At 39.2% G+C, this 72089-nt stretch overlaps 1 protein-coding gene across 2 annotated transcripts; it reads left to right on the forward strand.

The window, feature by feature from the left end:
* The first annotated feature begins 20353 nt into the window (after positions 1-20353).
* On the forward strand, positions 20354-43070 carry LOC148028037 (Acyl-CoA N-acyltransferases (NAT) superfamily protein). 2 transcript variants are annotated; one of them, XM_087689727.1, is made up of 5 exons: positions 20356-20594; positions 21615-21813; positions 21936-22178; positions 42283-42582; positions 42667-43070. In XM_087689727.1, the coding sequence occupies exons 1-4, from the start codon at positions 20459-20461 to the stop codon at positions 42560-42562; spliced, it is 858 nt and encodes a 285-aa protein (XP_087545853.1). In that variant the 5' UTR covers positions 20356-20458; the 3' UTR covers positions 42563-42582; positions 42667-43070. The 2 variants fall into 2 exon arrangements, with proteins under 2 accessions (XP_087545854.1, XP_087545853.1); XM_087689728.1 differs by lacking the exons at positions 42283-42582; positions 42667-43070 and adding an exon at positions 29869-30065 and having other exon boundaries at positions 20354-20594.
* The last annotated feature ends 29019 nt before the right edge of the window (positions 43071-72089 follow it).

Below are 72089 nucleotides of genomic sequence, written 5' to 3' on the forward strand. Positions count from 1 at the left end.
ATTTGATGCAAAGAAGAAGGCAAAAGTTAATACAACTAGTATCTTCATTCCCACAAATCAAAATAATGGTACCCATAAAGGTGTTTCCATTGCAATGAAGTGGGCCACAACAAAAGACAATGCCCTAAACTAAACCAGCCAACTTGACAAGGACAATTTCTTGGTCAAAATAAAGGGGAAAGATGAAGAGGAAGAGCCATTGCAATAACTATCATAAAAGATTAAGAAACCTTAGTGGAGACTGAAATAGAAAGAGGAATGATTCATTCTGCTCTTGACAAGAGGGGAGCCAATCGTTAGTTCTCGATGATTTAGACATTGGTAAATTATCAAGGTAAACCCTTCCAAGTCTTAATAGATTGTGAAAGTACCCATTTTTTTATTTTTTTGAAATGTGCATAGAAATTAGGAATATGAGTTATTCAAGCACCTAAACTCCTAGTAGAACTAGCTAATGAGAAAGAGATTGTGTCATCATATCAAACTAGAAATGTAGAGTTTGATCTAGGCACAATGAGCCTACAAACATAAGGTTCCATGTCATGAATCTTGGTGCCTATGAGTGTCTTCTCGAGATGGACTACGGATGACACCCACATTCATTGTGAAAAAGACCAAGTCGCATTCTAAAATGCAAAAGAAATCCAAATAACTATGCAAGGCAACATCGAAAAACCTAAGATCCAAGTAGGAAAAACCTCGCGTATTGTCCAAGGTTTAAGAAAAGTACTTGATCATGTAGGTTGATCAAGATAAAGAAGTAGAACAAGAACCTTCCTGGATAAAGAAGTGCACTGATGTCTTTCCAATTGAATTGACACAGCTTCATCCTAAAAGGAAAGTTGACCATGAGAGGGCTTATCCCAAGAGTTGAATCGGTGGCTAAGCAACCTTATTGGATGACAATTCTCAAAGCCATCAAATTAAAGAAATAAATTAAGTAGCTATTAGATCATGGGTACAGACCGAGTAATTCACACAAGGAGCTCCAGTTCTATTTTAGAAGAAAAAGGATGGTGCCCTTTGTCTTTGAACAGATTACCATGGCCTAAACCAAGTGACAATTAAAAAAAATACTTGATTCCCAAGATTGATGAGCTTCTTGATAGACTTCAAGGGGTGAAGATCTTCTCAAAAATCGACCTAAGATCGGGCTACTATCAAATTAGGATCAAAGAAAAAGACATATTAAAGACTGCCTTCAATACAAGGTATGAACATGATGAATTCATTGTAATGTATTTTGGGTTGACTAATGCTTGAGCCACTTTCAATAGGTTAGTGCAAGATATTTTTAGACCCTACCTCGATGAGTTTGTTTTAGTCTTCTTTGTCGATATATTAACTTACTCCTAAAGAAGAAGAAGACCATGAGGCTCAATTCAGAATTGTGTTAGACACATTAAGAACACACAAGCTCTATGCTAAAAAGAGCAAGTGCATGTTCTTTAAAAGGCAATACCTTGGATTTATAATATTCGAGAAAGGGATTGTGGTAGATCTGTGGCCAAAGTCAAGGATGTACAAGGATGACTAGCTCCAAAATCTATTAAGGAAGTGTGAAGCTTTCTGGGCATAACTAGGTGGTATAGGGTGTTTATCAAGAACTATGCCTTGATAGCCACACCTCTTGTTGATTTACTCAAGAAGTAAGTTTCTATTGTGTGGACCCCAATCGAGTACTCCAGTTTTTAGAGACTTAACTAGAGTCCGGTAAGCTCCTATCTTGAAGCTTCCAGACCTGCAACAAGAGTTTGAGGTTGTGGTGAGACTGATGTAAGTTCTCTCACATTAGGTTGTGTACTCATGCAAGCAAGGCATCCCATTGCCTATTCCTCAAGGAAGCTATAAATTCATGAAAGGAACTATGCTACTCATGACTTGGAGTTGCTAGCTATCATCCATGCTCTCAAGCTATGGAGATATTATCTTCTTGGTAAGAAATTTACCCTAGTAAAAGATCACAAAAGTCTCAAATGGATCTTTACCTAATAGGATCTAAACATGAGGCAACAAATTTGGATTGAAGTTTGATAGAAATACAACTTTGAAATAAAATATAGGCCAGCCAAGGAGAATGTAGTTACAGATGCTTTAGTCGCAAGGTGTTCCTTAATATCCTCATCATAGAAGAACCCCCTAGAGCAAAGTCACTAGCTACTATGGTATCAATGTCGAGTAATCCCATCATCCACATGGCAAAGAAAGAATATGAAAAGGATCCTAAATATCAACAACTATGGAAATACGGTAGGCAAAGGATCAAGATTCTAAATCACAACTTAAGTATTGAAAGTTCTCTATTGAGGAAGAGCTTGTGTACTTCAAGAAGAGATTATAAGTACCTTCTAGCCACAATTTGAAAAAGAAAAGACTATGAGAGGCACATGATGCTCCACTCTCACAAAATCCTAGCTACATTAAGACCCTCAATCTAGTGGGAAAGAGTTATCATTGGGAGAAATTAAGAGGTAATGCGCTAAGGTATGTCACTGAATGCCCAAGTTGTCAAAAGAGTGAAAGTTGAGCATGTTAAAATGCTAGGCCAACTTCAACCTCTTGATATCCTTAAGATGAAGTGGGAATTCTTTAGCATGGGTTTTGTAGTAGGGTTGCATGTAGTTCAAGGAGAATATAACTCTATCATGGTAATAGTACGTGTTCTAATAGAGGTTGCTAGTCAAGACAAACTACACGAATTCTAAAATTGCAAGATTGTTTGTAAAGAAAATCTTCAAGCTTCATGGTTTACCAAAAAGAATTGTCAGTGAATTGAGATTCTCTCTTTACTTCTCAATTTTGGACAACCTTATTTGAAGCTATTGGCACGCATCTACATTTTAGCGCATCATATCACCCACAAGCTGATGGCCAAATAGAGTGAGTCAATTAGGTCATAGAGGACATTTTATGAGCATTTTGTTCTAGAGAACCTACACTATGGATACAATATTTGGCCTTAGTAGAATTTGTCTACAATACCTCTTACCATCAAAGAACTAAGGTGAATCTATTTCAAGCCTTGTATGGACATAATTGTCTTACTTCACTTAACTTCTCTGACCTAACATTGATGATAGAAGCCTCCAAGAAAATGTTGGAGGAAATGGACTAATAAGTTAAAGCCATAAGATAGGATATCCAAGCTGCCAAGGATCGTCAAAAAGCCTATGCTAACCTTTGAAGATGAACAAATCTTCAAAGAAGGAGACATGATGTTTCTTCATGTCTACCCAAAGAAGATCTCGCTATCATTGGGAGAATTCAAGAAGCTAAGACCGAGATATTGTGGGCCCTACAATATTCTCAAGTGTCTAGGGATCAATGCCTATAAGTTACAACTCCATGAGCACTTAAAGATCCATATTGTTTTCCATGTTAGTCTACTAAAAACTTATGTACCCAATCCTGATCATGTATTGGATGATCAACAAATTGTAATGCCAAGCCAAGGAGTCCTTGTGCTTCAACGTGAGAGAATCCTTGATGTAAAGGGGAGAGTTCTTGAAAGCAGAACTTCAAGGGAATGTCTTGTCCAGTGGAAAGATTATCCTAAAGAGGATGCCGCTTGGGCTGATGAGGAAGCCCTAACTAAGCAATATCCAAAATTTCCTTTGAGATGAGGACATCTCAATTCCTCTAAGGAGGAGAGAATATAACGTTTTGAATAAAAAAAAGTCATATTGAAAAGAAAGTGTTGCCACCTGTTTTGACATCACCATCTCATCTATGCCAATGTCATCATTGAGCTCATATTCATGTGCGTCAATCCCAAAAAGCCATGATTGTGATCCCCCAAAGCTTGCACAATGAAGTTGATGACGAAGAATGTGGTTGAATAAAGAATGTGGAAAAATGTCATCATTGAGCTCATCTTCATGTGCGTCAATCCCAAAAATCCATGATTGTGATCCCCCAAAGCTTGCACAATGAAGTCGATGACGAAGATGTGGTTGAATAAAGCATGTTGGACGATCGGTGTAATATTCCCGCCACAGCACTTCATATCAAAAAAATGAATTCGAGCTTGAGGGGTTTTAAAAATTACTCATTGAGCTATCATATAAGTGATCGCATGTAATTTTCTTGATATTGAATCTCGCATTAAATCAATTCCGCAATCCCACACGAGAAGACGCCTCAATGTTCCCAGCCAACAAAAAGCAAAGACACCTCGTAAATAATATTACAATGGCTTTATCATAAATTTTTTCGCATTATATTGGATTTAACATTCTTGATTCCATTTAATGCGTCAAAGATCACATTGATTCGTAACTGCAAGACAAATGGCAAAAGCCTTAATTGGTAGACAAAGAACGCGCAAGAACGAGCATGATATTGAGTAAGTTAAGTATCAATGAGTATGGCACGACTTTATAAACTAGATAAGTCATGAGGTAACTTGGCCAAAAACCACCAGACGAAGTCGTTTTGAAAAAAAAAGATGTTTTTAAAAAAATAAGCAAAAAACATGACATTCTTTATGCTTGGAGGGAGAGAAAGCATTTTAAAATCATCCTCATGCCACCATCCAACAAGTAGGCAATCAAAATGCATTTTTTATAAAGCTCACTTGGAATGAATCGACTATATGCTCCCTCTCATGCTTATAAATACACCCCATCTCCTTCACAAATAAAGCAAGAAGGAATACCTCCTGATGATGGAAAATTTTCTCCACTTCTCTTTTCCATTGTAGCTTGAGCTTTGAAGGCGGAAAATACCCCTATTTTACCTCATTTCCATTTTCTCTACCCCTTTTATGCCTTTCTCTCATACAACCATATTGCTAAGCGAAACACTAGCAAATTTTTTTTGGATGACCACCAACTCTCTCTGAACTACCACGTTAATTTTGCCTAACATCCATGGCTCCATGAGGTCACCGAAATTCAAAAGGCCCTTTTGAAGTAAGGGAAGCAAAGAACACGACCGATGGAGAAAATGACGCGGTAGGAATTGGTTTGGAGAAAAATAATATTTTATAAGCTTATTGCTATATTTGGCTTTAAACGATTACAAACACATTCTAAAGAAAATGCATATGAAGTATTGCTTAAGAAAATAGTCTAAGTAATATAATAATTAACTATTCAGTGAAAATATTATTTCACTTGGAGGAAAGACTAAAGCATGATGTAATCAGATATGTTATTGAATGCCTAAGTTTTCAGTGGTGAGTGAAAGCTGAGTGTGTCAAAATGCCAGACAATCTCCAATCACTTGGCATTCCACAAATGAAATGGGAGCTCATCAGTATGGATTTCGTAGTTGGCTTACCTTCTATTTAAGGAGGGTATAATTCAATCATGGTGATTGTGGATATACTAAGGTCACTCATCTTATCCCATTCAAGACCAACTACAAAGCTTCAGATATTGCATGACTGCTTGTGAAAGAAATCTTTAGGCTTCATGGATTGCCTAAACGGATCATTAGTGACTGCGACTCTTTGTTTACGTCACATTTCTGGAGAAGCCTATTTGAGGCAATTGGAACCCAGCTTTGCTTTAGCATAGCTTACCATCCCCAAAATGATGGTCAAACAAAGCATGTTAATCAAGTCATTGAATATATACTGAGAGCTTACCATTTGAGAGAACCGACAAGGTGGATACAATATTTGCCCTTAGTAGAATTTTCCTACAATGTGTCATATCACCAAAGTATACAAATGACTCCATTTCAAGCATTGTATGGGCAAGATTGTTTGACACCACTAAATTTCTCTGATCCAACCGTAAAGGTTGAGGCTTCTAATAAAATGCTAGAAGACATGGATGATCAAGTCAAAACTATCAGACAAGGTATCCAAGCTGCCAAAGACCGCCAGAAAGTTTATATTGATCTAGGATGGCAAGAGCGTATCTTCCAAGAGGAAGACATGGTTTTCATCCGTGTATGCCCAAATAAGAATTCTCTGCCATTGGGAAAGTTAAAAAAGTTGAGTCCAAGGTATTGTGGACCATACAAGGTTCTCAAATGCCTAGGAGCTAATTCCTACAAACTGCAACTTCTTGATAATGTGAAAGTCTACAATGTATTTCACGTTAGTCTTCTAAAAGCTTATGTGGCAAATCAAGATCACATTCTTGATAACCAACAAATTGTAATGCCTAGTCAAGGAGCCCTTGAACTCTAGCCTAATAAGATCCTAGATGTAAAGGAGAAACCTCTGAGAAATAGAACCGTTAGAGAGTATCTTATCTAGTGGAAAGACTATCCTAAGGAGGATGCCACCTGGATAGAAGAGAAAGCTCTAGAAAAACAGTTTTCCTAGTTCTTTTCAAGATGAGGACATCTCAATTCATCTAAGGAGGAGAGGACGTAATATTCTTGTCACAGTACTTCATATATAAAAAAATGAATTCGTACTTGAGGGGTTTTAAAAATTACTCGTTAAGCTATCACATAAGTGACTGCATGTAATTTTCTTGATATCGAGTCTCACATTAAATCAATTCCACAATTTGATACAAGAACACACCTCAATGTTCCCAACCAACAAAAAGAAAAGATGCCTCATAAATAATATTACGATGACTTGATCATAATTTTTTTCGCATTATATTTGATTTAGCATTCCTGATTCCATTTAATGCATCAAAGATCGTATTGATTTCGTAACTGCAAGACAAATGGCAAAAGCCTTAATTGGCAGACAAAGAAGGCACAAGAATAAGCATGATATTGAGTAAGTTAAGTATCAAAGAGTAAGGCATGACTTTATAAACTAGATAAGTCATGAGGTAACTTGGCCAAAAATCACCATATGAAGTTTTTTGAAGAAAAGAAGACATTTAAAAAAAGGCAAAAATTATGTCATTTTGGATGCCTGGAGGGAGAGAAAGCATTTTAAAATCATCCCCATGCCACCATCCAACAGGTAGGCAATCAAAATGCATTTTTTATAAAGCTCACTTGGCTCTTGACAAGTAGCCAAAAGAATAAATTGATTGCATGCTCCCTCTCATGGTTATAAATGCACCCCATCTCCTTTATAAAGAAAGCAAGAAGGAAGACCTCCTGAAGATGGAAAAATTTCTCCACTTCTCTTTTCCATTATAGCTTGAGCCTTGAAGGAGGAAAATACCCCTCTTCTATCTCATTTCTATTTTCTCTACCCCCTGTTACACCTTCTTCTTATACAGCCATATCACTAAGCAAAACATTGGCAAATTTTTTTTTACGACCACCAACTCTCCTTGAACTATCACGTCAATTTCACCTGACATCCATGGCTCCACGAGGTCGCAGAAATTCAAAAAGCCCTTTTGAAGCAAGGAAAGCAAAGAACGCGGCCGATGGAAAAAATGACGCTGTAGGAATTGGAGAAACCCTTGTTATAACAGACCTGAGAGAGGTAACATCTTGTTGGTTTGGAAAAAAATAATATTTTATAAGCTTATTGCTAAATTTGACTTTAAACAATTACAAACGTATTCTAAAGAAAATGCATATGAATTGTCGCTTAGGAAAATAGCCTAAGTAATATAATAATTAGCTATTCAGTGAAAATACTCTTTCACTTGGAAAAGGATTATATACATGTCATTAAGAACATATCCTAATTATGGTTTATTTCATGATATTTATTGTTAGGACTATCCATTGGACACCCCCCTACCCTAGCTAAAGAACCTCATTGTTCCCTTCACCCTATTCGCCTACCAACTCTCTTCTCTCCCTACTCTTCTTTTTCTTCATCTCTTTCTTTGCTCTCTCACCCTCCTACTATCTCTTCTCTATGTCTTAGTATGTTTTCCTCTACCTCCCTTCTTTCCCCCCTTAATCTACCTTCCCTATTCTCCCTATACTATTTTTCTTTCTTCTTCAACTATTGCCTAGATGGGGCTAACTTGATTAAAATAAGAATAAAATTCATGATGTGCAACTTTGAAAATAAAATAATAAATAAATATGTTTTACCAAAATATTGTTTTCTTTATCTTTGGGTTGTGCCGTAAAATTACACGAAGGAACTTGTGATAATGGGTAAATTAACGAAGTTGCTTTCATATGTTATAACTTAAAATTAGAAAACTAAAAAAAAACCATTTGTGGAAAGCATGTGGGCGAGATCCCTGATGGATCTGTACTACGGATGGGTGGTCTTGGTAAGCTGGGAGTTTCTCTCAAGAGATTGAACGAAACGTTAATTAGGAAAAATTAGGTAAAGTCGAGTGTTGACTTACCTAGGGTCAGGTCTTAAAACCTTGATCAGAAATTATCTTAGGTGAAAGGTGCGGCGGCTGTGCCAGAACTCTGTTAAGGTTCCCTGAATCCTAACCAGTTGGCCCATGGCACTAGATGAGCTTACAGCAAGTCCTGTTTGATTTTCACAATGACCTATTTATACCTTCAAACATTGAAAGTTGTTACCATTAAGCTTTTCAATGTTGAAAATAGCATTATCAAATGATGCATGAGAAATACCTACCATAGTGACTACAAAGGACTACAAAGTACAAGAGTATGAGTTATTGTAATTACAGCAAAACATCCCCAAATCTGAGCCAAATGGGTGGGCAAAAGGACAAGGAAAAAAGTGTATATAGCTGTCCACAAACAGTATGCAATAGGATGCTCAAAGAAACTTCTCATAAATAATATTCAGTATTGCTGTCCATAAAACTATAATAAATGACCATTAACCAATAGGCAAATGACCAATGGAATAAGTTCCCATTATCATGAATTTTCAGGTAGCAATCTGGGATATATAGAATGTAGCTAGTAGTGTAGCAACCAAGTACTAAGAATTGTCAAAGCATACAGAATGTCAGATACATAGATGTATAGAACAAATGCATGTCAAGTATCCACCATTGAAAACCCATTAACAATTATAGATACTAGATATCCAAATGCTCAAAAGTAAATCATCCCAAAAGAATCAGTATCTATAAGAATAGTGCATGTATATATCAACTAAGCATATACACAAGTAAGAGACTCCCACTATCTCTTAAAACCAAGCTCTACCAAGTAAATATAAGTGTCTCCCATTGAAACTGAACTTGGGATATTCAAGAGCGTAACAAGGCTCAATGCATCAAGCATATAATATATCTGTGAAGCCCACAAAGTCCCTAGCTTCCCTTTCCCTCTATTCCTCCTCTCTTCTCACTCTATCTCACCTTCTCTTCTTCTTAATTCACACACACACACTCTCCCTCTCCCTCTCCCTCTCCCTCTCCCTCTCCCTCTCCCTCTCCCTCTCTCTCTCTCTCTCTCTCTCTCTCTCTCTCTCTCTCTCTCTCTCTCTCTCTCTATTTTTGTCCCTCCTCTTCTCTTTCACTCTCGACCTATATAGGTACATATGCACAAGAGCATATGCTTGTTGCATTAAAAGATTGTTTGAACAAATGTTTGTGGTTTTTTCTTTTAAAAAAACATTCAAAAATAGGTTAAACCTATGATTGATGGACTATGCCTCCCCTAAGGATAGTTTCATGGGCTTTGAACCAAGCGAGCTAGATTTTCTGCTTCGAATTGCTAGGATTGGCACTAGACATGAGAGGTCTCTTTCTGGGGACCGTCATAGGATAGGAGATGCAAAGGGGCTATGGCCATAATTCCTTGGGTAAACGTGCGTGATAATCATAACATAAAAAAGGTAGACAGTGTTAGGGAAGGGAATATTTTATAATTATAAATTTTCCCTGAAAGTGACTATCTTTATTTCATTTTGCTAATGATAAACAGACACATATGAGTTTTATAATAATTTATAGAAAATCATTTAGATAATACCATGAAAGAATCAATACATTAAATCAACTAAAAATTGCATAGGATAATATATACTAGACGCATGTAAATAGGTGCATGGAAATATAATTCAATGTATGAAAGATGAAAGAAAAATTGCACTTATAATTTTTGCATTGCTTAGAATAAAGTTTTCAGAAAAACAATCACCATTACACTTAGGAGATAGCTAAACGAAAATTGATCTTTCTAGATAACATTGAAAGTTCGACAAATGATCGAACATTGTCGATTAAACCATGAAAAATGAGTAGAATAAAATAAAATTTATTTTATTACTAAATGTACATGCAATGCTAATATTAATGATTATATTAGTGAGAGTATCAATATCATGAGTTAACCCACGTATGAATCAGCAAGAAAACCTAACCTAAAATATCGAGAATATTGAAGCAAAAACAATTATGAAATACTCGACAACCCTAAAACTATAAGTATTAGGAAATTAAATAGATATCAAAAGTCTGTAAGACTTGTTGAACATTGATAAGAATTTGTTAATATAAATTCTAAAGTCTAATTAAACTTGGAAAAACATTTGAAATCTTGCTATAGGCTAGGACAGTGCATGAACTACCTGCCATAGGTATAAATGCCCATATTATCTTTTAGGGTGGAAATACCAAATTTTTCATAAGGATAAAATAGGCTTCATATTCATGAAACACTTGCGGATCTAAAAAAAGAGTTGCAAGTAGAAAGCGAAATCCTAAGAATAAGGTGGGACCTTAAAAGAGAAACCCTAAATTTGGGTGGACTGCTTTCTATGCTAAAAACACTTGATGATGTTTCTTTTTGATTTGTGCATGCATTAATGGTTGCACACAAAAGATTGATAATGCTTGTAGCAGTTAGATCTGATTGTAAATATATAATCATGATAATAAGAGGAAAGATTGCGCTATGCCTCTCCCACAGCTAGACGTGGAACCCTACTCCAAGGGGGATTATTTTGTATCACCGCAAGGAGCTTTGGACTGGCCCCGATGGCGAGAGGTCACTCAATGAGGAATCTGTTAGGTAGGAGGAGGCGGGAGTTGCAAGGGGGCTGTGGCTATAAATCTCTTGATCGCTCCTAGGAATTGCATGACCCTCATACGAATTAGGATGGGATTCCTTGTGCGAAAAGTCGATGGGGACGCCTATCCTTTTCGGGCGTCTCGTTAATTTAATGTGCAAGTGGGTGATTCCATAGTAGGTGATTCTGCAAAATACATATTTAAATTAATGGACGTTTATGAGTTTAGAGTGCGCACTCGTAATAAATTAAGGTTAGGAGTGAGTTCTAACCAATTTATTTATTTTGTAGCTAAAGACTGCTAGGTATTCACTTTTGTCGGTTTAATTTTATTATTTTCTAACAATTGCGAATGCTTCAGTTGATGTGTAGAGCAGGCAGCGGTGGTGTTGGGAAGCACTGGGTGATAGCATGTATTCAAGTTATTTAGAAGAAATTATCATTTTTGATGGGCGTGCATCTTAGGCGTGGTGCCAATATTTACTTTGACGCACTTATTTATTAAATCGCTTGATATATATTTATTATTTTATATGCACATGGGCGCACGATTTAAATATTTGTTATTGGACATTGTATTTGGACACAACCCGACTCTTTGGGTGCCCAATCACTTTATTCTTTATTTGGACAAAAGCAAACACAAAAGCTAAAGCATGCTAATTGTAAATTTGGGCTATTTTTTTAGCTTGGAGATGAATAATATATTAAATACATGCTTTGTAGAGCGCTCACACGAGGCATGGGGGAGATTGTACCCTATTAGTATTTTGCTTCATGTCGTGCAAGTCTTCTCTCTTGTTTTTTGTGCAATAGTAGAGTTCTTTTGTTCTTGGGGACCTTCCGGCGATTAAGGGCTTCCAATCGTTTACTATCTCGCGTGAAGGCGAAGCTCCTGGAATGATCGAGCTCTACAGTTAGTCTCACGACAAATCGTCAATACCAGCGTGTTCCTGGCAGTGAAGGACCCCCTGCTACACATTCAGATCGCAAAGGACCAGCCTCTACAGGCGGAGGACCACCCAAGAAGTTCCAATTGTTTAGTCTCTTTTTTCTCAAAGATTTGCAGTTTGATTAGTGATAAAGCTTAACTTAAGATTTTTTTTAAAAATCTTATCCCTTGAAAATCAACGACATTGCGGCGGCAGGATGTACTGCCGTTCGAGGACGCCGTCCAATCTATATTGACGTCCTGGTCAATTCGATGCTGACTGAAGACATTTGTTTTTAAAAAAAACCAAGAGCTTTAAGCTTAAAGATTATTAAGCTCTAAAGGTTAAATCTCAAAGGTTGAAAACCTCTCCCATAGCGGGAGTTCATACACAACTAGTCCTGAACGGGTTTTTGACCTCCATCTAAGCCCCATACGCACCTGCGGTCTGACAGAGTTCAGTTCTTGCACACATACTGCTATATGTAGTTTACACATACGACATATTCTTTTGGAAGAAGGCCACATCAATTCCCATAACCGTGGAGAAGAAAGATCATCAAAAGCCATTTAATTTTTTTAAAAAAGCATTGTAATCCCGAACTTGAGCTATGCTCATCCCGCTAATAGGATTTCGAGTGTGTGAGATTGTTTGAAATTTTGCAGGATGACCGATCAAAATATGGAAGATTTTATGGTCGAAGGTGATTTACCGAAATCAACGATGAAGCAAAAATTGGACCTAATTATGATGCAGCTTCAAGAGGAACAAAGAGCATGTTAAACTTTGCAAGCTCAATTGGCCAGTCTACAACGATCTACTACTGACCAAGATGGACCGCAATCTGAAGATATTATACGACGTACGATCGATGCGACACTTGAAGCACAATCTATTCGAAAAGAAACAAAAATAAGTAAAAGAAATTTCAAATTTTGTACCTTCAATGGGTCACGCGATGGGAAGACTGTACTTGCTTTTATCAGTCAATTTGATGATTATTTCCATGAAGAACAGTATGCTGAGAAAGACAAAATTAAGTGTGTCACTAATCATTTAGTGAACAGAGCATCCCTATGGTGGACTGTTATCCGCAAAAGCATTGATTGTCCTACTACTTGGGAGACTTTCCAAAAGAAATTTTTGCAGAATTTTCTTTCACCCCAATTTCACGAAAAAGCAATCAAGCAGTGGGATCTTCTGCAACAAAGTGATCGCGAGCCTATTTCCCAATATACCGAGTGTTTTTGGAATGCTTTATTGCAACTACGAATGCTCGAAGATGTACCTGAGGCGACTCATAAGCAAAAGTTTATGTCTGGATTACTTGGTTACTCCTATGCGAAAGTGAACATGTTTAAGCCAACGACTCTCGAAGATGCAATTTCATTGGCCCATGATGCTGAAGATAAGATTTGAGGACGAGAGAAGCGACCACAACAATTTTCAAACAATGGTAACTTCGGTTCAAAACAATTCAATTCCAATTTTCGAAGATTCAATCAAAATCATTTCCTTCCATCTTCATTCCGTAAATCTTGGACACGACCCCCTGGTGTACCATCAAACACAAATCCAAATCCTAAACCATCTCTTCAGCCAAATCCCAACATTTCTAAACTTTTCGCTATTACCAAAAATGTGTCTAAGGCCAAATCCATAGTCTATTACAAATGCCATCAACATGGACATCCAGCGACGAATTGTCAATCCAAAAAATCAACTGTTCACATAAACTATTTGGGAGCGACAGAAGATGAAGACCATGAAGAAATGCCAGATTTCACGGAAGACGATGGCGATAATGCTACTACTTCATATACTATACCAGGTATACCAAATCCCCATTTTTTATTAACGATAAAATGTTTTGTGCATGGTAAATAAAAGATTGTTTTACATAATGATGGGAGTACACACGACTTTATTTCTACAAAATTGGTCAAAGAATTGAAATTACATACTGTTTCTACTCATTATCGCATCAAGGCTACATTTTTAGGCACTAGATACAATGGAACACAAGAAGTGCATGGTGCATGACTTAGAAATTAAAATTGGTGATTATGTTGAATGTAGAAATTTCCTAGTTGTGTCTTTGCAATCTGGCGACATTATTCTAGGCATGCCTTGGTGTCATCAGTATAATCCCGATATAGATTATTCTACACATTCAATGAAGATTCATTCTCATGGAAAACAAATCACATTGCATGGTATGCACACCTTTGATAATTTTCCATTGCTTAGTCATACACAGGCTAAACGAGCATTAAGAAAAGGTAGCAAATCTTATTTAATCTGGGTGAATGAAATTGAAGTTAAAGAAAATAAGATGCATCCTAGGCACACACAATTTCTTTCACAATTTAAAGACTGTTTTGCTGGTGACTTACCACCTGGTTTACCACCCATACGTCCTGAAGATCATAAAATAGACCTAATTCCAGGTTCTCAGCCACCATGTAAAGCATTTTATAGACATAATCAAATTGAACAGAAAGAAATTCAAACTCAAGTTGAAGAATTATTAACCCGAGGACTCATTAGACCCAGTAGTTCTCCATTTGGTGCACCTGTTCTATTAGTTAAAAAGAAAAACAACACTTATAGGATGTGCATTGATTATCGTGCCCTGAATAAAATCACTGTCAAAAATAGATATCCCATTCCTAGGGTAGACGATCTTATGGACAAACTACAAGGGGCTGCAATATTTAGCAAAATAAATCTTAAATATGGATACCATCAAGTACGACTGGACACATCTAACATTTTCAAAACTGCATTTAGAACTCAATTTGGACATTATGAATTCCTAGTTATGCCTTTTGGATTAACTAATGCACCAGCTTCATTCAGTCGTATGATGAATCGCATCTTTTTGAAGCATTAGCATTGTGTCATTGTTTTCTTTGATGACATATTGGTTTTTAGCAAGAATGAAAATGAACATTTATCTTTGGTTTTCAAATTACTAGCTTTTACAGAAAATTTGTGAGAAAATTTTCATTCCTTGCATTACCTTTGACAAAATTATTAAAGAAAGGTATTGTGTATCATTGGTCCGACAATCAACAAAAGTCCTTTGATTTACTAAAACATTCTTTAACTCATGCTCCTGTATTGCAACTTTCTGATTTTACTAGACCATTTTTCCTAGTAGTCACTGATGCTAGTGGATCTGGCATAGAAGCTGTCCCTATGCAAGACTCTCATCCCATAGCTTACTTCCAACTGCAAGCTTAAACCCTCTGAACTCAAGTACTCTACTTATGATAAGGAATTGCTAGCAGTAGTACAAGCTTTACATCAATGGAAACAAAATTTAATGGGATCTGAATTCATGATCAAAACTGACCAACAAAGTATTAAACATCTCCTTAGTTAGTCACAAATATCTGACGGACACATTAAATGGGCTACTTTTATTCAAAGTTTTCATCCACACATACAATATCAACCCGAAAAAGAAAATGCTATTGCCGATGCTTTAAGTAGAAGACCGACTATTCATAATATCTCTGTGATATCTTTTGATTCTCTTCTCCCTATGAAAGATACCTATGACCAAGACCCTAGTTTTCAAGCTGATTGGAATAAATTACTTACCAATAATTGGTTTCCAATTAATTCATTGTCTTACACTAATGGATTTATGTTTTATGAGAAAAGATTATGTGTAACTGTTTCATTTAGATCCTTTGTGTTGCATGAAATTCATTGTCCCCCATATCAAGGCCATAGAGGTATTATTTCTACTTTACGTACTTTGATTGAAGATTTTTATTAGATGGAATTTGATGTTTCTAACTTTGTATCTAAGTGTTTAATTTGTCAAAGAGTTAAACGACACCATGGTAAGCACTATGGTTTATTAATGCCTTTACCAATCCCTGAACGACCATGGGAGCATATTTCAATGGATTTTATTACTAGTCTGCCTAACACTCAAGCTAATCACGATATGATATGGACTATTGTAGATAGATTTAGCAAACATGCATATTTCATTCCATGTAAGAAAACATTAACTGCATCTCAAGCTGCTCAATCGTTTCTAAAAATTATTTTCACTAACCATGGTTTACCAAAAGTTATTATTTCTGATCGAGATTCTAGATTCTGCAATAATTTTTGGACTACTTTGTTTGCTAACTTATGAACAAATATTGATTTTTCATCTGTATTTCATCTTGAAACAAATGGGCAAACAGAAGCTACAAACATCACAATCTTAGATCTGCTACGTGCATACACAATTTCAAAACCACAAACTTGGGATACACACTTGCATTTACTTCAGTTTGCATACAATAACACACCCCATACAACTACATGAAAAGCACCTTTTGAAATCATTTATGGATATAGATTGTCTACACCTCTTACTTCACTATCAAACAAAGTTAAAGCTGCTGATGATATTGCCCACATGCATGCTACTACTTTCAATGAAGTTAAAGATATGATTGCGAAAACCTAGCAATCATATACTAAACAAGGAAACAAGAAAAGAAAAGCTATGAATTTTACAGTTGATGATTATGTCTGGTTATGAATTGAAAAGCGAAGACTACAAAGTGTTGAGAAACACCGTGTTGTAAAGTTAGCTCCAAGATTTTATGGACCTTTCAAAATCATTCACAAAATCAATGATAATGCCTTTAAACTAGAACTACTCCAACATTGGAAAATCAACAACACTTTTCATATTAGTTTGTTACAACCTTTCAAAGGCGAATTACCTATCCATCCTGTTTATGAAAATCCTCCTTTGTTAGAAGAAGAAACTAAAATCCTTGAACCTGAGACTATTCTAGATACTGACTTTATGACCACTAGAACCATCCGTAGATATTCTAGATATTTGGTAAAATTTAAAAATCATCCTGTTGAAGTGGCCCAATGGATGCACGCTCGAGACCTGAGTGCTTACCCCTCACTGCTTGCTCCACATTGAGCTAATAGCAATTGAGGACAATTGCTATCCCACCCCAAGGGTATGATGCCAGGAGGCATATTCCATGGTGGATTCCGTGAGGTTTTGCGATGGATTCCATAAAATTATATTTATTGTCGGGGCTCATATGCAAGGTGGATTCCTTATGCAAAAAGTCGATGGGGACGCCTGTCCTTTTCGAGCATCTCGTTAATTTAATGTGCAAGTGGGTGATTCCATAGCGGGTGATTCTGCAAAATACATATTTAAATTAATGGACGTTTATGAGTTTAGAGTGCGCACTCATAATAAATTAAGGTTAGGACTATGTTCTAACCAATTTATTTATTTTGTAGCTGAAGACTACTAGGTATTCACTTTTGTCAGTTTAATTTTATTATTTTCTAACAATTGTGAATGCTTTAGTTGATGTGTAGGGCAAGCAATGGTGGTGTTGGGAAGCACTGGGCGATAGCATGTATTCAAGTTATTTAGAAGAAATTATCATTTGTGATGGGCGCGCATCCTAGGTGTGGCACCAATATTTATTTTGACGTGATTATTTATTAAAGCGCTTGACATATATTCATTATTTTGTATGCGCATGGGCGCACGATTTAAATATTTGTTATTGGACATTGTATTTGGGCACAACTCGACTCTTTGGGCGCCTAACTGTTTTATTCTTTATTTAGACAAAAGCAAACACAAAAGCTAAAGCATACTAATTGTAAATTTGGGCTATTTTTTGAGCTTGGAGACGAATAATATATTAAATGCATGCTTTGTGGAGCACTCACAAGGCATGGGGGGAGATTGTACCCAATCAGTATTTTACTTCATGTCGTGCAAGTCTTCTCTCTTGTTTTTTGTGCAAAAGTAGAGTTCTTTTGTTCTTGGGGACCTTCCGGCGCTCGCTACGTACGCATAAAGCATCCAATTTGCGCACCATGACTACACATAGCAGGTGATAGTGATGGTGATAATGATAGTGGGTAGAGCAATTATATAAGCGATGGGAGTGGACTTCCTTGGAGAGAGAGATGAGAGAGAAAAAGGGGGGGTAGGGGAGAGAGAGAGGAGAGAGAATACAATAAAAGTCCACTATTCTTTTGACATTATTTTATCTATTTCACTTCACATAAAAGTATTGAAAATGATGTTTCATTTTGTTTTTACTTATGTGTGGACAAATGTCTCCATGAAGTCAAAGAGTGCAATTTGCACATATTCACATAAGAAATCACATCATTGGTCTTTTTATCATGTATGTAAGCCAAAGAGATCCTAAAAGATTATATAATGGTTACATGTAGAAATGTGCTACTAAAGTTGAAAGCCAAGGTGCAAGTTTGTTCTTCATGTTGCATAAGTCTTTTGATAGCTAGGCTAAAGTCTTACATGCAAAAAGCTCAATCATTGAAAATTTTTGTAAACTTTGCACAACTAATTGCACTTTTTAAATCATATTAAGCAATGCTAAAGTAAATTTGGCATGTTAGGAACTCTTAGGTTCTAGAGGGTTTATTTTATGTTTAGTATCCTTGGATATATTGTCATTGTCATATATGTATCCAAGTTGCCTTGATTATAATGGCTCTAATCACATTCCAAAGCTTCAGCAATTTATTGTCTAGATTCTTCTTGCACTAAGCAATGTTGTTCTAAGTGTGATGTTAGCTCTCAAACCTATGGCTTGGACCCAGTTCTTGACCTTAGCCCTTGAGTTGTTGAGCAATGCCACAAGGCATGTAGGATATTCAACTCCTTCGAGAGGCAAACTGGGCACCATGGCAATGCCCTCAAATGAATTTAGCTAATCAATTTTTTGTATTGTTTCTTCGAAGTCACCTTCCATAAGAGCAATTTCAGCTTTGTTGATGGAGTGCTCGTGCAAACTTGTTTCATCCTATACTTCATTGTTTTCATTTAGGTGTTTGGGTACAATGCTTCCCATTTAACTCCACCTTTGACAATGTTATGATCTTTCTTAGGTTTGAAGTCCTTTTGGCCCTTGAATGTTGACACCTTCTTTTCTATCACTTCTAAGTTCGGTGTCTCAAAATCATCCCAAGTATGAACACATCTTTCTAGCTAAGCTTGGCCTACCTACCTTTAAATGGATGCACCTTTGCCATCCAACACCTCATTATAGTAACACACAACACTCTTGCTTGCAAGCAATGATGTAACTTAAATAGTAATCGTGTTGCTTTCTCTACCATCAATTCAACTCCCAAACCTTAGTTAGATCTACTCTCACATAGGATATCCCATGTGATTGCATGCCAATTCTTAGAGCTAACATATTCCCAAATGAAATCCTTGAATTTCCTTCCTAGTGCACTCTAATTAGCATTGGAGAAAGGGAAAACTACTACACAATCACAATTGTTAGGCTAATAATATAGTTCAACATGGCAATCTTACTACTTAGCCCTATTGGAAGCCCTATGTATTTCTTTAGTTTGTGGTCTATTTTGTCAATTGCCCACTAAAACCTTTTCTTTGGTATCAAGGAAATGCCTATAAGGAATCCGAGACACCTAAACATGTATTCACACTCTATTATATGTAATCATATTAAGAGATCCACTATTTCTCATTGCTGCAAGGCGTAGCACCCTAGTTTTCCTATGATCGATCATTGAGTCCAAGACATAGGCTAAGGGCTCATAAAATTTTAGTAGGTAATCTATGTTATCCTAGAGGTAGTCCCTTTAGGATCCGTTGTTGCATCTTAAAGTAGACAGTTAAAAAATCTTTCAAGACAATTTGCTATTTGCTTTACATTAAACCTCGGGTTTTAATGAATAGGGAATGGAATGGCTATGGTGATGAGACATTTGTAGGCTAATAGAAATAGAGTTCTCATAAAGAAGGAGGCTGAAATCCTTGTCTAGTTAGCAACCAAGTTATGTAAAGAAGGCTCTTTAGCATTATTTACGGTTTTGAGGCTAAGGGAATGAGTGTTTAAAGTAGTGTACAAATGCCAATCGGGTTGTAGCCTGATGGTGTAAGTGTGGGTTGAGTATAGTGGGTGCGTGAGTTCAAACTCGAGGTTCCTGATGTAAGTACTTTTTATCACTGAAACAACTTTTCGCATGACCAAAAAAAAATCGAGGGTCCGCATCCCCAATGGCACAAATGAGGCCGGTTACACACCGGGCTATGGACGGACAGGAGGTGCAAGCTGTCCAGTACTATGTTTACACACTAAACTGTGCCCAAGAACATCACGAAAAGGAGGTTGGCCCATTGGTAATGAATGAGAGGTGAGAGGCGATTGGTGGGGGTTCACTTCCTGACAGTCTTACAAGCCACTTTTTGGAGAGAGTGTTGTCGTCTTGTAGAGTGGGCGCGCCTGAATTTCGGGGACGGGGAAGATCCCCCGCCCACCCATAAAAAGCGGGCCCAATGGCCTTTTGACATGTAGGGCAGCGGACGCCTCTTTTTCCACCCTGCGTCCGTCCACAGCCCGGTGTGTATCCGGCCTGATTCCACATCTAAAGTAGGGTATAAACATACATTTGCATAGATGTGGATGAGGTTTTGGGCATATGCCTCATCATCTTTTTTGCTTGATGTAAATGTTCTTCATTTAATATATCAAGCACACATTATTGAAGAAAAAAGGGCTAGCCTTGCTGGGCCAAAAATTGAGATTAGATTTATACAGATGCTCCTAAGAAGGAATTTCCAGCAGTTGTGAAAGAAAAAAAGAAACTCAGGAAAATACTGGAAAACCTTCACAAGAATCACCGCTAGCAAAACTTCAAAACAGGGATGGACATGGCAGTCCCTGCTGCTTCTGTGTCAGCGTCTGCTTCCGCCTCTATGCGCCATCTCCAGACCTCGATTCCGTGGAGCAGATGTTCTTTGTATTCGCCGATGTGCCACCTTCCATTCCGTGTGCATGCAAGTAAGTCTCTGCCACTTCTTGCCTGCTAGCAAGCTTGTCTTGAGAAAGATTGCTTTCACATAATCCGACTCTCAAGAATCCGCAAATTTCCGAGGATCCTGACTAGTGAACAGTGGGAATTAAAGATGATCAATGGAGGCAAATGACATCGTCACACAATCACAAGGAATCTCGTTAAAACCACGGTGGAATGAAGTCTCTGCAAACGGCATCTCCACTCCACACAAGACAAAAGCTAAAAGAGGACTTTGATTGAGCTCTGCAGGACCTCCATAGCCTTATTGACAAGCTCAACACTCTGATCATCAGTCCGTGCATCATTCACATGTAGTATATCAGACAATCAAAAAGAGGCTAGACATAGTTTATTGTGTCACTCATCCTCTCAACTGTGGCAGCTCTCTGGACTGAAGAAAAACCTGTCAAATACAACACCCTCCATCATCTTGTTGCCAACATTAATTTTCTAATAAATTAGAAGTGAAAACTTCTTCCGCACTCTGTAGAATCTCACAATTAGACTGATAAATATGACATACTATCTCAGGGTGATGATGCATGCCTTTTCATAGAAATCCTCCCTCGAATGCTGCTTCGTGTAGGGAACTCCATTTGTTGTTTCAATAAGCAACCATCAGACTTCAGTGTAGGTTTCATCTTGACTTACTAGAATGGCTCCGAAATGCTGGCCATTCATTTTTTGACTTACTAGGATGGCTTCATAAGCAACCAATTCTTGTGCCAATAAGCAACCATTAGTGTAGGTTTCATCTTGACTTACTAGGATGGCTCCAAAATGCTGTGCCATCCATTTAGATGCACAGTATGTACTTCGACCATCACAATCTTGATTGTTCATTCCATAGAGGTTTTGTGAGTGGTCTGTGATAACAAAGCAGTGACTAACCCTTTGTATTCAACCAAGGAAACTTGGTAAGTCTTGTTGATTTTCTACGAGCTCAGCAGGACTAATTTTTCAAGAAGAGCTGTATTAAAATCCAAAAATAAATGGTCATGCAGCTGCTGCTAATGATGTATCCGCGGAGTGTGAGAATATTCCTAAACCATTGATCAAGGAGGACAGAACTTCTGACATGGGTCTCCAACTTCATGTTCGTGGAGCAAATCTTGGTGACTATTGGGAGGTTGCTGATATTCATTGTTCTGCCTTCTTTCCAGAATTGGGATCACCTATGGATATGATTTTGCGACTGGACAGGTGGTATCATTGATAAAAAAATTAATCAATTTTCCAAAGTAAAAACCTTTGACCACTTTATAGGTAGATGAGCATTGTGGTGACCATCAAGGCTTAACCATAGATCTGCTTCTGCAATACAGGGTTCTAGCATTGATCGGAGGATCTACAATACCAAGTAGTCGGAAGAGATCATGCCTTGTGGCTTTCAATGGGCAGACAGATGAAGGCCTCAGACATGTTGGCTTTTCATTAGGAGATATTTGGTCACTAGCTTGGAAGGGTTTAGAGAGTCATGAAGTTCATGTAGACAAAGTGCTTGGCATTTTGACAGTGGATACTATGGCTGAGTATCTGCCTAGGCGGAGACCAACAGGGCTGCGCAGGTAATCAGTTGACTGCAGGAGTGTGATGTTTTGATGGTTGATTTTGCACTGACATTGGGATGTTTTTGTCTGGGAACTACATTGTATAACGTGTAAATGTGGAGGGTTTCAAACTAGTACATGACCAGCCTTCAGTGCAGAAGATTTTTGAAAGGACCACAATTCCTTCACAATTGTTATCTTGTGGGTCTAGCCAGCCATTTGCCTGCAAGGGGAGTTGTATGTGGGTTTCATATACTCTGTGAAAGAGTGGTCTTGTCATTACCATTATTCCTTTGAGGAAAATCTGAAACCAAAAAGAGGCAACATGGGCTATGTAAGCTACCAAAAACAAGTTCAAAATTTACCCTAAATTGTTTGCCAATTTATTCAGCTCTCATACGTCCCTAAAAAGAAACTCAAATCAAATTCAAATTAAAGCAGCCATTTCTTATCCCATTATTGCCACTCTTTATCACCAAATTGCATCAGCATCCATCCCGTCATCTCTCTCATGTTGCCATCAGCCTTCAATACCATCCCTGGGTTCTATGTATTCGTCACCACCATCCTTCTACCTCAACTGGAGGTAGGCGCTATTGTTTACTGCCTTGGTGACCCTGTTTGCTGCCAGCAAATTCTTGGTGTTCTGACATTGCTGCTTGTGCTGCTGCAAACACAACTACCTCCAATGATACATGATGCTGCCTGGACATCTCATGCTGCTGTTGCAAGCTGAAATGCTTGGTAACAGATCTAATCTGCCTCAAAATGCAGCAGCTGCTGCCATTGTCCAAGAGTGCATGCCAGTCAGTCCACATCAAAGCTCACCTGCCTTGCATCGACTACTGGCTGGTGTATTAGTAGCTGTTGTATGATGTGGATTTGTTTTGATATCTCACAGAGATGGGCATTATTATAGCCATTTTGACATTGATCACATTTTGTATGTTTGAGCCGTTTTTCATCTTTGGTGTTATGCTTCTTCCATATTTAAGATTGTTGGTCATGGATGATGGATGGTGAAACATGGTGCATGTACTTTGTTAGTCTATTGAGTGTTACAACTATATTTTGTATTCAATGATGAATCATGTTTAATATGTGTTTTGCTGCTATGGAGCTTGAAGTATATTTTTGTATGTATTAAATACCAATAATTTTCTCTCAATGATTTCCATTTTTTATGTTTTATGAAACTTGTATGAAATGTCTGAAACCTGTTTCATACCTCTTTGATTCTGAAACCACTTGCAATTCGGTGATCCAACTCATTCACAAATCCTGAATATTCATATATCTTTACACTCTGGAGTATCAACCTTGAAGATATGCTAGAGTTTGTAGAAAAAACGCTGGGAGTATACAAACACAACTTAACACACTATGAAACTTCGACAAGAATGCAAATGAAGATGAAAAATAAACCTGAAGAATGAGTGAATGCTAATGAACGAATGATGAATAGATGAGACACAACTGAAAGGGTTCTCAAGGAGTGGAGATTGCCCAACAATAGTTGTTAGCAGTGTCAATTTCATGGGTATTAGGAATATTTACTAGGTTGTTTATTGGGCATCTGTATAGGGAGTCAGGTGGCTCATTTTGGTCTAGCCTATTTGTCTTGGGTCTTGGCATGTAGTCTATATACACTTCACTCCTCCTCCACTCTTATTGTGTTGGATCACATCCATCTATAGATAGGGAGACTAGAGGTACTGCTGGTCATTAGAGGTACCATCGCTTCTGTGGTTTGTATGATACATCTCATGTTTTTGAGTTATGGATTCCATGCCCGCCATCCATGCTTATTTTGAACTCTCTTGTTCTCTTTTTCACTCTTCATTGTACTCAATGTTTAGCACTTGTGTTCTGCTCTCGTTCTCATTCTCATATGGTGTAAGATGACCAATGTTACTGGTTCTATGCTTTGTGTGCTGCTGTTACTAATTATTTTAGGTCTCAAATTGCTGCATTTTACTCTCCCGGGCCTATGGCATATTGGGCGATCTGTTTCTATGGTGGGCGACCTGATGATTTGCTGGTCTGAGCTGCTGAACTTCGTGTCTTCTATTGGGGCCTCCCCAACCTTGCATTTCTCCACCCCCTAGCGGCCTGCACAACTGTTGGATGTCATCATTCTTAATGTAGATGACGTGTTTTCCTGTTGAAAAGAAGACTGTACCCTGCATTTTTGGTGCTGCATCTCTTGTGGAGGGTTTGGACTGATTCGCCAAGGCTGCATACCCTGTTGCCTGCTGTTCTGAACCTCCAACATCTTGCATTTGTGGGCTGACTACTCTGGACAGTGGTAACTTTTGCAGTTTTGCTGATCTTTACATTCATACTTGTGTTTTGCATTCTCAGCTGTAGATGAGGGTCTCGTGTGTTGGTGGTTGCGATTTATCATTGCATTCACTTCACTGTTGTTCTTGTCTTTGTGCTTTGCTACTGTTTATGTGTATGTGAATTGGGGAACTCTTGTTGTTGGAGCTGGTTGACCACAACTACCCTATGTATGTCTTATTCTCTCTATTCTCCGTCATCACCTAACATATTTCTTATCAATGACTAATCTATCTAGTTGGCTTGAGATTTCCTCACCATGGCCTAACCTTGTTCTTTTGAGGCTTCCTTTTTTGGCTTGTAGGACGCCCGGATTTTGGTTCATAGTAGTAGGTTCTTCACCCTTTGCCAACCATGTTCTGAAGTGTGTGGATACAGTTTGCATCTTTGGTGCTTCTAGAGGCTCCTTCAAAGGATGGTGGTTTCGGACATTGCTTCATTGAATCTTCTTGGTGGCTACTTTTTGGTGGCATTGGTGGCTGCATCTCTTGCTACACAAATGAGATGGTGTCAAAAGGTAAAGCAATGAGAGTAATCGGAGAATGACGTCCATTGGAGATGGATCTCGAGGTTTGTAACCACCAGTCAGAGTTGAGCTGAAATAATGCTGAGAATGGAAGGTAGCAAGCTAGTAACCAAAACACAGTAGTCTGGAGGCTATATCTAGCAAAACGCAACAGTGTACCACCTGAATGTGCTGGAAACTGATCACCGGATGCTGGAAATAGTTGGATGACAGCTAGGAGAGGATGTGCTGATGCAGGGCTGCCTGCATAGGCAGTAAACAGAGGCAACAGATGGAGGAGACAGGCGACAACTGCTGGCATGGCAGATCTGTGGCAAATCACAGCCTGTCCCAGGTTTGCCAGGTGGCTGGCAGTGGCAGAAATCAGGTTGCTAGGTGGAGTTGCAGTTGATAGGGGATGGATAGCTGATGTAAACAGGCTGAAGGCTGAAAACTGAGTGCTGGAGAGAGAGTGAAGACTGATGTGACCAGCAAAACAAGGATAAGCTGAATGATGGGCAATCTATCTATTGATAGACGAGTGGATCCTCCCATATTAGGGTTTGGCTTATGGGACATAAAAACGCTCTATGAACGCGTTTCTTTTTTTTTTGAAAGTTTGGGTAATTATATGTTTTGGGGTTGTTTTAAAGAACTCATCAGTTTCTAATGCATTTTTATTTCAACATGCATCATTTATGTTAAAACTATCCTAGTTCTAGTTAGTGAAAGTTTAGCAGCCCCTCTGTTTTATGGTGGAAAGGGGAGCCAAGTTTGGTGAAACCTTTTATGTAGCTAGTGCTAGTAGTCCAAACAGCTCATGTGTGAGTTTGAGTTATGCCGTGCATGACTAGGCATATTAGGCATTTTATTGTGGCATTTATGATGCTTATCTGGGGCATTTTATGCTGGTTGACCTGTTGCCATTTATGGCATATTTTTATCCTATTTACTTTGGTGCTCTTGACAAACTTTGACATCACCTACAAGTTTTGTGGAGAGAGGGAGCTGGTGCTAGCGACTGTGAGCCAGTGACTCACTGTTGTATGCGACATTCTCGTGATGGGTATATGGATTCCATTTCCCAAGCATTCTTTTGAGTTCTCTTCTTTGCAATGTTCTTTTATGTTTTCTCTTCCTTTCTCTTCTGTCTAGTGTTCAACAGTCTATTTCAGCATTCTTTCATGTTTGCTGCGTCCACTTGTGATATGGTATTAGATCTTAGGATCCCCATTTTGTCTGCTGGTTTTTGCTGATTATAGGTTTGTAAATTGCCCGTGTTGATCGTTTATTGATTGCTGTTCCTTCCTTCCAGCTTAGTGATAGCTCTCTTCTTCCAATGGTTTTGTTTGCAAACTATGTTTAGGCTCTAGTTGGTTGTGTTTCCATTTTTTATTGATGTTTCTTCCTTATTCATTGCATTTAAGGCTTGCCTAATATACGTTTTGCTGTACAACTCCTGCATTTAATCCATTTAGTGCTGGCAACATCTTTTGGCTAATTTTTTTGTAATTTTTTCTGATTTCAGCATTGAGATTTTAGTGATCTGTTTGTATCGACTGCGTGTGAACTTTGTAGTGGAGTTTGTGTTGTTGGTTGGTTGTACTCTCTTTTTCTCTTCCTCTTCTTTCCTTTATTTTCTATTCCTATTGTCATAGGGATGTGAAATTTTGAGATGCTCTAATCTTGCCGATAATATTTGATTAAGATATTAATCAAATGTGCAAGGTTGTTTAGCACATGTGATGCACATAGCAATTATTTCATGGTAATAGGCTAAGGACCTTGAGGATGCAGTGAGTATCAAAGGCAAAAGTTATGATAAGTTATGCCAACTGGGTTTTGGTGGTTAGTTGGTGTTAGTTTTGACCCTAGGATAGTTGTTTGGCTAATAAATGTCAGTGGTGATACTAGGGACTAGCATTAATTAATTAATTAATACCAATCCAAGGGTCAATAGAGGTTAGGGACTGATCTAGGTTGCAAATGACCTAGCCAATTTAATTATGGATGGGCATATTTAATTTTGGGTAGGATTAGAATGATTGAAATTGTTTTTTAGGATTATTTAATTTTGAAAATTAATTAATGGTTGGATAATGCTGAAAATTGGGTTTAGAAGGTTGCTACTTGGCAAAAATGTCCATGCAAAAGTGAGAAAACGTTTTTGGGGGTTGGGTCTCAGCCATTTAGTTTGTTTACAGGAGAGAGAGAGAGAGAGAGAGAGAGAGAGAGAGAGAGAGAGAGAGTTGTTGGTCAATTTTCTGATAAGAGAGTAGCAATCTGGGGGCCTTTGTAGGCAGGGGATAGTGGGGAGACACCTTCTAGGGGCTGGCAACAATATTGCTGATCAGGAGACAACTTTTGGAGGTGGCTGTCAGAAGGTGACTGCATTAAATGCAGGCTGGAGTAGGTAGTGGGCAGATTTGAGGGTTTTCTCGCGAAGAAAATCAGATTTCTTTCTTATCTTGGATTTTTCTCACCTTCTCCAACCCCTTCTTAAGAGATCTCAGCATTTCTTAGCCATTCTTAATAGATCTCAGATAGATTTGGTGGACAGTAGGAGGATTTTTGTTGTAAACTCAATTTTTTTGTAGAAATTAGGGTCTAGTGGCCACCTTGGGACCGGTGCTCACAGGATAAGGCATTGTACAGTGAAATCAACACCTTCAATTTGTTGTATGGACAGGGATTTCAGATGCCAGGCCATCCATTGTGAATTGGGACATTTGGCCAGTTTTGGTGGTACCATTTGTGCAAGTCTCGGGTGAAAATCAAGGGGCAATGGGTCCAAATTGCTTTTTGATTGTTTATATAGCAAGGGGCTTTTGGATTAGCCAAGGTGATCGGAGAATCTTTGCTTGTATTTGATCTATCGGCAATTGAAGTTAAATAAATACCGGAAGGAGCACCAGTTTTGGGGCCAATAGGGTGTCTATTGTCCAAGATTGTTAAGGTAATGTTGTGTTTCAATTTATGCTCAATTATTAATTGCTGTAATTAAGTGCTTGATTAGGTTTTACCACCCTATCCGAGAAGAAAGGTTGGTTTCATGGCTCCATTGCCGGGATACCACTTAAGCCCTTGATTTGGTAGGCCTGAGGAACCTAATTGCAAGCAAGAGCTTTGTGCTAGTGCTGACTTTTGCTCTGAGCTGAGAAATTACAGCAATATGTCTTCATATTGTGAGATGAAATCAAGCACTCATAATGCCTCTCAGTATCGACACTCACATGGGGAAGAAGAAAATGCAATGCCTAATCTTGGACAAGGCTTAGACCATGGATAGCAAGCTGAAAATGTTACTGTTGTGGCAAGATGTAGGGCCTTTAAGGTATAATGAGGTTGATGACTAGCAAAATAAAGAGGAATTTGATGACCAGTTGAAGAGTCAGATGAGGACAGTAGCAAATCTCTTTGCTGAATTGGCAAAGGATCCTTAGTTTACCCTGTTTTTGAATGCTTCGAAGAAGGACAGGAAGGGCAAGAAGAAGAAGTCATTTTCTACATCTTCAAGGCAGCAAGGTATACTAAAGGTAATACCAAAGCCTTCACCTGAAGCTCCCAAAGATGCTAATGAAGCCAAATAGTTGGTACCTATGGGGCAAGGAATGTAAATGCAAGGCCATCATGGAAGTGTCAATCCAATGGGCATACATGCTATGATGGGGGAGCTAGGATACTTTGGTGGTAGCATGAATTTTCATGCTATGGTTAGATAGGGACTGCATTTGGGAATGTATAGCACAAATCCCAATGGTACACAACAGCCAATGCATGGTGTGCAAGGCCCAATGTATTCCAATATGGCTGGAAATGTGCAAAACCCTATGTAAGGTAGCATTGGCTTGATGTCTGGGGCACAAAGTAGCATATTTGGTAATGTATTGGCACCCCCTAATGTTTATGGGACTCAAGGAATGAGTGCTGGTCATGCAAATGTTGTTGGGTGTAAAGTCCCTTTGGGTGTAAAATCCCAGTAATCTTTGTGTATAAACTTAAGGGTGTGAACTCACCCTTATTTGTTACCTAACATATAAATACATTTTTATTCTTTGTGTATTGTAACACATTGGTACAATCATCTTCGATTCCCTCACTCTCACTCTTAGCTCTGTTCGTACTTATTCCTGTCTCGCACTTCATTGCAGTTTGACACAACAAATTGGTATCAGAGCATTGGTTACAGTGTTCGTGCTTCCCAAGAGTGTGTTAGGTTGCAGGATAGGCAGCAGTTGACAAGTGTGTCAGGTCGTAGGACATGCACCAGTCGACAAGTGTAGCAGGTTGAAAGGTGATAGGGCAGCCCTAGCGTGCAGTAGACGGTAGATGGCGTGGGGGAGAAGGCGACTAGTACAGTTTGTGTGTGGCAGATGGCGTGTACAATGGGCAAACCGTCACGCTTCAGTCCAAGACGACAGTGCTAGGTTAGGCGGACATCACGTTGTGGGGGCGTGTCTAGTAGGTGACCGCGGGGCTGGTCAACGGCGATTGGGTAAATAGGCCCGATGGGTTGGTCAATGACTTGACAGGCCCGTTTTCTTCCATTGAAAAAAAAAAAAAAGCAATTTTTCTTTCCCTTCCTTATCGGATGTTTGCTTGCACAATCACAGTGCGCCCAAAAATTTTGGGGCTTTTCCTAGATTTGGGAACCGTGATCTAGAATAGGAAAATCTGACCCAGAAATTGCAAAAAATGTGCACATTGGCTTTGAAACTTTTGGGGCTTTTCTTATATAAGTGAAATTTTGCTCAGTTGAGTCAAATTTACTAACATTGGTGCACATTTAAACTTGAGAAATTTGGGGTTTTTGCAAGATTTTGGAAAATTTTACTAATTTTGCCTGTTTTATGCTCTCAGGATCATGTATTAATGCACTCGTAGCAGATTGGTCAGTAAAATTTTGGGGCTTTTGCTGAAATTTGAGAATTTTGGCAAAATTGATGTATGAAATGTACATTGGAAACATTGCTGAAGCAATCTTGGTGCTGTAAGCAGTGAGATTTATCTCCCACTTGTATGATTTTGGAGAAATTGCAGAGAATTTTGGTGTTTTTGTGTATCAAAAGTTGACTTGGTCACATATATATGCAATACATATGTTGGGCAGCTCCCATTGAGTTGATGTATTGCTGAATAGGCATGTTGCAACAGTCTTAGTGATCACTTGCAGATCTAGGATTGTTGCATATGTATTTTTGGTGATATTGCTGAAATAGGTGTCACCTAGTAGTGATGTATGCATAGATTATATGCTGAAATTTCAGTTATATTGCTGAAAGTAATCTGTTCTATTGCTGTAAATGTACTTGGACTGAATCTTGCTGTTATTGTCTGAAAATTTGGGCTGATATTAGCTGAATATTCAATTCATTGTTTGCTGTCATAAATTGTAGCATTGATTTTTGGGTGCATTGGTGAAAAATGTCTGCAAATGCTTCTAGCGGCAATGACACTAAATTCCTTCTTGAAATCAAGAGGTTTGATGGCATTGGCTTTGACTTGTGGAAGGATAGGATGCAAGGGATTTTGTTTCTCAATGATTGTGATGATGCTCTTTTGGAAGTCAAGCCTGCAGCTATGACAGATGAGGATTGGGCAAGACTCAAACAAGAAGGCCATTGCATACATTAAAATGGTTGTATTTGATGATGTACTTATAGACATTAAGTGTCTTGATACAGCTTATGCCATATGGAAAAAGTTGATGGACACTTATGAAAATGCAACTTCAGTAAATCAAGTGCATGTCATGCGTAAGCTTGCAAACATGGAGTTGGATTAGTCTAGGCCAACATCGGAGCATTTGAGTGCTTTTACAAGGATTTTGAGTCAGTTACACAAGACTTTGGTTTGTAACCCTTAAATGATAAATTGAAGGCTATTTTCTTGTTGATGACTTTGCATGATAGCTAGGAGTCTCTGGTTGTTTCACTTAGCAACAAACTTTCTTTAGCCTTCGATGGTGTTAGGGGCTCTATTCTCAATGAGGAGATTAGAAGAAAGTCCAGAGCGAAGAAAACAATGGTCTAGTCTATCATCTTAGAGGCAGGTCAGAGAAGAGGAGTAATGCAAGAAATAAAGACAAAAGTAAGAGTAAAAGCAAGGGTAAATAATAGGATGTTACTTGCTATCAATGTGGACGTAAAGGGCATAAAAAGCGTGATTGTTGCTACTATAAGAAAGAGCAAGAAAGAAAGAAACAACAAGGAAAGAAAAAGAAGGATGACAGCTCTTTCTCAAAAGAAGTTGCGAAGGTAAATGTTGCATCTAGTGTGGTCATTGAAAAGCTCTTTGACATTGGAGAGATACTTGTTGCAGCCTTATGTAATGATGTAGATGTTATGGTAGCAGCATGTGACATGCACATCACTAAAAAGGAGGTAATTGATGCCTTACTTTTAGCTCATGATGGGCTGTCTCAATCATGGATAGTGGACAACGGTGCCTCTTTTCATGTTACTGTCAGAGTGCAGCGGTGCGGAAGCGTAGGACTGAGAGAGAGAGAACGCAGAGAGAGAAGGGAGAGAAAGAGACAGTGTACAATGAAGATCTGCTGTATAAAGAATGCTGAATACAAAGATATACACGGGCGCAGTGCGCTGGACTGCGTGTCTCCACCTCGACGATGCGACTTGCTGTCCACCTCGAAGTCTGCTGCAGTCTGCACTGTCTGCTGTCTGAAATCTGTGAACAGAGACAGAAATCTGCACGGCACCGGTCTGTAATCTGCGACAGAGGAGAATGGCTAGACTGCTGAAGTCGTCGACAATAAATAGGCGAAAAACCACCTAGAACGGGGCGCCAAAAATAGGGCGCAGCCTGGTAAAAAACGGCTGCAGGCAGTCGGACTGCCACGTGGCAATCCGACTGCACAGTCCGACTGCAGCTGCTGGTCTGACTGCTGCTGCTGACTGTGCAGCTGCCTAAACAGGCTATGATCTCTAACACCCCCTCTCAGAGCCTGGACAGGGCAGAAGCCTGAGGGATCGGGAATGTTGCCGAAGTAGAGCCTGAGGAAGCGCCTTCGTAAACAAATCCGCAAGATTATTCTCCGTCTTGCAATACTCCACAGTGATGGTCTCATCCAGAAGCTTTTCTCGGATGAAGTGGTACTGGATCTCAATGTGCTTCGTCCGGGCATGAAAAACAGGATTCCTTGCCAAGGCACAACTCTCATTGTCACATCGCAGCAATGTAGGACGAGTCTGGGGGCACCCAAGCTCCTCCAACAATCTCCGAAGCCACACAACCTCGCATGTGGTGGAAGATGCGGCCCGATACTCCGCCTCAGTAGACGAAAGGGCTACCGTGGGCTGCTTCTTGCTACTCCATGAAATAACACTTGCACCCAAAGTAAAGCAGTAACCTGTTGTGGACCGCCTGTGGTCCACGTCACCGGCCCAATCCGAGTCGCTCCAACCTGCAAGTACAAGATCTGACCCATCTGTCCCTGCGGGGTAATGAATCCCCAAATCAGACGTCCCCCTCAGATACCGAAGTATCCTCTGAGCAGCCTGCCAATGCACCGTCTTAGGTTCACTCATGAACCCTGTCAAGAGCCCAACAGCAAAACATAGATCAACCCTGGTGTTGAGAAGCCAAATCAAAGACCCTATCAACTGTCGATAGCGGGAAGCATCCGCCAAAGGAGAAGCTGAATGGGAAGTGGCCTTCCAGTTCGGATCCATAGGAGTAGAGAGGGCTCGACAATCTTCCATCTCAAAAGTCACCAAGAGCTCCTGTACATATCTCTGTTGGGAGAGAAAGATCCCCCTCTGAGACTGATAAATCTCATGGCCTAAAAAGAAATGGAGTAGCCCCAAATCCGTCATCTCGAACGTCCGATGTAAAGCTGACTTTGTCTCCTTGACCTGCTGTGCATCATCACCTGTGACAATCAAATCATCAACATATAATACAAACAGCACACAACCATCCGCGGAAGTGTGAACATACAGCTGCGGATCGGCCTTGGACCGCCGATATCCCAACTGAGACTGGAGGAACGAATCAATCTTCTCGTTCCAAGCTCGCGGGGCCTGCTTGAGGTCATACAGGGCCTTCTTCAACCTGTAGACTTTCCCATCTGAAAAACCAAAGCCAGGAGGCTGCTCGACGTAGATCTCCTCCTTCAAATCACCATTCAGGAAGGCCGACTTCACATCCAGCTGATAAACAGGCCATCTCCTATGGCCAGCCAAAGCAAGAACAGCTCTAATGGTTGCCATACGAGCTGTAGGGGCAAAGGTGTCATGACAGTCAATCCCTGGGCGCTGGGCAAAACCCTTAGCAACAAGGCGAGCCTTGTGCTTATCCAAAGTACCATCACTGAGATATTTGGTCTTGAAGACCCACTTGACTTCAATCACCTTCTTCTTCGGGGGGCGTGGCACAAGTGACCAAGTGCCATTCCTCTCAATAGCCTCCAACTCAGCTTCCATAGCTTTCTTCCATGGGGCGGACTGTAAAGCCTCCTTCACACAAGTGACCAAGTGCCATTCCTCTCAATAGCCTCCAACTCAGCTTCCATAGCTTTCTTCCATGGGGCGGACTGTAAAGCCTCCTTCACGGAGGTGGGCTCTCGATCCTGCATAACTCGGGACATCAAACAATAATTGGAGCAAACAAGCTCCGAAGAATGCGCCTGGTGCCTCCGTGACCGCCGCGGACCATCCTGCGGTCCCCACTCCTCAGGAACCCCCTCGATCCCTGAATCACGGAGTGTGTCACGGGCCCAGCGAGGAGGAGGCCGAACCTCCCCTCGTCGTTCTCCATCAGTAGAAGACTCTGGAATGTCCACCGGGGGTAACTCCTCAGAAGGGTCCGGTGGAACAGTAGACTCTGTGTCAGAAACAGAATCATAATCAAAAGGCACAGGCTCCAGTGGAACTGTAGAAGGAGAAAAACTCTCCCCTGGATCTCCAAGAACGGGGTGCTCCTCACCCGTTGAAGAAGCCGGAACCTCCACAAACCGCACATCACGGCTAGTATATACATCCCGCTTGACGGGATCATACAGTCGGTAGCCTTGGGATTGGAGCTGTAGCCAACAAATACCTGTTTTCGGGAAGCCGCTTCAAATTTGTCACGGTGAGCCTTGGGAATGTGAACATAGGCATCACACCCAAAGACCCGAAAGTAAGAAACATCTGGCTTCGTTCCAAAATAAGCCTCAAATGGAGTCATCCCTTCCACGGCCGAAGTGGGGGATCGATTAAGAATGTGGACTGCAGTAGCCACAGCCTCGGCCCACAGAACCTGAGGGGTCTGTCGGTGCTCCATCATGGTGCGCGCCATCTCGATCACACTGCGGTTCTTTCGTTCGAGAATACCATTTTCTTGAGGAGTATTGGTATTGGCAAACTCCTGGTGAATTCCTCTATGTGCACAAAACCGAGCAAATTCATTAGACACAAATTCACCTCCCTTGTCGGATCGCAAGGTCTTCAACTTTCGGCCTGATCGGTTCTCCTCAAAGAGAAGCCAATCCTTGAAGTGTGAGAAAGCTTCTGACTTTAGTGCCAAAAAATAGGCCCATGTCATCCTGCTATAGTCATCCACGATCAGCATGAAGTACGAGCTCCCACGCAGGGACTCATTCCTCATAGGGCCACATAGATCCGTAGATACTAACTCCATCGGTGAAGTAGACCGCCGCGAAGCGGTGTGGGGAATGGCATCTCTATGCTGCTTCCCCCATATGCAGGAGACACATGGCTGCTGGCTCACCACTATATCCGGCAACCCTCGAACAAGCTGTCCACGTGACGCCCTCCGAAGATAGTCATAGTTCAGATGTCCAAACCTAGCATGCCATAATTCAGACTGTGACTATGAGGTAAGAAGAAGAGTAGAGAGGGCAGTGGAAGACTTCAGTTTGTAAATGCCGTTCTCCTTATATCCAGATGATAGAACCTTCCTCGATTCACGATCAAGGACTCGCACAGTAGAACTGTCAAACTCCACCAAAAGACCAAGGGAGCAAATCTTATGAACTGAAAGGAGATGGTACCCTAATCCTGGTACATGCAAAACCTCTGAGGTATGGGTGCCACCTCGTCCATCCGGAATAAGCTGCATCTTACCCCGACCTGCAATAGAAACGGAAGAGCTGTCTCCAATGAGGACCTGCCCACGTGAAGGTCGCAGCTGGGCAACACCATCTGATAAAGGAGTCATGTGCCGTGAGGTACCACTGTCAACAATCCACTCTCGAGCTTGGGGAGCCGTCATCGCAGCATCAGAAGCATTCGGTGAAGCGTCCTCAATGACAACTAAATGTAGAAATGCAGCTGATGAGGGTGCAGCCACCGCTCCAGAATCCTTGGTTTCCTTCTTCTTGGTGTCCTTCGAGTCTTTGTCAGGGCAATCCTTCTTCCAATGGCCAGTCTTTCCACAAATATGACATGTGGAGTCTTTGTCCTTGTCCTTCTCCTTGTCCTTCTTGGACTTGTTATCCCCCTTCTTCTTCTTTTGGTCCTTCCCCTTCTTCTGAGAGGCTTGACCTGTCAACGCCTCCGTCTTGGAAGCATTCTGTCCCTTTAACTGTTCCTCTTGGTCCAAGACCATAGGAACCAACTCTTCCCACCGAAGAGTAGACTCTCGCCCCGAAGCAATAAGGGCAGAGTAAAATGTACCGAATCGTGGCGGCAACTGGGACAAGAGTGTGATCGCCATGTCTTCGGAGGAAATTGGCTTCCCCACATTCTGAACCTGCATCTGTAGCTGCCTTAGCTTGTTAATGTGTTCCCTTAGCGAAGAAGACTTATTGACGGACAAGGTCCGCATCTGTACCTCCAAAGAAACCCTCTTCATCAGGGTCATCCGATTGTACATTTGATCAAGCTCCAGCCATATCTCATGAGCCACCGTCAAGTGCTCGATGTGAGCGATCACGGCTGTAGTGCATGATAGAAAGAGAAAGGATCGAATCCTGGCATTCAGTTTGTCCCAATGAGACTGGGCCCTGGCCAACTCCGTACGAGCATCGGAAGAGAGTTTGGACTCATCTCTTACCGAAGGCCGGTCAATATCCTCCTGTACCAACTCCGCCAAATCATAGGACTCAAGGATGGCCAACATCATAACGCGCCAAATGCGGTAGTTGTCGCCGTCGAGCTTCTGATCTGTAGGAAGAGCCGGTAGGACAGGCACCTTCCGGTCCATAATCGCCTGGAATTCCAAGTCCATCTCTGTAGACATCTACACCTGCAATGCCTTCTCAAACGCAAAAGCAGCCCCCTCTGACTGGGTAAACTCAGCCTGCTAAGGCTCTTCCGCGTCCTGAAGCTTCTTCACCTGCCGGAGGCGATGAAAAAGCAAAACCTGCACTTTTAGGTTGAAAACTCAAACTTCCTCCGCGTCAAACAGCAGTAAACAGCAGCAAATCCACCACCTGTACTCCTTTCCTGTGCGCCCACACTCGTTTCAGCCTAGTTCCAAGGTGCAGCCCTCCTGTCTGCCCTTAAACGCAAAAAACGCAAATTTGTGTCGCGATGGAAACTCCCCTTCAGGTTGATTCTGCGCTCAGTCAGCCCTCAAACACTGCTCTGATACCATGTCAGAGTGCAGCGGTGCGGAAGCGTAGGACTGAGAGAGAGAGAACGTAGAGAGAGAAGGGAGAGAAAGAGACAGTGTACAATGAAGATCTGCTGTATAAAGAATGCTGAATACAAAGATATACACGGGCGCAGTGCGCTGGACTGCGTGTCTCCACCTCGACGATGCGACCTGCTGTCCACCTCGAAGTCTGCTGCAGTCTGCACTGTCTGCTGTCTGAAATCTGTGAACAGAGACAGAAATCTGCACGGCACCGGTCTGTAATTTGCGACAGAGGAGAATGGCTAGACTGCTGAAGTCGTCGACAATAAATAGGCGAAAAACCACCTAGAACGGGGCACCAGAAATAGGGCGCAGCCTGGTAAAAAACGGCTGCAGGCAGTCGGACTGCCACGTGGCAGTCCGACTGCACAGTCCGACTGCAGCTGCTGGTCCGACTGCTGCTGCTGACTGTGCAGCTGCCTAAACAGGCTATGATCTCTAACAGTTACTCCCTCTTTGGAGTCATTTTCTGAATACACTCCAGGTTGCCTAGGCAAGGTTTACGTGGACAATAATCATGCTTGTGAAATAGAGGGTGTAGGTACCATTCACTTGGCCCTTGAAAATGGTCAAGAGCTAATTTTGCAAGATGTTAGATATGTATCTGGCATAAAGAAAAGTCTACTATCAGTTGGGTAGCTTGATGCAGGATGGTATTTTACTACCTTTGGTGGTGGACCTTGGAAGGTCCACAAGGGCTCTATGTTGATTGTTAAAGGCAGCAAAAGGGGGACTTTGTATTATTTGCATTGTAAAACATTACTTGGTAAGTTTTTGGCTATGGCTGAAGTTTATTCACAGATGGAACTTTGGCACAAAAGACTTGGCCATATGAGCCAGAAAGGCCAAGGTCTCTCCTCTTTGGGGAGAGGTGTCAACTTTTGTTATGATTGCATATATGAAAAACATGTGAAGTCTCCTAATTACTTTGATGTCGTCAAGAAGTCCAATGCTCTTGACTTAGTATACTCTAATGTGTGCACTATGCCTATTAAATCACATGGGGGTGCACGATACTTTGTCACTTTTATTGATGATTTCAGTAGAAAGTCATGGTTGCATGCATTAAATAGCAAAAAGGAAGTGTTGGACACTTTTAAAAGGTTTCATGCTTTTGTTACCAGATAGAAAGGGCTTAAGTTAAAAGCTATAAGAACAGATAATGGGGGCGAGTATGTTCCAAATGAATTCAAAAAGTTTTGTGAGATGCATGGCATTAAGAGGGAGTTGACAACCCCTTATAATCCTGCATCAAATGGTGTGGTTGAAAGATATAATCGCACACTTTGTGAGAGAGCCAGATGTATGCCGTCCACAGCTGAAGAGGTTTGTTTTGGCAAACCTACTTTATACAACCATTTGCGTGTCTTTGGTTGTGATGCCTTTGTGCATATTTCTATAAATTAGAGGACTAAACTAGACATGAAATCCATTAAGGGCATTTTCATGGGATATGGAGATGAGGGAGAGATGGGATACAGAGTTTGGCTTCCTCAGGATAGGAAGATAGTACACAGCCAAGATGTAGTATTTAATGAGGCAAAGTTGCTGAAAAATGCTATACATGGTGACCTTGACAAAAAGAAGGTCAAATTTCAGCATGAACAGCCAACCATTCAGCAACCATTAGCTGAAGATTCTGTCCCTTTTGATGCTGAAAATGAGTAGCAATCTATTGTGCTGCAACCAAAATATAATGGGCAGCAAATAGATGCACATGATGGAATGGGACAACAAGAAGAACATGCTGAAAACAGGTTACAACAGCAAGAAAATGCTGAAAATTAGCCAGTAGGTGATGGTGTGCACATACTTGAGGATGCAAACCCATTGCCGATCAATATAGATCATTGGGTAAGAAGGTTTATACGTATCAGAAAGGCAGACAGCCACAGAGGTTTCAGCCATCTTTGGATTGCATTTTATTGATTGATGAAGGTAAGCCTTTGACATTTAGAGAGGCATAGTCATGTGAAAACAAGAGAAAGTGGGAGCTTACTATGTAGGAAGAGATGAAGTCTTTGTATGTGAATAACACATGGGAGCTTGTACCTTTGCCCAAGAATAGGAAAGCTATTTCTAATAAATGGCATGTTTGGTTGCTAAGGGCTATACACAGGAGGAAGGCATAGACTCCTAGGAGGTTTTTTCACAGGTGGTGAAGATGACTATGCTTTATGTTTTGTTTGTTCTCATTGTATCCTTGGATTTAGAGTTGGATCAGATGGATGTGAAGACTGCTTTTCTTCATGGTGACATGGATGAAGAGCTGTACATGAAACAACTTGAAGGTTTTGCTATTCCAGGGAAAGAGCATTTAGTTTGTAAGCTGAAATGCAGCTTATATGGGCTGAAACAAGCCCTTTAGACAGTGGTATAAAAAGTTTGATACTTTAATGCTCAACTATGGATTCAAATGCAGTCATGCAAATCATTGGTTATACACTAAAAAGGTTGATGATGGAAGCCTTATTGTGCTGGTCTTATATGTGGATGACATGCTAACTGTTGGAAAGCATAAGCATACTCTACATGCTCTTAAAAGCAGTTGTCACTAAATTGATTGCTTATTACGCATTTTCTATTTAATAAATTTATGTTAATAAATTAATGACTCACTTTTCTTTAAGTGTTGATGATGATCTAGCATGGCCATGAGACCATTTAGAGACCAATATTCCTAGTGCATATGGGGTGATCAGAGTAGTGTGACGGGGATATCTGGTACATGCAGTACAAGTTATGAAGGGGAAAAGAAGTGTCTGTCAAGTGTAAGAGTGTACACAAGAACCAAGGAGTTACACATAAATGAAGATGGATTGAGTTCTAAGAAGAGGAAGTGCATTAGCATTATATATATGTATTTATGTGTGCATTCGAGGATGCATGGGAATGTTTATTTGTGTAATGAGCATTGCATTCGTTTGGGGTCATCCTCTCCCTTACAAGCCAAGGTTTAAGGTCTTTTTTTTCATTAAGAAAGACGAGAGAGGTAATTCTCTCACTAAAAAAGACAAGAGACGTGATCCTTTGGAAGTGAGGAGAGAAGTGATTTTCTCTTTCTAAGGTCTAAAATGACAAAAGCTTTTGTGTGGAATTCAATCTTAAGGTTGAGGCCCAAGACCCAAGGCAATCTAATGAAGTCTCTCTTATCTATGGCTCAAGGTGGTTGTATGGACCACAAGTTAAGAGTACTATTCAAAAAGCAGTTTTTAAAATAAAAATAGACATTGTGAATTCATTTTTAAAATATCTTGCGATAGAAAGACGATGTCTAAAAACGGCTCACGTGGGTTATCGGAAACAATGAGATCTACAACTTTTGTGTTGGATGTTTTTTCATTCGAGTAACGTGCAGAGAGAGATCTCGAAATTGGTGCTGTAGAGTAGGTCCTGGAACAACCATATCTTGTATGAAGATCAACCTTTCCAATCTTGGCACTCAAGTCTCTCTTCAAGAAGAGCTCTTAAAAGTCTAAAAGAGGAGACTCTCTTGGGGTGTGGGAGAGGTGAAGGAAGCATCACTTTGCATGCATCCAAGAGAAGAAGAGAAGGTGCAAATGCTGCGGAAGCCCTGTTGAAATCAAGTTCCAAGAGGAGGAGAGAAGGTGCAAGTGCTGTGGAAGCTCTACTGAAATCAAGTTCCAAGAGGAGATCCCTACATATATTGTGTAGAAGAGAAGGTGCAAGTGTTATGGAAGCTCTGCTGAAATCAAGTTCCAAGAGGAGATCCCTACATATATTGTGTAGGAGAGAAGGAGAGACTCAAGAAGGATCAAAAGGTGCCAACTTTCAAGTTGTGCAAGTGTTAGCCGGTTGTATACTGTGTAAGGAACCGTGATCTTGTTATCAAGATCTACAAGTAAGAATTGGTTTATGTGTAACGGAAGAGCTTGCTCCTTGTCAATAATATAACTCCACAAGGGGGGAATTGGCCCATCTTCCAGTCCCTAGTGTGTTGTTAATCTCTCTATCTCTCTCTCTCTCTCTCTCTATATATATATATATATATATATTCTTTTCTCTCATATGTTCTCTCTCTGTGCCAGCATAATATTTACCATATATCTTTTAAGTATAGAAGAAAGTTGAGCGTGTATCTCGGATCTTATAACAGCAGTCGAGTTCAACCTTCTCAATAAAAGATTTGGGAGCAACTGACAGATCATTTTTCAGGGCACCGAAATAATTATTAGATTAAATTTTAGTATTTAAAGACTGAAAATTAATATTTAATTATGGATAATGCTGAAAAAACCGTTTGGGAAGGCTGCTACTTGTCAAAAATACCCATGCAAGACTGAAAAACGTCTTTAGAGGTTGGAGAGAGGCATTTTTGGTATATATTCAGCTTGCAAGAGAGAGAGAGGAGATGCTGCTGTTTGATTTGCAGCCATTGGAGGACCTTTCAAATTAAATTGGCTTGGGCATTTGCAACTTAGAGTGGTCCCCAATCTTTGTCGACCCTTAGATTGGCATTAATTAATCAATTAATGCTAGTTCCTAGTATCTCCACTAACACTTATCGACCAAATAACAGTCCTAGGGTTAAAACTGATATCAATTGACTCCCAAAGCCTAGCTGGTATAACTTATCACAACTTTTGCCTTTGATACCCACTGCATCCTTGGGGTCCTTGGCTAGTTACCATGAAATAACTGTCATGTGCATCACATGTGCTAAACAACCTTGCACATCTAATTAATAAGTTAATCAAATGTTATCAGCAAGATTAAAGCATCTTAAAATTTCACTTCTAGGTGACATCTAGCTTGCCTTGGAGATCACTTGAAAGATTCCTAGAAATTTCTGATCTTGAATTAGTCCCTGACTGTTACTAGAATTTGCAATGTGAGCTTTGGGATGTGCTTTTTAGCAATGGTATGCTAGATATAGATGGGGGAATTCAGAGATATATTCATAGCTGATGACATTAAAATCTCATTTAAGATGTCAAGTAGCAAGGCCAGGGACTTTGAGGGATGGCAATGGAGTGGATTTTAAAATGGGGGAGACCCAATATATAACAAAATTGCTGAACTTCTCACTTAGAGATTTCTTCACAAAATGGACTTTGAGGAATGGCAGTGGAGTGGAGTTTGAAATGGGGAAGACCCAATATACGACAAAATTGCTGGACTTCTCAATTTAGAGACATCTTCACAGTTTGTCTGTGATGGACAGAGGCATTCCCCTGCTTGGGAAGGGTTTATTTATCCCCTTTATCCAAGAGGATTCCTTTTGCAGCCTCCGACTTTCTCAGTAGGTTGTGTTTGGCACCCTGCAAACCGCAAGTATCTTGATCTAGCATGGCTCTTGCCAAAGGCTCAATGGACCTCCATCAAACATGGTCTTGCTTGAGGGCCAGGAGTGTGGGTTCTCAGGCCACTGAAAGAGAACATTGTTATTGTAATGTGTCCTTCTTTTCCATGTTGAACTAAAAAAAGAAAACTCCTTTTCAATCTATGGATATCTTAAATATGGGCTAGTATAGACAACTGCCCATGCTTTACCCCATTATGACCTATATAAATTGTTCGTTTATAGATACCTAACTGTCAACTTGTCCAAGTGCATGAGGAGGAAGATCATTCAGAGTGTGTTGTAATGACACGGTACAATTTTGAGTTAGGATGCGGTTTTTTGACAGCAAATGTTGATGCTTGCAGAATGGGCATAGCATATATTTCAAATGTAGCAGTAAGACAGAGATTAAGAAGACGAGGTATAGCAAGAAAGTTGGTCCGAGAAGCGGAGAGGATAGCAACTCAGTGGGGATGTCGCTCGATAGCACTGCATTGTGATATACGTAACCCAGGTGCTTTTGCTCTGTATTTGGGAGCTGGCTACAAGCTTGTGCCTGTTCCAATTGGTGCAAAGTGGCCACAGCCAAAAGCCTCATCCGGTTCAGAGTTCTGTTTGATGATGAAGCGGCTACCCCCCAAATGATTGTAGACTTGATGATGTTGGTAAGTCTGATGGGACAGGGTTCTTTCTATTCCTCAAACATTAACTCTCCCATTAGTCTAATCCATTGGTACAAAATGCTGCAGGTTGGGACGGAAAGAAGCAAGACTGGTACTGGCCAGGAATAGTATTTCTCATCCTGATCTACTACATTTCTGCAATGCTGGTTTCCTGACATGCGTCTATTCAGTGGATAACCACTATATTTTATGTATATATCTTGTACAGTTAATAGCACATTGATTTCCTTGTTTGTTTTGAATTTTGTAAGCTTTTTTGGGATTTATCTACTATAGCCCACTAAAGGAAGCAATGTGTGTGTGTGTGTGTGTGTGTTCCTCATCCTTTCTTCCTTTGTACTTAATGGCCGATGCACAGACCTGAATCCCTTTGACCTTCAATCGCTTCAACCACCTTCCCTCTTTAATTACCTAAAACTTATTGTGACTTAGCTAAAACCTCTCCCCAATGTTGATCATTCTTCTATTTAGCTGCTTCTCCATGGATAAAGGATCTCCATATTGATGGAAATGCAATATCATTATGAAAGATGTCCTCAACAGTGAGTTCTTACATCTGTGAGACTGATCTATGTAATGATTTTTGCTGCCTGTAAGTCCATTGTAGCTCTTAATTCTAGGCCAATGCCCACGAAAAAATGTCCTACAAACCAATGGAAAAACCTCCCAATCTCTTGATTGTCCAATATTCGCTAAAGCATAACTAGTTTCAAAGGGCTGAGGTTAACATTGTCCCTTTTTCCAAGGAAGGGTTAAACTATAGCCCTTATTTTCAAAGAAACTCATAACTTTAATCTGTGCAATAAGAAAATTATAAAAATCCACTAAAATGCAATGCACATGACCCATGTGAGTTTTGATTCTAGAGAAATTAGAATAATTGTGTATATTTGTTTGTCATATCATATGAAGTTATGGCTATAGTTTAGACTCTACAATATGCATGTAACATGTTGGATGTGCACACTATGGTTCATGCAACCTATTGATACATCTTGTCATGATTCATGAGTCATACATATTAACTGGCTGGCCTGGCCAGGCCGACTAACCATGCTTCCTGCAGTTTGAATCATTGCGCTTTGCAAGGCTTCACCTTGCTTGCCTCAGGTCTTGTTCACCAAAAACACATTGTGCATAGGGGGGTGTGCGTGCACACAACTTTTTCTTTTCAGTTGTCCCATGTAAGTGAAGAGATTTGCATAACTTATATGTGAGTAATGCCATCTTATTTCCTGCGATATTCTATGCTCTAATCTTAATTGGAGTATAATATATAGTACGTGCAGCAGTTAATAGCATGAATTGAACAATCCACCCCTTAGTTTGCATATATTGGACCAAGTGGCAATAAGTCTAAACCCATGCATGTTGCTAGGTCTAAAGAGTTATAAAAAACATCAAGAGAATGACCTCTCTCTCTTAAAACATTCTTGTGTATGAGCCTTTCAAATGAAGATAAAACATTGTTGTGTGCATGTTATACAAAAATTGTTTACTTACTACCATTGTATGTACATTTGGAGTATAAGCTATGAGCATGAAAGACAACGATAAATTGTTAGATACGATATGCATTCTATATGTGTTTCAAATTTTTGAAAAAACTTAAAACATGCATCGCATTGTAAGCCTTTCTTACCTTAAAGTGTTGTCAATTCGTTGCTACTGAATTTCCATGGAATGTCATTCTCTTAATTCTATTCCTTTCTTGCTGGATTGATATGATTGTGGGAGAATCAAGTTTTTGGTGCTGTGAAGCATGTATTTTACATTGCCTACACTACTATTAGATGGTCAATGTGTTCACAGGAGAAGCGACCCTTTCATACTTGAAGCATATATTTTGTGTTGCATACAGTACTTGGATGGCCAAACACCATCAATGTATTTCCCAAAGCGTGCGCTACCGTGCCTGCGTGTGCGAGTGTGCATGGGTTGGAATCATGGAAATAGGAAGATATTTTTATAGTTTCAAGTACTGGATCGCTGCCACTTCATTGCACATCAGATACGCTAGTTGATCAGACCTATTCTTCTTCATGCCTCAAGATCATTGATGAAGTAATGTGTTCAAAGATACACTAGTTGATCAGACCTACTCTTCTGCACGTTTCCAGATCATTGATAACGTATTTTGTCTGAACACATTCTTCTGTTAGCATCACTTGGCCATGTGGCCAGCAATGAAGCGTTGGAGGACGCTGCCGACAGGGAAGCCATGGTTCGGGGGAGAAGGGCTGGCTGTTGTGGAGGTAGGCAAGGAGGATGCCATGGCGTCTCGTTGAGGGCACATGTGATGGAGGAGTTATCGTTCAACAACACACAGACATGCGAAGATGCGCTTTGATCCATCGCCATATCCAATCAACGCAAGCACGAGAAGTTTAAGACATGAATAGTGAAAAGTGTCATGGATAAAGCCATGGCCTCCACTTCGATGCCCAGGTCAGCAGTCCCACCCAAGAATGTCCGCAAAGAAGGGTACGAGGAAGAGCGTACACTTGCCACGCTTGCTCTCCACCTCCATGGCCTTCACCATCGCCCACTTGTCTTGCAACGCGTCCACATCGTCAATGAACGAAGAAGCGGAACAGTGCAGCAACCATATCCTCATATGTGCAGTTTGATTAGGCGCCCTCTTTCTAACCCACATGGGTGGGTCCAAAAGTTTCATTCCAACAATGTGGAGCTCTCTCTATTTCTCTCTCTCTCTCTCTCTCTTTTTGCTATTCAACTGCCCCCTTGTACATAGCTTGGACAGTGGGACCCACTCTATATTGAATATGTGGAGTGATCTCCCCCCCCCCCCCCCCCCCATGTACTTAGGCTGGTTACACACCAAGTAATGGACGGCCAATCCCCGCCCAGAGTGTGGGCATGCACTTTTTGAAATTGGGCACAAACATGGGCGTCATACCTTTACACACCAAAAGGACACAGTTTGTAAAAAAATAAAAAAGAATAAACTTATAAATCTTTTGATTGGTTGCAAATGCAAAAAGTACACCCTTGTCCGCCACTTTCCAAAGTGGGCAGGGGAGACTCCCCGTCCAAAAGTGGGCGGGGAGTTCACCTGTTTAACAGGTAAACTACAAGTCATGTCCTCTCCAGTGTGTAAAGGACTGCGGACGCCAACCTTTAAATAAGGGTTTTGATTGGTCAAAGTTTAAAAAGTGGGCGGCCCTTTTTTGGTATGTAACCGGCCTTAGTTTGGAATGTGGAATATTGAATATGTGGAGTGGCCTCCCTCTCTCTCTCTCTCTTCCTCATTAACCCCTTCTTTGTACTCTCTTTGTACTCTGAGAGAGTACTTAGTTTGGTAAGTGGACCCCCCCTCTCTAGTGTGAAAATATTAAGCTTCGCTCATATACCGCTACCAAGGTCCATAAATCTAAAGAGAGAGACTCATCTACGATTATGTTTTTATATCTTACTATTATATTTGCATTAAAAATAGGGTTTGGGAGCGTGCTATGCATGTCGCATAGGTTCGGTTCTAGGCTTTTGAAATTCACCAATTGTAAGATGAGTATAAATTGTTAAATTTACAAAAAAAAAAGGGGTAGGAGCACACTTTGCATGCCACATAGGATCGATTCTAGGCTTGTGAAATCCACCAATTATAAGATAGAATAGATATAAATGATATCATCAAAGAGTTTGAGACTTAAATCCTTATATTTGGTTGAGTTATCATAAATATGTAAGTATATCATGTGGATTCAAAAGAAGGGGTTTTTAAAATGTCAAATTTTACACATTTTTTACATATAAAAGACTACCGTATAGAGGGCTTATTCACAAATGGTATAGAAAAAGTGCATGTTTTACTTGGAGAAAATTCATAGATAAGGATATTTTTAAATAGACTTTGAATGCATGTGATCTAGAGATTATATATAGTAAATCCCTTGAGCCCTAATATGTGTATATGCATGTTTGTATGAGGACCCATTTTTATATATACCTTGAAAATCAAGGTTTAGATATAAATAGAAATTTATTCATGGAAAAGTTTTATCATTTCTCTTAGAATAAAGAATTACCCTTTAAATTTATCATTTTTACAAAGGATCATTGTTAAATCATGTTCTCGTTTTTTAATTTGAGCCTTGAAAAAATGCATGAAAGGGTGTTTTTTGTGAATGTTCCATTGATGAATCACACCATTAAAAACATGATGTAAAGATGACACTATACTTATAACGTAATAGTTAAACAACACTTCTTTGTCCAAGATTCTTATTTATATTCTATAATCCTTGGGTAGCCATATATTATAAGCATGGAAATCAAAGTTTTGGATAATGGTTCTAACCTATGCAAGAATTAGAAGTTGTGTTGGAAAGCATGATGTGCAATTCCTTATTATATCTAAACTCAAATGAAACTAGCTAAAGTGAGCAGACAATGGGGTTTTCTCTTTCATGCGGAGATACATCAACTCTTTAAGCCTGTAGGGCTTTGCTTTGCATAAAGTTCTTGAATCTTTTTCCATAGATTCCATATACTTTCATCTTCATCTTCAACAATATTATTATGGACCTCTTCAAAGAGTGATAAAATGATAGTAGACTTGCACAGTGTATTCAAATCAGCCCAGTCATCATCATCATCCATATTCTCGAGTTTCATACATTTGTTTCTTGGTGGCTTAATCTGCATTTTTTGTATCAAAGCCTGTCATGTTTGAGATTTTCAGTAGCCATAGTTGGTGCCATCCAACTTGGAAATGTTAAACAAAGTTGTATATTTGAGATGATCAATCATCATGAGTCAAATATAGGTAGACTATGCAAAAAATAGCATGCTGTAATTAGCAGTAAACATGCTAAAATCACTATCAAAACGAGTTGAAAATAAAAGAAGCAGCTAGAATGACTAGTTGTCTATCAAACAGTACCAAAAGTACAAAAGGACATGATTAAGCTTAGTAAATACATCACAGCTTGCATAAAACAATATATGACAGTAGTGAGTAAATGAGAGCAAATGACTACCAAGTCTAATCCTACATCAAGCGGTCATAACATAGGCACTATGATAGTCAATGAATATGAGCTAAACTCTTAAATGTGTCAAGAGAGTCGATCAGTACAACCGATACATCCCCTAAGTAATAAGCAAGATGTACACACCACTAGTTAGCAAGACTTGACAAAGGTCGGTGTATGCTCAATGAAGACGGATCAAATCAGATCATAAGCATCCAAGAGCAGACATGGAAACATCTACCAAGAAAATATCATAGTCAAGGATGTGTAAGAGATTCCAATCTCAAATCTCACGTAATAGCTCAAATGCATAATTTGCAAGCTTTGGCTAAATCCAATACCATAAGCATAAAGCTCCCATTGACACAAAAGTCAATGCAAATGAGCAACCAAGCTCAGAGGTGGCATGTAAATGCATAATATGTCTCATAGCCAAGATCGTACATCATGAGTGCACCAAGAGCATGTAAGTGATCAAGCATAAGATAACATCTAAGTACATCATGTACGAACCTAAGTCAATCTCTGACAAGCCAAGAAATATCCAAAAGAGGTTCCAAAGTATCAAAGTACAAGCCCAACTAAGGCTCCAAGTGGCAAAGAAGCTCAAACAATGTAGGTAACATGCATCACTGACATATGCTTCAAAGCATGTACCAACGGGTCATGCATAGACCATAGGTATAACCTTTGTAACAAAGCATGTCAGTGTAGTCCAATGTCAAGTAAGTGCCAACCAATAAGGAGCTAAAAAAAGGCTCAAAATACATTCCGGAACCATCCAAGACATTTGCCAACCTTCGTATACATTCGTGTAGTCATATGAGTCACCCAGCAAGCACCCATGACCAATAGGTAGAGCATATACTGACCAAATAGGCTTTATCCTTGGTTATTACAGCAATAAATTCACTATTAAAACTGAGTAAATCAGTCCTCAAATGAAGCTCAAAGCCACCTCAAATCATAGGCATATGATATACCAATGTACTAATATCAATAGTACACATCAGGAATGCATATGGAACACTCGAATCATAGCCAAAAGTAATAGACACATAAAATCCCTATTAAAGAGGTTTAGCTCTACTGTATACAACAATGAATACAATGCCAAACCAAGCTATTTCAGTACCAAAATCAACTCCAAATCCAACCCATAACATGGGCATAACATTCCCATATATGTAGACATTACTTCAGCATAACCGGACATCATAAGATCAATAAAGCTAACCATAGAAGTGTCAAATAGAGGGTTGCTCTGTATTTCCAGCCAGCAAACCTTAGCCAAAATAGAGTAAATGAAGTGGTTAAATCAATCTAAAATCAACTCCAAGCAATGACATAGCATCCCCAAATATATAAGCATCAACCGGGTATAACTTGGCATCATCCAACCAATGGCAATGAGTGTAGATATCAAAGATAAGTGTTGCCATGTTTTATGGCAGTCTATGGACTGTTGTAACAATCTTAAATTAAATCTTATCGCTCAAATGGAATGCCAAGAGTGGAAGGATCAATGCGAAGCATAAAAACCAAGTGTATAAGTGCTTGTACAGTTGTCCAAAGAAGAAGATATGCTGTAGGAGATGAAAAACGTGAGCTGCTGCTAAAAAAAGGGCTTGTTCCACACAACGTGATGTTGCACCAACAAGGTGAGGGCTATGGGAGCTGCTCCAACTTACTCGAGAAGGCACCCAAGAATAATGCAACTAAATAGGAAGCTTGAACGGAGTGGTTATGGCTATCAATAAAGAGATGACTGTTGTAGGTATTCGAATGGAAGTTGAAAGCGCATTGCGAGCTCGTAAAGAAGAAGACTCTGATACCAGTTGAAGTGAGGTGAGCCCTGAAGTGGAAGCACGAGCAGGAGCAAGAGCAAGAGTAAGAGCTATGGTGGAAGGAGCAAGAGCAAGAGAGAGAAACACACACAATGTGAGAACTCCAACCATCACAATGTGTGATTGGCCTTTCCTTTATTCAAATGTCATTGAAAGAATAAAGAATGAAATGACAATGATGGGTGCCCGGTGTCTACAGTATGTAAGTGCAGATACTGTTAGTGTAGTAATACAAGGGTGGCTAGGCGGAGGTGCATTTACCCCCAACATTGGTCTCTCATGATTACCGAAGAGATCAATATGCAAGATTACTCATCTGAAAGAAATGGTAAATAGGTCCAGGCATTTTACTCAAGTTCAAGAAGATGACGTGGTAGATCCTCTTCAAGAGATAGTGGTATGGGATATGATGGTGATAACCAACAAAATAGGTTAAATCAGCACTTTGGTGAAACACATGTTTCAGGAGGCCATGGAAACTTTAGAGATAGGGGGAGCTCTAGAGGAAGAGGTGGATGGTAGAACAAAGGTTTTGAAAATTTTGCTATTGTTTATTGTTATTGTGGCAAAACAGGTCATATTACAACCCATTTTTATGTTAAGAAGGATTATATGTATAGTAGTAAATTGCAAAAAGAAAACTATACATCGTCTTCATGACAGAATGACGAAAAAAATGAGCATCTATTTGTTATGGAGCATATAATGAATGCTATAACATAAAATGGGATACATGATGATGTATGGTATGTCAATTTATGTATATCTAATCATATGACTAGTCATGCTGAATGGTTTGAAGAGATGTAGGATTTACAAAATCCAAGTTATATGTAGATGGGTGATGGTTCATGTCACCCAATTTCACACATTGGAAAGGTTCCCTTGTCCTTTCATGATGGCCAAATAAATAGTTTGTTAGATATATTATATGTGCCATCACAATCACAAAGAATTTAGTGTTTATTGGCCAAATGGTAGAGCAAAGGTTGTAGGTCTAATTTAATATAAAAGGGTATTTGGTAGAAGACTTTAATGATAAGTGTAGGTTGGTCATGTAAAATGAAGTAGAGCATGTTTACTTTAGATGTTAGAATTTTTGCTATGAATGTTGAAGGGAAAGGAGTGGTCACAGACATTGAAATATGCCATAAATGTATTGGACATGCAAATATGTAAAGGTTGAAACTAATGTAGTCTAAAGGATTAGTTACAGGGTTGCTTGTTTTGAGAGTTGCAAAATTTTACAGAGTGTGTGAAGCATGTGAGTTTGGTATGTATGCAAGACAATATTTTTCACATGACAGAGATGTGAGTAGAAATATACTTGATATTGTGCATATAGATGTTTGGGAGCCTACACATAATGTATCTCTTGGTGGCATCAAATACTTTGTCACATTCATTGATGATTGTTCAAGGAAGCTGTGTGTATATTTCATGAAAAAAAAGAGTGATGTATTTTAGCACTTCAAAAATTTCAAGGCTATTGTTGAAACAAAAATAATCGTGAAAGTTAAGTGCTTAAGATTAGTTGGAGGGGGAGAGTATCTCTCTAATGAGTTTAGTGGCTTTTTGAGGTCTCATGGGATAAAGAGATAGTTTACTAGGTATACCCCACAGTAAAATGGGATTGCAGAAAGAAAAAATATGCATATTGTAAAAATATGCATCGATGAGACTAAAAAAATATGCCAAAATATTTTTGATTTGAAGCTATTCATAGTGTCTATATTATGAAGAGAACTTTTGTAATTACAGGTCATGGGATAAACCTCAAAGAATGTTTTACATACAAGAAGTCTCATGTGTCACACTTGAAAGTGTTTGGTTGTATTGCATATGTTCATGTGCGAAATGAGCTACAAAAGAAGCTCATTTTTATTGGATACTCTTAAAGAAAAAAGAGTATCGTTGTTATAACCCTACCATAGATGAGTTAAGAGTATGTATGTTATTTTTTATGAGATGAGTAATTTGTATGCATCTAGTGGCGATACATTGGATGATGATGATGATCATGATAGTTATATGTAGCAAAAAAATAAGGAATCACAGAGCCTTAATGGTCTAGAAACATCATTCGGTACTATATCTACAATTAGCCTTTGGTTTGGAAGAATAAGAAGTAGCCCCACATCTTTAAGTGGATCCACAAGTGTTGCAAGTGTAAAGACAAAGGGAAGAAGAAATTGTTGGATGATAATTATGTATCTAATAGTCATTTGGAATTTGATGGAGGTTCTAGTGGTTCAGAGAGTTTGGATGATTAGCTTGGTATTTCTTTAGTTAGGATACCAAGTGTACAGAGAGCACATGGTAATGTAAAGGCTCCATTGAGTGATCCAGTGGTACACACGCTTAGTAGGGTTAGATACCCTATTAAAGTATTTGGTTTTGAAGGTTATATAGCTCACTATTATGCTTATATGGTAAAGGTGGTTGAGAATGTTGAGCCCACTTGTTTTGAGGATGTTGTCGGTCATGCTCATCGGGAATCGATGACGAGATGGTTGCATTAGAAGCCAATAAGACTTGGAATTTGGTACCATTTCTTAAAGACAAGAAAGCTATTGACTGTAAGTGGTTTTATAAAATCAAGCATAATGTAGATGATTCTGTTGAGTAGGTATAAGGCTAGGCTAGTTACAAAAGACTATGCTCAAACATATGGCATAGATTATGAAGAGACATTCAGTCGAGTTGCTAGGATGACAACTGTTAGATGTATGATTGCTTTGGCAATAGGCAAAGGTTGGAGTTTGCAGCAAATGGATGCCAAGAATACATTCTTGCATAGTGAATTACAAGAAGAGGTGTATATGGAGCATCCGGTAGGTTATGAGGATTTAGAGCATCCCACATATATGTGCAGGTTAAAGAAGACACTCTATGGGCTGAAGCAAGTACCTAGAGCATGGTCTGACAAGATTTGAGAGTATCTTGTCAATATCAACTTTTATATTTCTTCTGATGCTGATCACTCACTTTATGTAAGAAAGGGAAATACATGTTTGGTCATCATAGTCATCTGTATGGATGACTTGATTATTATAGGGGACAATGACAGTGGAATTGCTGAAGTTAAGAACTTTTTGAAGAAGAAGTTTGAGATAAAGAATTTAGGTAAGTTAAGGTACTTTCTTGGTATTGAGGTTATCAAATGTGATGACGATATATGGCTATTCCAAAGGCAATATGGCTTGGATATGTTATCCAAGTATGGTATGATAGTGTGTAAGACTCTTTTAGTGCCATGGCTTGAAAAAAAAAATAAACCAATCCTTTAGCCTGGCAACCTATACTATTTTTGCTGCCTCCAACAACCTGTTGCAACTAACTTCATATTCAGGATGAAACAAGACAATTATGCCAGATAGTAAGGAATTACAAGTTTTTTGTAGGATGGTAATAGGATAGGATCTAACTGCCAACCCTATGAATATTTTACCATTAACATGCTTTATGTAACAATGCAGAGATTCTTTGCATATTCGCAGCACAAAATTCTCCACAAAATCATCTACTTTTTAATCTTTAGTCCATCGTCCCTTGGTAAGATCATAAGGATTTCCAAAAATTATTTTGTCGAAGCCACATAAACCCGGTTCGAAGCCATTCCTTTGACACCAATGGAGCAAAATGTGAAGTTGAGTACTAATGCTAAAGATGAGATAGAAGACTCTACTATGTTTAGGAGAATAGTAGGAAGTTTGATTCACATGACTATCACAAGGCTAGACTTGAGCTATATTGTTGGCCTTGTCAATTAGTTTATGCAGATTCCTAGAAAGTCTCACTTGGATGCAATTAAACACATATTAAGGTATGTGAACTTCACTTTACATTATGGAATTTTTTATGAGACAAGGATATACAAGTGTTTGGAGACAGATGCAGATTGGGTTGGTAGCACATCTAATAAAAGATCTACCACCAGATTCATGTTTTCCCTTGGTAGTGCAACAGTTACATAGAGTAGCAAAAAGTAATCTACAGTTGCTTTATTGAGTGTAGAGGCTGAGTATAGAGGTGCTACTATGGCACCATGTGAGGTGATATGGCTACATAAGTTATTGGGTGATTTGGTTGTGCAAGGAGATGGTCCATTTGTCATTCATTGTGAAAATATGAGCAACATACAACTAGCTAGGAACCTAGTGTTCTATGCTAGGACAAAACACATTGAGGTGCATTACCACTTTTTGAGAGAGAAGGTACTTATAGGAGAGATTGACTTGGTGTATATCAACACACAGGATTAGATACCTAACATTTTCACAAAGAAATTAGGTGTAGAGAAGCTTCGAAAGTTTGGAAGCTTACTTGGAGTTGCAAAGATATAATTGAGCTCGAGGGGGAGTGTTGAGATTGCAAGCTCATGTGTATACATTGATAATAGACCGCTTGGCTAGATAGGTTCTCACATCTACACTTAGCACGTTGGTAGTCATTATGATTCTCACATGGCCATTGACTTATCACTTATTATATTTAGTTTGTTGCACCTATCTACAACTGGCATAGTTATAGCACCAGTCAATTAGTATAGTCAGTTATGTACTGTTTGACTTAGTAGGGTACTTTCCTTTATGTTGTATCTTATCTATACTTTGGGTATATTGTATTGTGTGTGGAAGAAGAAAAAATCGGCAAGAAAATACTTTGGCCTCCATCTCTCTTCTTGTGCTCTTGAGTGAGCTTCCTCTTGCGTGTATGGTGTGTGTTGGCGCAGAAACTCAAGCAAGTTTCCCTACCAAGCGATTCTTGACACTTATATTTTTCTTCTCCATTGTATATGGCTGTCCCTTGAACAACACATCACAACTCACTACGATATTCTTTGTCTCTCTTGGTCATACAATTTGTAAGCCTTTTTCTCATCATCACTATAGCCTAATAAGATACAATTTGTGCCTTTTGGATTTCACTTGTTTCTCTTATACTTTGGAACATGTATATAACATTCATATCCAAAAGTTCTAAAATGTGAGATAGATGGTTTCTTACCAAAATAGGCCTTATGAGGAGTTTGGCCCTTAAGAGCTTTTGCATAACTCCGATTGAGAATGTAAACTGTAGTATTAACAGCTTCTACCAAAAACTGGTTAGGCAATCCCTTGCCCTTAAGCATACACCTTGCCATTTTCAAAATGGTGCAAGTTTAGCATTCAATAATGCCAAAAGTCTTCAAACTCCTTTGAGTTGAACTCACCACCACCATTTGTTCTAAACTTCTTCACACTTTGCCCTATTTTATTCACAATAAGTTTTACCCATTCTTGAAACTTACCAAAAGCTTGAGCCTTATTACAAAGGAATTACACCCACATCTTCCTATTGTAGTAGTTGATAATCAACATAAAATAAGAAGATCCTCCCAAGGCTTTTGTAGGCATTTTACTGCACAAGTCAACATGCAACAACTCTAGAGAAGCCTTCGCTTTATTCTTGCTTTCTTGTGGAAATGCATTTCTTTGTTGCTTGCCCATCATATAAGCTTCATATGGTTCCTTCATTTGAGTTACTGCAGGTAGGTGAGCAATCATACCTTGCTCATGCATCTCCTTCAACATTGCAAAACCAATGTGACCAAATCTTTCATGCCAAAGTTTAGTCGTGTCCATACCACCGGTGGCTGTAAGAGCACTTAACTCATACATGTTGTTCCTCCTTTCTCCTTTACCGACAACTTTACCAGCACTATCGGTAATTTCTTCACCTATCTTAGTGAACCTCACCTCATGGCCTAGATCAGTTATAGAAGCATTGATAGTAGCGAACAATCTTTGGAATATACAGACTATTTGAAAGATTCTTGAGTTTACCATTTGCAATAACAAAGGAAAGAGTACATGTGCCCTTAGCAAGGCATATTGTGCCATTCCTAACCGTCATAGTGATAGATTCTTGTAGAGGCTTCATAGAACTATATTGAAATGTCTTGTTGATCATGTGACGGGAGGTGCCACTATCCAATACCCATGCATGAATGTTAGATATTTCTTGCCTCAAGGAATACATTTTCTCAATGGTCGCCTTGAATAACTCCATCTCTGCCTTAGTTGTATTGGTCTCCTTCCCTTTAGTCTTCACGATGCCATTCTTTTCATCTACCTTCTTGACATGACAATCTGTAATTGCATGTCCTTTCTTCTTGCAGTAGAAGCACACTCCTTGAAAATTTTTCTTACCACCCTTTTTCTTTTTGTCACCATTGGTCGAGGAACCACCTTTGCCTTTCTCATTGGTGGAAAATGCTGCATCTCCATTGCTACTATCTTCTCATGCTTTAAGGCTTAACTCCTCCTCCATTTTAGTAATGCACAAAATTCCTCAAATTTCAAAGCTTGGGGTCTCACCTAAGTGTTTAGGAAAATTATCAATCATCAAAATTTGGTAGACAAATTTGAGGGCACCTTCAAGCTAGCTCCTCACACTAGTCTTTTGTATCCCAGTGGGAGCCATCTGGTCATGTAGATTCTTGATTATTTGAGTGATAAATGCTTTAGCTGTCTCTCCCTCAACAAACTTATCTACTACTAGTTGATTCTCCAAGTTTTGAATCATTGTTTAATTTTGTGTTTTGTACTAACTCCTCAGTACATTCCAAGCCTCTGATGCCTTGGTTGTATGATGCTGAATCAAGGTCAAAACAATGACAGAACAGCTTGTAACAAAGCTACATAGTGCATCCGCGTTCCTCCATTTCCAAGCTCGTAGAAGATCTGCATTTGGAGGAATCATAACACTCAAATTTGGTCGGTCAGGGGTGGGTTGTGGTTCTGGGTTAGTCCCCATCACCATCTCTAGAAGCTCATAAGAATCAAGGATAGTTATGATTTTAAACTTCCACAAAGTATAGTTTGTACAATCTAACTTACCTTCCTTGAAGGTTGGTCGACGAATCCTCAATGGTTGAATTATCACTATAGCAATAGCACTATGTGATGCGCCAATACCACTACTTGATGCAACAAATGACATTTCTCATTTTTGATGTTTTAACTCGTGTACTCTTCACTCTTGAAATTCCTCTAGGCTCTGATACCATGTAGAAATTACACGGCACAATGGACAAAATCAGAGCAAGTAGAGAACACACAACAAATACGAGAAAAATGGAGACTACTTTAATTTCAGATGAACTAATACAAAGATGGCTCTGTCCACTTGTGCACTTCCACTATGAAGCTTAGATGGCGATCCAAAGAGATGATAAGCGAAGAGCTTAAGGGTAGTTTGAAAGAACTCTGATTGGGTGAAAGATAGATTGATCATGGCTTTAGAGGGGTCTCCCTTTTATAGTTGGGGAAGGTAGTCTAGCTGATATGCTTGACCATATTATAAACCTTCCCTAGTTGGCCAAGGAATATTCCCTTTACCGCTAGGGGAATTGCCCCCGGACCTCCATAGACCCCTCAACTGGGAGCCATTTTTGCGGCACTCAGACCCCAAAATAGGGGCCCCTAATAACACCTACACCATGCAACTCAATGCGTTATTCCTCAAGTTGCTACCAACAGGCTAGATCCATAAAGGTTACCTTTTTGCCATCTGGTCACATAGATCTAATCTAACATACAAGTTAGTACCCACCCAATGTCTGTGTTCACACATGGCTTCTCCTCATAATAATTGGGGCCTTACAACTTAAAGCACCATGGATCATTGGTGGCACCTTACAAGGATGGGGCATTGAGCATATCTAACAACTTATACATGTAGTATATCAAGTTGGTTTATTGTATGATTATAGGTTTGACTATACTAAACCGAGTATAATCTTTAGAAGTATGTTCTTTTCCAAATGTTAGATTTGTTTCCACATGTTTATTTTGAAAAAACAGCTTATCTTTGCAATATTGAACAATTTAAAAAAAGCATATTACCTTTTTGAACGCATATAGAATGCCACTTTTCTCCATAATGATAAAACATTGAGGAGACTTATACCAACTCTTCGATATAGTACTTGTATGGCATACTCATGTGTTTCTATTTGTTAGTGCTATGTTTTTGCAAAGTTATAATGTCATTTTTGTACAATAAATCACAAAATGTCAAAGTCATTCCATTATGGACTTTGGCCAAGTAGCTTGCTTGTTTGTTTTATCTTTAGTAAGATACCAATCATTGTGAGAATATCACAAATAGGAGCATAGGTTTTCAATCAAACCTTATTAGCTTTACAAAGTTGTGAGTGCTTTTGTTATTTTCTCTCCTTTCTTCTTTTACATATTCATGCATTTTTACCAAAAATAACAAAATGCTATACACGTCACTCTACCTCTTATGACATAGAGACCAAACAACCCAAAGGGCAACACTCACATACACTAGGTTGCACAATAGTCTTAGAATGACTTTTTCTTTTTTGGTTGTTAAGCAAAAACGTTCAGTGTTAATGAAAATTTGAGTTTTAATACAAGACAAGTCATAAAATTTTCATAAAAACCTGTGAAATTCAAGGAAGAATATTTAAAATGAGGTAATCAAAAGGACGCACATATAAAACTGAGTGAGCCCAAAAAAACGAGTGAGAAAGGTGAATGATATAGTAGAAGTCAAGTGTGGTTTAAAAATAAGATGGGGTTTTATGGAATTTAGAAGATAAGAAAATAACTTTTTATATAAAAAATATCTAGACATTATTTCAAGAAAATGATCTCCAATTTTTTCTAGTTAGTAAAACAAGGGTAAGAAAGAAATCTAGTCATTTTAAAGCTTGTAATGAGCACTCTATATCGATCAACAAGAAGAAAGGTGATCATAATTTCATTGCTTACGAAACTCCTTATGCCATGAAGCTCATTTTGTGCAAGGTAATAAGCCACTACCTATACCAATAAAAATAACATTCATGGTCAATATTATATCCTATTTTGTCTCAATGAATTCATCATCCACATAGTGACACTTTGATCTATCCTTGTCCACAACATCCACATCATACTTTGAACTTTGAGCCGTCATCTTTGCCATACATCTTGCATAATATGGAAGAATGCGACAAAAAGAGACAAAATGAGAACAAGATAGAATGAGTTGCTATGTATGCCCAATTCTAAAACATGTAATGCATAAAGAAATAGCCAATGAGTTAGAATACAATATAAATGCTATGCTTTTACATAATAAAACTAGAGTTCTCAAAACACATACTAAATCTTGCTGATAAAACTAACAATAATAAAAGTAGCTCCCAAGGTGTTAATGCTCCCAAGGTGTGTTGAGATGACAAGCTCAACACATGCGGACATTGATGACGGACCGCCTGGTTAGATGGGTCCACACGTCTACACTTAGCACGTCGGTGGTCATTATGACTCTCACATTGGTGCGCAGATCGGTCGCAGTATGCTCACGTAGTGAATCCCGGAAGGTCCCCAAGAACAATGAACTCTACCTTTTTGCACAAAAAACAATGTAAAAAGCATGAACGACAAGAGCAAGAGACCAATTGGATTCAATCTCCCCCCATGCCTTGTGTGAACGCTTCACAAAGCATGTATTTTATGTATATTTCCATCTTCATGCTCAATAATAGCCCAATTTACAAAAATATGACAAGCTTTTAGCTTTTGAGTTTGCCTTTTACAAAAATAGGAAATAAAGCTAATGGACGGTGCCCATAGAGTCTGGCATGCCCAACACAATGTCCAAATAGAAATAACATAACCGTGTGCCCATGCGCATACAAAATAATAATCGATGCCTCAATAGACAACAAAATATAGGCGTGGCACCTATCAAAATATAATCCATAGGTCGAATACTCGCTAGACTCCAATGCTTTCCTCCGCCACTGCTGCTATCTCTACACATCAACTGAAGCATTCACAATCGTTAGTAAAATAATATAATTAAACCGACAAAAGTGAATACCTAGCAGTCTTCAGCTACATAAATAAATCAACTGGTTAGAAATAAATCCTAACCTTAATTTATTAGGAGTGCGCACTCTAAACTCATAAACGTTTATTAATTTAATATGCATTTTGCGGAATCACCCGCTATGGAATCACCCATGTACACACTAAATTAATGAAACGCCCGAAAAGGACAGGCGTCCCCATCAACTTCTCGCACAAAGAATCCACTTTGTGTATGAGCCCCGGTCACCTAAGTTTACGGAATCCACCGAAAAACCTCACGGAATCCACCGTGGAATATGCCTCCTGGCATCATACCCCCGGGGTGGGATAGCAATTGACCTTAATTGCTATTAGCTCAATGTGGAGCTAACAGAGTGGGGAAAGCATTTAAGTCTCTAGCGTGCATCCATTGTGCTTCCTCTACAGGATGGTTCTTAAATTTAACTAGATATCTAGAATACCTTCGGCCAGTTCTAGTGGTCATATAATCAGTGTCTATGATAGCTTCTGGTTCAAGTATTTCAGTCTCTTCCTCTAATAAAAGGTGGGTTTTCATAAACAGGGTGGATAGGTAATTGGCCTCTAAATGGTCTCAATAAACTAATGTGAAATGTATTGTGAATTTTCCAATGAGATGGTAATTCTAACTTGAATGCATTATCATTAATTTTATGAATGATTCTAAATGGTTCATAGAATCTAGGAGCTAGTTTGACAACTGGATGTCTATCTACACTTTGCAGTCTACGTTTTTCTATTCTCAGCCAAACATAATCATCAACTTTGAAATTCATGGCTTGTCTTTTCTTGTTGGCTTGTTTGGTATATGATTGTTGGGCTTTAGCAATCATATCCTTAACCTCATCAAAAATACTGTTATGCATACTAGCAATATCATCAGCACTCTGAATTTTATTAGACAAAGATGCAACAGGTGTAGATAATCTATATCCATAAATGACTTCAAACGGTGCTTTCTTTGTAGATGTGTGCGGTGTATTGTTATATGCAAACTGTAATAAATGCAAATGAGTATCCCATGTCTGAGGTTTAGAGATAGTATATGCACGTAAAAGATCTAGAATAGTGCTATTTGTGGCTTCTGTTTGTCCATTAGTTTCTAGATGAAATACAGATGAGAAATCAATCTTTGTGTCTAGATTAGCAAACAGTGTAATCCAAAAATTGTTACAAAATCTAGAATCACGATCTGAAATGATAACTTTTGGCAATCCATGGTTAGTAAAAACAGTTTTCAAAAATAACTGTGCTGCTTGTGATGCTGTTAAAGTTTTCTTACATGGAATGAAATAAGCTTGCTTACTAAATCTATCTACAACTGTCCAAATCATATCATGGTTAGATTTAGTATTTGGTAAACCAGTAATGAAATCCATAGAAATTTGTTCCCAAGGTTTAGATGGAATAGACAAAGGCATTAGTAATCCATACTGTTTACCATGATGTCTTTTAATTCTTTGACAAATCAAACATTCAGAAACGAAATTAGATACATCTGCATCCATATGCGGCCAATAAAAATCTTCAGTTAACATACGTAATGTAGATATGATACCTCTATGACCTTGATATGGGGGACAATGAATTTCATTCAAAATAAAAGATCGGAATGGAATAGTAACACACAGTCTCTTTTCATAAAACATAAATCCATCATTATATGACAATGAATCAACAGGAATGAAATTATTTTGAACTAATTTATTCCAATCAGAATGAAAAGTAATATCCTGGTAATATGTATCTTTCATAGCAATCAAAGAATCAAAAGATATGACAGAAATATTATGAATTGCAGGTCTTCTACTCAATGCATCAGCAACTTCATTTTCTTTTCCAGGTTGGTATTGAATGATAGGATGAAAACTTTGAATAAAGGAAGCCCATTTGATATGACGGTCAGAGATTTGGGGTTGGCTAAGTAAATGTCTAATACTTTGCTGGTCGGTCTTTATCATGAATTCTGAACCCATTAAGTAGTGTTTCCACTGTCTTAATGCTTGTACTACTGCTAATAGTTCTTTGTCATAGGTGGAATATTTCAGCTCAGAGGGTTTCAGCTTACAACTAGAATATGCTATTGGATGATTGTCTTGCATTAGTACGGCTCCTATTCCTGATCCGCTAGCATCAGTCACAACTAGAAAGAATGGTCTATTAAAGTCAGGCAACTGTAAAACAGGGGCATTGGTTAATGCATGTTTCAGTAAGTCAAAGGATTTATGCTGATTTTCGGTCCATTGATAAACAATTCCTTTCTTGAGAAGTTTTGTTAATGGTAAAGCAAGTAATGAAAAATTACGTACAAACTTCCTATAGAAACTAGTAAGACCAAGGAATGAGCGTAACTCATGCACGTTTTTAGGAACATGCCAATTCAATATTGCATTAATTTTCTTAGGATCAACTTTAATTCCTTCAGATGATACAATATGACCTAAATACTCAATTTCTGTCTTAAAGAATTCACTCTTTTCAGGATTTGCAAACAGTTGATTTTCTTTCAATAATTGAAAAACTAATGACAAATGCTCATAATGCTCTTTCTCATTTTGACTAAACACCAAAATATCATCAAAGAAAACAATCACACAGTACTGATATTTCAAAAAGATACGGTTCATCATTCTACTAAAGGTAGCAGGTGCATTAGTCAATCCGAATGGTATGACTAAGAATTCGAAATGGCCAAACTGTGTTTTGAATGCAGTCTTAAATATGTCAGATTTATCTAGCCTCACCTGATGATATCCAGACTTAAGGTCAATTTTACTAAATATAGAAGATCCTTGCAGTTTGTCCATAAGGTCATCAACTCTAGGTATAGGATACCTATTCTTTACAGTGATCTTATTTAAAGCTCGGTAGTCAATACACATATGATAGGTATTATTCTTTTTCTTGACTAAGAGTACAGGTGCACCGAATGGAGAACTGCTAGGTCGAATCAAACCTCTATTTATTAATTCCTCAACTTGACTCTGGATTTCTTTTTGCTCTATTTGATTGTGCCTATAGGGTGCTTTGCAAGGTGGTTGTGTGCCAGGGATCAAATCAATCTTATGGTCTTCTGGACGTGAAGGTGGTAAACCTGGTGGTAGGTCTTCTGCAAAACAGTCCTTAAAATATGCAAGAAATTCCTTATGCCTAGGGTGCATATGATTTTTCTTTGCTTGCAATTCATTCACCCAAATGAGAAATGATTTACTTCTCTTGCGTAATGCACGTTTTGCTTGAGTATGCGAAAGCAGGGAAAAAACATTAGATGCATGCATACCATATAATGTAATAGATTTTCCTTGAAAATTAATATTCATTGTGTGTGTGGAATAATCTATATCTGGATTATGCTGGTGTCGCCAAGGCATTCCTAAAATAATGTCACTCGACTGTAATGGAACAACTAAGAAATTTCTTCTTTCAGTGTATGAACCAATTTGAATCTCTAAATCTTGCACTTCCTGTGTACCATTATACCTAGTGCCTAAAAATGCAGCTTTTATGGGATAATGCGTAGGTACAGTCTGTAATTTCAATTTCTTTACCAATTTTGCTGAAATAAAATCATGAGTACTACCGTCATCATGCAAGATAGTCTTTTCCTTTCCATGCACCAAACATTTCATAGTCAATAATGAATGTGGAGTAGGCATACCTGGTAAAGTATCGGAAGTAGTAGTAGTGTCGTCCTCATCTTCAGTGAAATCAGGCATATCCTCATGCTCGTCTTCGTCCATGGCTCCAAGATAGTTGATATGAGCTGGTGGCTTCTTTGAATGACAATTTGCTGCGAGATGTCCAGGCTGGTGACATTTATAGCATACTATTGGCTTGGCTTTGGTTACATTATTTGCAATGGCTGGAAGTCTGGGTACATTTGGATTTGCTTGTGGAATAGGCTTAGGATTTGGATTGACATTGGATGGTAATGCAGATGGTTTAGCCCAATTCTTGCAGAAAGTTGATGAAGAGAAACGACCTGGATTAAACCTTCTAAAATTGGAATTGAATTGTTTAGATCCATAATTACCATTGGCTTGGAATTGCTGTGGTCGTCTGTCTCTACCGCGTAGCTTATCTTCAGTGTCGTGAGCTAGTGAGATGGCATCTTCAAGGGTAGCAGGCTTGAACATGTTCACTTCAGCGTAGTAATGTCCAAGAAGTCCAGACATATACTTCCGCTTATGTGTCGTCTCTGGTACATCTTCAAGCATGCGTAGCTGTAGGAGTGCATTCCAAAAACGCTCTATATACTGTGGTATAGGCTCACGATCCCATTGTTGAAGTAGATTCCATTGCTTGATAGCCTTCTCATGAAATTGCGGTGGAAGGAAATTCTGCATGAACTTCTTCTTGAAATCTTCCCAAGTAGCAGGACATTCTATGCTCTTGCGTACTACAGTCCATCACAGTGATGCTCTGTCTACCAAATGATTAGTAACACACTTGATTTTATCTTTTTCTGGATAGGTTTCCTTATGGAAATAGTCATCAAATTGACTAATGAATGATAAAACAGTCTTTCCTTCTCGTATGCCATTGAAAGTGCGAAATTTGAAACTTCGTTTACTTATCTTTGATTCCTTGTGAATGGTTTGAGCTTCAAGAGTGGCGTCAATGGTACGTCGAATCAAATCTTCAGCTTGAGGTTCTTCTTTGTCGGTAGACGCTCTTTGTAATTTTGTCAATTGCGCTTGCAATGCTTGCCTAGCCCTTCGTTCTTCTTCCAATTGCATCATGATTAGGTTCAGCTTTTGTTCCATGGTAGGCTCAGGTAGGTCGTCTTCAGCCATAGGATCATCCATATGTGGTTCCGTCATCCTGTAAAACTCAAAAGACATTTTCTCACTCAAAATCAGGTTAGCGGGATGAGCGTAGCTCAAATTCGGGGTTACAAGGCTATGTGTTTTTGGGTATTTCTTTCTCAATTTTCAGAAAATCTGCAATATTTCCTTCTTCGTATGGTGAAAATACTTCAGCGAACCTGCGTATGGGTAGAATACTTTGCCACGAACAACTTTGCAGTTCGGAGTTTCTGCGCAGGAACAACCCTTCTAGGAGTTTTGAGCACTAGTCAGTTCTGATTCTAGTTGACTAGTCTGACTTGTAGAGTTGCAGACTTAGGTGACTTTCAGGGTTGCAGACTTACAGAACTTAGTGAACTTGCAGGACTTGATTACAGTCGACTTGCAGGACTTGATTTCAAGAGTGCAGGACCTAGAGTTTGGTGATTTGCTTGCCTTGTATGACTTGATGAAAGCTTAATGTCTTAAGCTTTTTAGCTTAAGCTTAAGAAAGAAGCTTAATGGGCAGCACTGCGCAAATCGTGGGGGGGGGACCGTTTTTTGCACGTCGCGTGATTTTCGGAAGGCCCTCAAATACCTCGCAATGAGTTTCTGAAGCAATTAAGCTTCTAATCCAAGCTTGTTGATTAATAATCTTAAGCTTTAAAGCTTGTTAACAAGAAATTACTCTATTTATCCACGACTTTGGTGAAGGAGATGAATGCATGGTCCTCCGCCTGTACAGCCTGGTCCTTCACGATCTGAGAGTAGAAACAGGGGTTCTTGATCGCCAGAAGTCTGCCTGTATCGACGGTTCACGACGAGATTGACCGTAGAGCCTGATCGTTCCAGGAGCTCCGCCTTCTCACGAGATGGGTAGCGATTGGAAGCTCTTGATCTCAGCTCCGCTCTGATACCACTGGTGCGCAGATCGGTCGCAGTATGCTCACGTAGTGAATCCCGGAAGGTCCCCAAGAACAATGAACTCTACCTTTTTGTACAAAAAATAATGTAAAAAGCATGAACGACAAGAGCAAGAGACCAATTGGGTTCAATCTTTTCCCATGCCTTGTGTGAGCGCTTCACAAAGCATGTATTTTATGTATATTTCCATCTTCATGCTCAATAATAGCCCGATTTACAAAAATATGACAAGCTTTTAGCTTTTGATTTTGCCTATTACAAAAATAGGAAATAAAGCTAATGGACGGTGCCCATAGAGTCTGGCACGCCCAACACAATGTCCAAATAGAAATAACATAACCGTGCGCCCATACGCATACAAAGTAATAATCGATGCCTCAATAGACATAACAAAATATAGGCGTGGCGCCTATCAAAATATAATCCATAGGTCGAATACTCGCTAGACTCCAATGCTTTCCTCCGCCACTGCTGCTATCTCTACACATCAACTGAAGCATTCATAATCGTTAGTAAAATAATACAATTAAACCGACAAAAGTGAATACCTAGCAGTCTTCAGCTACATAAATAAATCAACTGGTTAGAAATAAATCCTAACCTTAATTTATTACGAGTACGCACTCTAAACTCATAAACGTTTATTAATTTAATATGCATTTTGCGGAATCACCCGCTATGGAATCACCCATGTACACACTAAATTAATGAAACGCCCGAAAAGGACAGGCGTCCCATGTATGAGCGCCGGTCACCTAAGTTTACGGAATCCATCGAAAAACCTCACGGAATCCACCGTGGAATATGCCTCCTGGCATCACACATGGCCACTGACTCATTACTTATTATATTCAGGTTATTACACCTATTTACAGCTGGCATAGTTATAGCGCTGGTCGACTAGTGTAGTCGGTTATGCATTGTTTGACTTAGTAGGCCACTTTCCTTTATGTTGTATCTTATCTCTACTTTGTGTACATTGTAAAGTGTGTGGAAGAAGAAGAAAAAAACCAGCAAGAAAACGTTTTGGCCTCCATCTCTCTTCTTGTCTCTTGAGTGAGCTTCTCGTTGTGCATTCTGTGTGTGTTCGGCGCACAGCATCTTGAGCAAGTCCCCCCACCACGCAATTCTTGACATGGTATCAGAGCCGCGCCACTGAGAGAGGCTGATTTTGAAGACTGAAGTGAAGGAGAAGAAGCAAGGTTCGAGCAAGCAAGCCACGGGTGCATAGGTTACAGATTTCAGATTTGTAAGTTCAAAGGTGTTTACCAACGAATAAACACAAGGTTTATCTGCAAACTGGTTGTTGCAGATCTCATGTATTGTTGAGCAAACAGTGAAAAAGGCTGTCTGGTGTATTGCTGTGCACTACAGGTCGAGGGTTGCAGAAGATTTGCTTGCTGTTTGGTATTAGTTTTGTGATAATGACAGATAACAGTGGAAAACCCATCATTGAGAAGCTCGACAAGAACAACTACCCTTCATGGAAGTCCCGTGTCACGAACTTCCTTATTGGAAAAGGCCTCTACAAGTTTGTTTCAGGTGAAGAAAAGGAGCCGAAGGTGAGTGATCCTCCAACTGCAGAAGAGACAAAGACACGAAAGGAATAGAATGCAAAAGACAAAAAGGTCATGTATTGGCTGTCTGCAGTAATTGACAATAATATGCTGTGACATATTAGAAATGCAGAGAATTCATATGTAGCTTGGACCATACTTGAAAGTATGTTTTCCGTAAATACAAAGGCACGAAAGGTTCAACTCAAGCAAGAGTCGAATACATTGAAGAAAGGGAAGATGTGTATCAATGAGTATGCACTGAAGGTAAGGAGCATTGCAGATGCCTTGGCAGCGATTGATGCAATGCCCGATGATGATGATTTGGTATCGTCTACCTTGGGTGGACTTAACAATGAAAAGGCTTGGAAGTCTTTTGTAACTTTCATATATGTCAAAAAGCCATTTCCAGATTTCGATGAGTTGGTCTCCCTTATGATCACTGAAGAGATCAACATGCAGAGTGAGACATCTGAAAGAAGTGGTGAACATGTCTAAGCTTTCTACTCCAGTTCAGGAAGGGGACGTGGTAGGTTCTCTTCAAGAGGCCGTGGTACAGGGCGTGGTAGTGACAACTAGTAAAAAAAATTGAATCAGCAATTTGGCGATATGCAGGTTTCAGGAGGTCGTGGTAACTTTAGAGGCACGGGGAGCTTTAGAGAAAGAGTGATTTGCAGGAAGAAGTGTATATGGATCAACTAGCAGGTTATGAAGATTTAGAGCATCCCACGTATGTATGCAGGTTGAAAAAGGTGCTCTATGGACTCAAGCAAGCACCTAGAGCATGGTCTGACAAGATCAGAGAGTATATTGTCAATATTGGCTTTTATGTTTTTGATGCTGATCACTCACTTTATGTGAGAAAGGGAGATGCAGGTTTGGTCAGCATAGTCATCTATGTGGATGACTTGATTATTACAGGTGATAGTGATAGTGGGATTGCTGAAGTCAAGGATTTTTTGAAGATGAAGTTTGAGATGAAGGATTTAGGTGAGCTAAGGTACTTCCTTGGCATTGAGGTGATCAGATGTGATGATGGTATATGGCTGTCCCAAAGACAGTATGGCTTGGATATGTTGTCCAAGTATGGTATGACAGCATGTAAAACACTTTCAGTTCCATTGGAGCAGAATGTAAAGTTGAGTGCTGATGTTGGGGATGAGATAGAAGACCCTACTCAGGAGGATAGTGGGGATTTTGATCTACATGACCATTACAAGGCCAGATTTTAGCTATGCTGTTGGTCTTGTGAGTCAGTTTATACAAGTACCTAGAAAGCCACATTTGGATGCAGTCAGACGCATATTGAGATATGTGAAGTCCACATTACATTATGGACTTTTCTATGAGGCAGGTACAGATGTATAGGTGTTTGGATACACAGATGCAGATTGGGTTGGTAGTATGTCTGATAGAAGATCTACCAGCGGATACATGTTCTCTCTTGGTAGTGCAGCAGTTACTTGGAGTAGCAAAAAGCAACCTACAGTTGCTTTGACGAGTACAGAGGCTGAGTATAGAGGTGCTACTGTAGCAGTAGGTGAGGTAGTATAGCTACAACGTTATTGGATGATTTAGATATGCAGGTGGAAGGTCTAGTTGTCATTTATTGTGACAACATGAGCAGTATACAGTTGGCTAGGAACCCTACGTTCCATGCCAGGACAAAACATATTGAGGTACACTACCACTTTGTGAGAGAGAAGGTACTAGCAGGTGAGATTGACTTGGTGTATGTCAGCACACAGGATTGGATAGCTGACATCTTCACGACAGCATTGGGTACAGAGAAGCTTCAAAAGTTTCGAAGCTTACTTGGAGTTGTAGAGATGCAGTTGAGTTTGAGGGGGAGTGTTGAGATGACAAGCTCAACACATGCGGACATTGATGATGGACCACCTGGTTAGATGAGTCCACATGTCTACACTTAGCACGTCGGTGGTCATTATGACTCTCACATGGCCACTGACTCATTACTTATTATATTCAAGTTGTTACACCTATTTATAGCTGGCATAGTTATAGCCCCAGTCGACTAGTGTAGTCGGTTATGCATTGTTTGACTTAGTAGGCCACTTTCCTTTATGTTGTATCTTATCTATACTTTGTGTATATTGTAAAGTGTGTGGAAGAAGAAGAAAAAAACCAGCAAGAAAACGTTTTGGCCTCCATCTCTCTTCTTGTCTCTTGAGTGAGCTTCTCGTTGTGCATTCTGTGTGTGTTCGGCGCAGCATCTTGAGCAAGTCCCCCCACCACGCAATTCTTGACAAGGTATCAATGCTCACTAGTCATCATAGGGATTGTGCACAACTTGCACTTTGTAGGTATCTAATTCTAAGTCCTCATCAAGAGCCTAGCATGCCTTGTTTGCACCTACTTCCACAAGAGGTTTTGAACCATAGCATCAACTATATCTTCACAAATGAGAAACATGGAGGAGAAGATGCTTGGCATGCACACATTAGAGGTGTAGTGCCATATCCCATCTCCAAAATCAACCTTGATGGTGGACACAAGAGATCCAATACACAGAGCAAGAACATAGGTGATTTGTGAAGACCTCCACACCAAAGAGTTGAAGAAGATGGTCGTGTCAATGTATTTCTATTTGGAAGGTAATGGGATCAACAATCACTTGATGGATTAATTTGCAACTTGTGAAATTGAGAGCTACTCTCTCCAAGAAAAGTAGATGGACGACATCTAGTGTGATGAGTAAATACCAAGAGAGAAGATTGACTCTACATAAATCATAAAGGTCAGATACCTTCACCTAAAGAATTGCAATAAAAAATTTAAGATGACTTATCGACCCCTCTAGATCACATTGTTTCCCATAGCCACATGGAAGCTTGTCAAGCGTAAAAACTCTCTTCAAGTTCAAGGTAATGTATGTACTTTTCAAGCCAAGACAATGTGTCACCTATTTTTTCAAAGACAAACTTTAATATCCTGTTTATTTAGTTGCATATACCAACACATATTAACCAATATAGTCTCTTGTCAAAGTAATCCAAGTAGCAAACCATCCTTAAAGAGGCAGTAACAATTATAATTCCTAAGAAAATGTGCTTCTTTGTGAGCATATCCCAAGCAGGTAATGCACCTTCTTTATTAATCAAACATCTACAAGGAAGTCAATAAAGACAACATCACAAGTCCATTTCACCAACTTTCCATTTCATACATATGTCGTATCATCTTTAGCAAGCCTAGAAAAGAACTCATGTATTGTCTTGTAAGCATAATTTCTTTCCCTTGCAATCTTGGGCCATAGAGAGATAGTCACCTACCATGCACCCATAACTAGTCATGCTATCATCTTTTTGTGAAAGCATATCATTTAGTGGACAAGGAAGAAATACAAATGGAATGACCTCCTTGTGACAACCCTTTTCCCTACAATTAAAGAGAATGATTTTCAATATTTAACTACAAAACAAAAAATCATATATATGAGTATAAATTTGATGCACAAAACATTTGTTGGGATCTCCAATTGTAAAAACTTCTACCTACTTAGAAGCTACTCCTTTGCTCCACTTCATGTTCTAGGGGACTGTTATCTACTATCTCTTGCACTCCTACAACACAAAGCATTGGCAATGCTTCACATATCAATGAGAGGAAAAAAAGCACAAAAATTGTACCCGAAATATTATCTTATCATCACTTTCTTTTGTTGTCTTTTTTTGAGACTCTGTATTAACTTGCGATTGCCAAGAGGAGTACCAATAGATCGTTTAGAATGCACTTTGTGTAATTCCTTTATCCACTTCCAAGGTCCACCCACCAAGGGTGATTCTTGATCTCCTAATTTAGAGATTATGCATGCTCTTGGGATACATGCATACTTCCTCATTGTTTCTATCAATCCATCCGTTCCAATGATCTGAAAGCCTAGTTTTTTTCTTCTCCCCAATCAAAGTTAAGCCCGTTATGATAGTAAAGCTACCTGTAGCGACAACTCGATATGCAACCATAGTTACTTCATTCCTCTTTCTTTGTTGAGGACCTTACACCTTCTTTGATCCTTGTGCATCCATAGTTTGCTCTCTTTCTCTTACTTGAGAAAACATATACTTTGTAGCATCCAACTCCACACCCTCTATATAATCTTGCAATAAGTAATATTGTGGAAGATCCAATGGAGTGGCTAAAATACACATTTTTTTCAAGTCCTCCAATGATTGAATAGCCTCAATATCAACCTTTTTTAGAAAAGCACTCTTGTGCCAACCAACTTAATAACAAAAATAAAATCTATTAGTATCACAAAATGCACATCACATTAGCAATGTTAAAACTTTGAAAGCTTTTGGATTGGTACTCACAATTTTCACTCTTTGTCTAAGGATGGCATGTCATACACATCTTTTAGTCTCTTATTTGAGTCCAAGAGAGATAGCAACACCAACCTTTTCTCTTCTCTGATCTTAGCATTTGCCAAGAAGTTCAACTTGGCAATAATAATCACTAAGTCAGGGTTGTCAAACTTCAATGCAAATATTCTATCCAACCACTAATCACCAAGCTTAGGATCAAGCACATTAAGTACCTATGAAGTGACATGAAGATTACATTTGGATATTTTGCCTTCATAAGAGCAAACCAAGAAATGGAAGGTCCATACCATGCCCATCTTGTCTGCCAATCTTTTTTGTATCTTACCACATTCTTTTTTCAATGCCTCCACTTTGTACTCCATCGAAACTATATTTGATACCAAATATTCAACCTTGTTGAGTTTTTAAGTGTCCTTAAACTTCACAATAAAAGAATTTCCTTTAAATTTTACCCTTGAACAGAAAACTTATCTATTTCAATTCCTTTCAACAACAATTGCATCAAATATTACTCGAAATACAAGTCTTGCCAGATAGCCCCTTGTCAATGGGTACCATTGTTGTTTTCCCTTGACAATACTGTGTTTGTCTCTGAAAGACTTGATCAATTTCACTTGATGTTGAGGTTAGGTACTCAAGAATGCATTGATGTCACACTTAAAGATATTACTGCAGTTCCAAAGAACATCTTGCAAGCTATGTTTCACGATGACAAACTTGTTTATACTAACAAAAGAAAATTTAAAAAACTGAGCTATATTAATAAAAATGTTAGTTATCAATTCATTGTCAAAAAGGATTAGCACACATACGTATTGACTCTTTCGAGTCCGACGAGGAGAAAAATCTTTGAAATCCATTGGGCATCAATAACAGATAACACATCCCTAGTGTGACGACCTCTATTTTCTTTATATATCTATGAGATCAACTCCATCCAAGCAGTCAAGTGACGGTTTCCTTCCCATATGTAGAACATTTTACTAGACAAGAAATTGAACTCTAGTTTTTCCAAGACCTCTTTCTCAAATGGAGCATCCACTTCATGCCATAAAGGAGACCAAGTTGATATTATGGTAGGGGTCACTTGTGTTTTTTATCCTTTATACTTACATATAGATACAGTCTTCTAGAGC

This window comes from Lygodium microphyllum, chromosome 12 (genome assembly GCF_053477565.2).
Source record: "Lygodium microphyllum isolate KBCC chromosome 12, Lygodium_microphyllum_v1.1.10, whole genome shotgun sequence".
Lineage (NCBI taxonomy): Eukaryota > Viridiplantae > Streptophyta > Polypodiopsida > Schizaeales > Lygodiaceae > Lygodium > Lygodium microphyllum.

Excerpts from the sequence above, each read along its gene's own strand:
- LOC148028037 (XM_087689727.1), top strand. The coding sequence starts at position 20,459 with ATGGACATGGCAGTCCCTGCTGCTTCTGTGTCAGCGTCTGCTTCCGCC. Across the intron at positions 20,595-21,614 it reads TCCATTCCGTGTGCATGCAA|CTGCTGCTAATGATGTATCC; the intron begins GTAAGTCTCTGC and ends ATGGTCATGCAG. Across the intron at positions 22,179-42,282 it reads AGACCAACAGGGCTGCGCAG|AATGGGCATAGCATATATTT; the intron begins GTAATCAGTTGA and ends TGATGCTTGCAG.